Raw genomic sequence first — 68,159 nt, 5'->3', positions numbered from 1 at the left:
TTTTTTCCCTGTGAAATCAATTTTTAAATGATGAGATTTGTGAAATGAAACAGTTTGGGCAAATTTTCAACTATTACACTATTATTTGAAAGTGAGTAGTGAGCCCCACAAATAAAAAACAATTTTGGCTATTGGACTACTATACTCAAATGTAAATTTGGACACATAACAATTATTCGAATCAGCAAGGAACCAGCCTTACATGTACGAATAAATAGGAGATAAACAACATGGTACTCATGTAAAACAATTGTTTCAAGAGAGGAATCAACCTTACAACGAGAATATCGGTCAGAGACGGAGGACTATCGATCAAAAGTTAGGGGATCCCCCAAAAAAGCGCTCTCCATAGTGACACCTTGTGTCCCATCACTATTTAATTATTAACTCGCCAATTATACGACATAATTCGCCCAAAATCAATAGGGTTCTGGTCCGAGATATGATGAATGCACATGAGAAATCTGGAGCAGATTCAATCTCGTTTTCGTGAGATATCGCGTGCATCTAACAGACAGACAGACAAATAGCCATCAACATACTTACCGATTAAAATCGATAAGCAACAAGAAAGATTTTTGGCAAATGGGTGACTGAAAAATTATTATATACCCCAATTAAGAAACAATTTTGGTAAACATACGATCAATAGTCATATATATAAATGCAATTTAGGTTGAATAACTATTATTAGTAAGCCTTTCAAACAAGACAACAACTGTGGCATATTAAAAACTTAAACCCAATATTAAAATAGGTAAACGATGAAATTATTGGGAGCAGCAATAAATCAGCCTGACAAATAAAAGGCAGTTTTTGCAAATATACAAGTAGCCCTCATATATAAAAAAAATCTTCCAGAAAAAATCTTCATATACAGTACCTGCCCCTGCAAAATTTGTTTGTTATTGGACACGTTAGTGGACAGACTCTGATGACCTTATCGGTCGTATCGTTTTCTCCCAGTCATAAACCGAAAACTCTGAATTCTTATTTTGTGAATATATATTATGATCGTTTTGTTTTTCTGGTTTGACAAAAGCAATAAATTCTTTCTCTCTCTCTCATAACGATCGTTTTGCATTTTATGCTGGTACTCTTTTTCTTCTTCTTGATTACCGGACCAATCGCTTTGGAATTTTCAGTACTCAAAGATTAAATTTTTCGCTAGAAGGGTATTACTTTTATTTTTCAAATATCCCGGTGAACTGCATGGGATTCGTTTTTTATGTGTGCCATGACGTCATCGACATTTGCCACTAGGTGGCGCTGCGTCTCCACATATTTGAGCATAGCTCTCTTGTTTTGAGAGTGCTTTCGTGAGTTAGCGCTTATAAACTGGTTCAAATTCTTTATACTTATTCTTTTATCATTTTTTTCGACTCCATAATCAATATAATAGACGATAAAATGATTGATAAAAACAAAATAAATAGCACTGATTATAGAATCGGAAAGCAAACAAAACCTCAAGTAAGGTTTGAAGAGTACAGACTTTAGATAGAAAGGTATTATCATTTGAAGTTGATTATAGTTGGAGTCACTTATATGCCAAATTGCCCAATCAGAATTGCCAAGTTGGATGGATGCATGGAGAGGTGGACTAGACCAATGTGACTATAACCATATATATTCATTTATATATTAATATTCTCATTTGCATTGCACTTCTAAACCTCTTTAACGTTCTGCCAAAAGTGAAACCACCACAAGTTTGGGGAAATGCTTTGTTATAAATCCAGATCTTTGCTGATTATATTTATGATTAGAAAATATAGAGATAAGTTGATACATATTTTTATCCCATTTCACCAAAACTTTTTGCTAGAATAGCCATAGTCTACTAAAGTCACGATCACACTTGAGTAGTCCATACCATATACATGATATTGAACACTAACTCTTGTTTAAACATGACCATGATACCGTCAATCAAGGGTGTATTTTTGTCCAAATTCTAAATTTAGTATTATTTATTTAGTTCATTTTGTGTGGTGTTATGTCGTATTTATAGATGTTGTCTTTTCTCACAAACACTCCTGTACAAACAGTTTTGTATACTCCACCCTTACCTCTATTACCACACCCACCCACACTTCTTGCACAACTGTCTGTATAAGAGACCATATTATATGTATTCGATTTACTACTTTTTAAAAATTTTCAAACGGGGTGCATGCTCCACGTTCGTGTTTTAGGCCAGTATGGTCTTGTGCATACATCCCGTCTTCAGTAATGATAATCTATATATGCGTTTGTTACTTTTACGAGACAAACAAACATACATACATACCAGTGGTGGGATTCAATTTTTTTTTGTCAGCCGGTTCCATCACAAAAGCCATATTTTTCAGTCGGTTCTGTTACAAAAGTATGTTACAACGAATCGGTGCGAACCTGTTGAATCTCACCACTGACTATTATAACCCAATTGCTAACAATGAGTGCAATGATGCATATCCGACGCCGTTTTGTGTCCGGCGAAACGCGGCAGCCTCTGTTTGATTTAGCTTCGTCAGTCCGCTGATCAGGTTTCGTTCCCCAATTTGTCTGAAGATGTGTTATTACTAGGGCTGGGAATTTTAGGGAAACACTTTGACCGTTAACCGGGTAAAATTAACCGGTTAACCGCCGCGTGATGTTTGACGTCATAATTCTAATTTCAGTTTGTTACGTCACAATGGTTATAAAACAATTTCACGTGTTCTTATCCCGCCATCACTCAAAATTATTCACGAATCGAGATAGTTTCATGATTCCTATGCTGCAAAATATAGGCAGCGTCGTTCGGGCATGTGGAAATATTTTAGAAAACCCGACAAATTTTGAGTGTTCTATGTGCAAATTCTACTTCGAGATATATATCATAAAGAAAAACGGCATCAACTGTACACTTATTGTATGACATTGAATATCCGATTTTGCAATGAAATCGTGAACAATATATTTCTGAAAACTGATTCTGAATTCATCATTGTAAATTTTCATTATTAGCAACCTTGGTGCTTCCATTATTTTTCACATTTATTGATTCCTTACCCACACAGTTAGTAATATTTTTTTGAATTAAACGCCGCAAAAGATGAATTTGCGATGATGTAATCATATTTGACGAAATTGTACGGTATAAAGATGATTTGTACCTGAGATGTCAGTTAACGGTTAAAATAAATCATAACCGTTAACCATATGAAATCGGTTAACCGGTTAACCATTCCCAGCCCTAGTTATTACTTATCGATCTCGATTGGTAAGTATGTTGATAGGTATTTGTCTGTTTGTTATTTATCGATCTCGATCGGTAAGTATGTTGATAGGTATTTGTTTGTTTGTCTATCTGTTAGACACTTTAATATGTTACGCGATATCTCACGAGCAAGGTTGAATCTGCTCCAAATTTTGTGCATTCATTATATCTCGGACCAGAAGCCTATCGATTTTGGATGAAATATGTCGTATAATTAGCGAGTTATAAATTAATTAGTGATGGGACACACGGTGTCGCTATGGAGTCATAACGGATGGATCGAAACCGCAGTTTTTGTTTTGGGGGATACGCTAACTTTCGATCGATTAGTCTTCGGTCTCTGACCGATATTTTCGTTTGTCTATTAGACACTTCCGTATGTTACGCGATATCTTACGAAAGCGAGATTGAATCTGCTCCAAATATTGTATGAGCATTCATCATATCTCGGACCAAAAGCCTATTGGTTTTGGATGGATTATGTCGTATTATTTAATTAGTGATGGAACACGTGGTGTCGCTATTAAGTCAGAGTGAAGGGAACATGCGGAAGATCGATAGGTCGTAAGTCTCCGACCGCTAGTGGAACAATACTGGTATCGTGTGGGTTCGTGAAAGTTGCGATTATTTAACAGGTTAGGCTGTGCTCAAAGAAGTGAAAAAACGAGACTGTGGAATCTGCAGAGATGCGCTTGTTTCTATGGAAAGTGTCAATCCCGATGAACGCCCATAATCGTAACTAACTCTTTTTTGGCCACACATGATAAAAATTTAAAAAACGATAGTTTTACCCAATATTTGTGCCACCCATCCAAAGAGAAATCGTATTAATGCCTTTCATAATATATGGTCGCCGGTTACTTTTCTGACAGATAAAGTCGACTGCTCGAAATATAATTTCTCATCTGGCCACTATGCCGCTTTTAAAATTTTGGTTGAATATTCACGCAAAAGAGGTGACAAAGGAAAATTGAAAAACAGTACGCTAGTAAAACTGCAGCACGAATACAGAGTCAAATAGATAATATATTATTTCATACACTCTATATTATTATATGTTCTTGTAACTATGATATATACCGTTATTCTGCATTCATTGCATGTAGTATATTTTTTCAATATATTTAGGCAATCTACACCCTGTTGAAAATTTGCGATACGCAGATTTCAATATTATGTAGGCTACAAATAGTTGCAAGTTTCTGTAGTGTAGTTTGTATTGTCAGTTTGTTAAAATAAGTTTTATGCAAGTAACGATACTTACATCAGAATTTTTATAATAAAATGTGTATCTCTTTGTTCAATATTTTTGCCTTATTTGGTGTTGATTTATCGAGTCGAATTCATTTCAAAAGAATGTTCATTCGTTTAACGATCGCAGGTTTAAATCACTTAGTAAGGAATCATACAGCGATAGAACTTTGGACACAAAATGGCGGATTGAGACGTTATACAAACGTTTATAACGTTACCAATGCGTGTCCTTCACTCACCAAATTGAAGCCCAAACTAGCCAAATTATATCAAGTACTATTATAAAATTACCGGGAATTATAATATATCAAATGATCATAACCTTTCGCACTAACGGTTTGTCTGCTTTGATGATGGGTGTCGGCATATAAGTAGATCGTGGGGGTTATATTGGGTTTATCCTGTTCATTCTGAATAAATGCGTCAATTTTTATTTGCTGTAATGTTCATTCTGTTAGTTTCCCGAAATGACAAATATGAGTAACGATTTGATCGATTGATTTTCAGTATATTTAAATCACCTGTCACCTACTTGCAGCAAATTTTAGTCCAGTCTGTTGCATTTCCTTCGTGGATCATTTTTTAAACCATGGTCCATGGTTCGGTTTCCAGCCCAGAACCCAAACAAGTTGCGGAACCGTAACCACTCCGCGGTGAGATGTCCGGAGCACTACTAAAATTTTGGCGCTCCAGAAGTATGTGCACCAAGATGGCGCACAACCTGAACCCCAACCGGGTACACATACTATGTTCAGGTTGTGCGCTATCTTGGCGCACATACTTCTGGAGATTCAAATTTTGCGCCACAACACGGTAGCTGTCGACCTAGCACTCTATCAGGCGCTGCCTTGTGAAAGTGAAAGCTTTTGCATCTTCTAGAATCTAGATTATCTATCTTGTATTTTAGTATTTAGAACTTTTTTGTAGTATTAGTTTTTGGACACGAAAGAGACTCATAGATCGTTTTGGTATTATGTAGTTGTTGTTCTTGATAGCCATTCTTTTACTGTGGACGTTTTCCTGACTCTTGACTCCGGAGGAATTCTACCTATACTTCACTAATACCGAATTTTTGGTTGTTATTTTGAGAGTATTTTAGAGAGTTGCGCTGGCAAAGGGGTTTACACGTTCAAAACCTTCATTTTATTAGTAATTTTCAAGAACCCGCCACTTACAGGCAGGGGCGTGTCCAGAGAGGGGCCAATGGGCAGCCGCTCCGGTCAGCACGTCATTAGGATAAGTTTGTTGCTAACTTTAATGATTTAAATTTTAAATGATAATTAGGGGGAGAAAAAGAGATTTGATCATCACAAACATAGTCAACACTGGTAAATTCGAATAAACAATAAAATAACTCAATAATAATTGGTTGATCATCATTTGCGAGGGTCAGTATGCAAAACCGGTTAGTTCCTCGGGGTCCCTGGCCCAGGTGTGAATGTTGTATAGAAGTAATCATTCAGGAATAGCATCAGCGATGAATAGCGGATATAAAAAAAATGTATATGTGTGAGTTGGCAATTCAGCGTAATACTTTAAATAATACAAGAAAGCTATGCTCAAATATATGGACACGTACAATAAAACGAAATATATTATCATCACTTCACCGAAAACCATAGAGTACCGTATTCTGCACGAAGCTGAACAGTGAAACAGCTAACGTACATCGCTATGGTATCTGACTTACTAGTACCGGTACCCAGTACGACACAGTTTACCTATTTCAAACAAGCCTTCATATTAAAATACATAGATTACAAGAGAGCTATGCTCAAATATATGGACACGTAGCGCCACATAACTTTGATGACCTCATAGCAAAAAATAAAAATAATAGCCTTCTGAAGAAAAATCCATCTTTAACCACTGAAAATTTCAAAGCAAGTGGTCAGGGGGGGAAATAGGGGGGTGCGCATTTCCAATACGTCGATAATATCTTTGTCGACCAATTTGCGACACCCGTGTTTTGTCTGTTTGATTGCTGTGATGCGGTGCTTTGTTTATAATTTTACAAGTTTTGTTTGAAATACAGAAATAACCGTGTTCTTAAAATGTATGACGGTCAGAAATGCAATTAGAAGCCCAATTTTTTCACGCATAGCAGCGTATGCTTTAGTCTCGACGCAGCAGAAACGATGTTCAAGGCTTGAAAGGCCGTGGTCGCACACTGGTCGGTCGCAAATACGTGTTCTGAGTGTCGTACTTTGGTGGTTTGTATAGCTTTAACCCCTGGTCGTAGAAAGTTAATTCGGGGTTTAGCGTGTAGAATAAATGCCAATGTACATACGGTGAAAAAACGGGTCAGAAATATTGGTTTTTGTTTTATAGCGGTTTGAATGAAATTGTCCGCAGACTGGCTACCCCACCCTAGTTTTTGTCCGAAGTAGGCAAATCTGGTAAATGAAATTCATTTCACTACCGCTACCAGGCATTCTGACATTTGATATATTCCAGTGTTCGGATACCGGTACAAATTTTGGTTTTTGTGCGACGTGGCCAAATCTGGTAGAGGAAATTCATTTCACTACCGGTACCAGGCATTCTGACATTTGATATATTCCAGTGTTCGGCACTCACCGGTACCGGGTAACAGCTTACGGTACCGGTGTTAGAAATGAGATAACGCAATTACCGGTACGGTATTAGGACTGAAATCTTTTACATGTTTCCTGTTTATAATACAATAACTGAATAACCGTATTGGTCTAGTTACGGAAGCTTTTCTTGTCTAAAAAAAGACATACCGGTACCGGTACCGGTCTACAAGACATACCACAGTCTACAAGTATACTGACACCAAGCAATCAGTCCATGATTCCGAAAAAACAAATACCGGTACCGCAACTAAATAATCCCATACCGGCCGGACGAGAGGCCGTGGTTCGCCATATGGTTAAGTCGTCTCATCCCTTTCCTCTACCCCGGAATAAATATGTACCGGTACCGTTAAATCCTATAGGCCTACCTGTTTTATCTCAACTTCAGCATTACCAGTGACAGTAATCTCAAAAAAAACTTCCAATTTTCGAGTTGCAAGATTTTCCAGATTCAACCGTCACGCTTGGCGGATAAAAAATTTTGGCGGATAAAAAATTTTTGATGAAATATTAGATCTCATAGGATTCATAGAAAATTCAGGAAAAAATGAAAGTAATAATAGCATTCTGAAAAAAAAAACCATCTTCAACCACTGAAAATTTGAGAGTAATTGGTCCAGTATTCGAAGAGAACAGCGATTTTTTAATGATAATGACGGAGAAAAAAAATAATAACAACATAATATTGAAACGATCGTTATGTTTATTTCATGTCCAATGGACCTTTCCCCGACCTTCAACCCCCGAAAAATTCTTCCTTTACTTTACCATTGCAAAATTTTCAGGTCTATTTTAAGAGTGCTTTTGCGAGTTGGCGCCTGTAAAATGGGGTATGTGTTCAAACCATCGTTATGATTCATCGCATACAACAATCTGTTTTCTAAAAGTACCGGTGAAGAATTTTAGCCTAGTCTGTCACAGCTATTTCTACACTAATTTTTTATTGCTGCAATTAAATTGAAACTCCTTGGATGACAGAGTGATCATTGAGAGAGAGAAAGAGAGAGATTTATTTTTCGTCCACCAGAAAAATAATACTGAATCAATAGCAACAATAAAAATATATACAATGACATGTAGGGTTTTTCGGTATAGACTGGGAGGAGCGATACGACCATACGGTCATCAGAGTCAGCTCCCCCCATATTCACTATTTTAATTATGCACATAGGAATTTGAAAGGTGTACTGGGAATAAAAATAATTACACTCCATCCTGGATCTAGTATAGTTGGGGCGTTCAAGAGGTTTTCAGCATGGTCATTATCAATGTCAATGTACCAATGCGGTGATCAAACTGACCTAATCACAATGAAGTATAGGAGGGAAATTTGTAAATATTAAAGCTCAATAAAGGCACTCAAAAGATCTCATTTATATAAATACTGTAAGTGGTGTGTATACACGCACAACTATATTGCATTTGTAGACTTTATTCACATTCGAAACAGAACACATTCCAGATAGATAAACTTAAAACAGTTAATGCACACAGTACCAACTCATAACAGCTAATGTCACACAGTACACGTGATAAGTACAGTACTTAGAAGTCACCTTCAGACATGAACGGACATGGGTCAAAGGTCACTATATTACAAATACAATATTCAAAAGAAATAATATAACAGTAATCAAACATATAGGATAATTATGAAAATGATAGACAACTAAGACAAGTACAGTATGATTAACGAATTATACGGGTTAATAGTTGATGGTTGAATAGTACAACATTGCACGCTATAGAGAAATATCAGGTTCGGAAAAACATGTCATTTAAGATTGCACACCGCAAGTTTAATTATATTTTAAATATTGCATGAGTTCATTAAATTTTTAAGGTGAGGTCTTCTTATAGGCCATATTAACCCATGCAGACTTTAAGTAACATGGAATGGTCACTGAATAATTTCAGTACCCATGTGACGTAAGAAAGTGTGCATCATATTTTAGCAGTAGTATAGACTATAGAGAGCACAGTGAATATAAATATAAATTGGTACAACATGAATCAATTACAAAAAATATTACATGAATAAATCACAAAAAATGGGACGATCAATAAAAACAGATTTTTGGTGTCATAATGTACAATACAGAAGGAGTATGGGAGGAAAATTTGCAAAGATTGTAACAAAAAGAATGCATTCAATGGAACTCATCAATGTAAATAACAGAAAATATATCACAAATTTCCTAGTACAGTATGAGTTATATTTGTTTCCAAATATTGGCATAGAGGGTAATAAATTAACCATTGTGCTATACAACTTATGACCCACAAAAAATTAAGGGCATCCACGATTTATGGTATCCACAGAAATATAGAACATATATGATAAATCCCCTAGTACAGTATGAGTTATATTTGTTTCCAAATATTGACATAGAGGGTAATAAATTAATCTTGGTGCTAGACAACATATGAGTTCTGACCCACTAAAAATCAAGAGCAGCATCAATTTATGGTATCCACAGGAACATATTATGATTAAATAGGTTACCTAATAACAATTGATGAAACAGCAAAGCAAAAATGCACACTATAATAGAACAGTTCAGGCAAATCATGTTATTTAGGGCTACACACTATGACAAACAAACAGCAATGGATTCATAAAATATAATTGAGGGTTAGGTCTAATTGGCCTTAAAACCAAATGCGGACTGTAGGTTGAATTATCTGATTTATATTTAAGTTTCCGAAACACAACAGAAAACTAACGAATAGAGTTCAAAAAGGTAATGTTTAAGACCACGCTTGAAAATCAGTCTGAGTGAGAAAAGTGTCTGAGCGGATGCGAAAAGGGAGCCTTGTTACGTCACTTTTTGCATCTTGCTGATTGGCCAATGTCACGAAGTAAACAAGGTAGTCGATGCTCTGGGAAAGGTCCATAACTGTGACTGCAAGCCCCACTTCAATAGACTGTTTAGGCTTCCAAATCGGCAAAGCGGCACTGTTACAGGTCTGCAGTTTCTTTCGCGATTCTGTTTCAACTTGATTGAGATACCAACTGATTCGAGTTACCACGGTATCATAACAGTAAATACCGCAGTTTATACATATATGGACACCAAGCGTAGCAGTATTTCAATAAATTACTCGTACCGGTAACCTCAAAAATCTTCCAAGTTTCTTGAGCAAGAAGTTCGTTACACACCACCGACGTTCGATGAGCAGGTGATCGAAAAATAAAAAGAGGAGTGCCAGGATAGGATAGGATTTACATATTTATCCCGGGGGAGAGGAAAGCCGATAAGACGGCTTATCCATATGGCGAACCACGGCCTCTCGTCCGGTTACCATTCCAAGACGGGTATGGGATTAGTTTTACTGTATTGTTTGTTTTCGGAAGCATGGACTTGGCCAGCACAAAAACAATTCAATTACTTGTCAAGAAAATGAATCCCACAGTGCTATCAGAAATAGGTGAAAGTAATAGCCTTCTGAAAAAAAAAATCAATCTTCAACCACTAAAAATTTTCAAAGTATTCTAAGAGAAAAGCGATTCTATGGTGACGGAGAAGAATATGAACAAGAACAACAACAAAATGTCGAAACGAACCATAGGTCCACTCACGTGTCCAATAAGCATTTCACTCTTACTTGACCTTTAGTTTATTTATTCTTATGTAAAACAAACATGAGGGAAATCAGTATCACAAACTCGCCTCGGGCAGCAGAAAACTTTTACGTCGGTTGCTTATTTATATTGTGACAGTTTTCATATCGTACCGGTACCGGTATCTTTTTTTTGCATATCACAGTATCAGCATACGTAGACGTAGCATACCGTGTGACCTCTTTTTGTCTGTTCTTATATTTGAGCATCTCTATCTTGAATATTATAGAGTTGGTAGCACTCCAGTACCGGTATGGGTGCATTTGCATGTTGCCCGTTAGGTGACTCTGGTAATGACACAACTCCAGACCCAGAAGAAAGAAGAAAACAGATGGCTGAAGCTGCAGATCGGCGCCAAGCACAGGCTGATTCAAGAGGTGTTAAAGATCCAGAAAAACTCAAAAGGCAGCAAAAGCAAAGAGAGGAATTAGAAAAAACACAGGCGATGCAACCCAATGATGGTGGGGGGAATTTGAAATGGAATGTTGGATGAGCTTGATCAACATTACAGTATTACCCGTGGCCATGTAAAAACTTCGATACTATAACATCTGTCTGCGCCATTTTTAGCGTCCTACTGCGTACTGTGTTTTTGTACATGAATCATTCGATGTTTAAAAAGTACTTGCTATATACAGATATAAGTATAACGCTTTACAGTTATATCTTTTCCACATTATTCACCTTTTGTAATGCAAATCTTTATATCTGAATTTTTTTTGGCTATGTATATTAATATAATGTTATTCTTTTACAATATTAATATTTTGTCACTATCTTAAACTGCCAAGATAGTATTGCCGAAATTAGGTTTAGTCTTTTTTGTCATCAAGGGTACCATTGTAAAAATCATATTCTGGCAAAAATCTATTGGAATTTCAGAATTTGGAGTGTGGAAGGTTTTAAATATTTAGAATGAATTGCAAAAACATTATCGAATGCTTCCCCATTATAAGAGTCTGAAAGTTTCCAGTTGTATTGAATTAGAATACATATTTTGAGATGTTCATATTGCAGTATTGATCCCATTTAGCTATGTTTGATCACATTTGAATTAGCAATGAGAATAAAATTACTAAGAAAAATATAAGAGAATATGGTTACTATTATTGGTTCAAATCAATTGGTTCATTTATTGTAATATTAAATTTTTTTATTATTTTATTTGCAGTTTCATTCACGTCCTGAAAGAGTTTTCTTTACATTTTGTTTAATGTCTATTGTGTGAATCGTTTTGTGAAAGTATAAAATAAGCAATTTTATTTTAGAATTTATACTTAATAGTACCAGTGTTGTTTTGTTTTGGGTAATATGACGACCATCGATGATGAGAACGGAGATCTTGAAGAAAGTATAGAAAAGCTTCCGACCCATCACAAGAAACTTGAGTATTGTTTAACGAGGAGGGAATACCGAAAAGGAAAACGTTCTACAGCTGTTAAGGTTTCCATTTCATTATATGTTAACGAAGAATCTTTAAAACTTATTATCGAATCACAGCCATTAAAGAGAATTTAAGATCTAGTATATTTCGGTACTTGCTAGTGAACTACGTATGACAATTGTGAATTACAGAAAAACTTGTTTTGAAAAACTTTACAATTTCAGAGATGTTTTATCACATGAATATTATTCGATGCTATATCTGTACCATAGCATTGTTTTCCATTAATTGTATTTTCTCTTTAGGTTTTTACTGTTAATTCGGAATCTCAATACATCATGGTGAGAAATGTACATGCTACGGGTCTAGAAAAAGAATTGGTGAATCTTTTTTCAAAGTATGGCACAGTAGTTAAGTGTGAAACTATTGATGAATATCCAAAAGAACCATTTACACAAGTCTTTCTGGTAAAATTTCAAGATATACAAGCTGCCAGGTTTGTACGAGTATTACTTTTGGTGTTGTAATTTTACATAGTAGATTCCGTTTTATATAATTTCTAAAAGTTGGGGATTCCTGTGTTACTTCCGTTATACGAACTGTGAAGAATAGCCATATCATTTGGATATTTCATATTGCATTTGAATTCATATAATACTGAATTCACTGTTTTATTATAATTTTTTTCTTCAACACAGAGTAGCGAAACGTAAAGCAGATGAGATGTATTTTTTTGGATCGATGTTGCATGTTTTTTATGCACCTGAACATGAAACAGTGGATGAGACGAGAAATAAATTGATGCAAAGAAGAATAGCTGTTGTCTCTAGACTTCGTAATTTAGCAAAAGAAAAAAATCACAAGCTCAAAGGTTTGTCATTATTTGCTATTATTAAGGATATGTGTTGATAAGTACTGAAAAGAGGACATAAACAATGTGGGGAAATGTAGTAAACTCAGAAAATAAATGTTGTATTGGCTTACTGACGTTTCGTCTCACACAGGCTCAAGTGCGAGACCTGGGCCGAAACGTCTGCATATTGCTCCAACCATCAAAGTTGAAATTACCTGTGCTGAACTGTAACTTTAAATCTTTTATTTTTAATATTTGTAAATGTTAAATGAAAAATATTATGTAATTGACCACATGGGTTTGAATACTAGTAGAAAGAATTTATCTTAACAAACCTTAATTAAAAACTTGGAGAGACATTATATGGATTTTGCAGATATTAGTTGTATACATTGCTGTGTTGTGAATTTCTAAACTTATTTTCTCTTTGACTAGAATAGACTGTTTCGAATATTTCCTTTTCAGGCCGAGACAAAGTATCCAAAGAGTTTGAAACGCCAGGACATACAAAAAGTTCAATGCTATCTGATAAGATCAAACTTAAGGGTGATATTTCTTCAAGGGGAAATTTTGCAAAATTGACGTCTTCAATGCTTTGCACTGAGTTTTTGCCTGCTACCTCAAAGAAACGATTGCTAATTCCACAACAACCAACTAATAATTTTCTCCATCAGCATAAAGATAGAAATATGGCACCAAGTAGTGTAAATACTGACCAAAGTAATCAAGCAAGTTCAAGCAAACCCAAATTTATAGTAAAGCCAGGGTATATTCGTCCGAACAAGTCGTGATAGTGACAAGTGTTGGCATCTTCCGAATTTAGATGAATTTGCAACAATGAAGAAAGTAAATATTTATCTTGCAAATGATGGTCAGAAACAAAGATTTCAGGTGGGATTTAAATATACTACTGAAATTTGTGAAGCACTTGTTGTTTAAAAGAGCACAATTACTAGTCTATTGTTTATTATTTGAAAATAATTTTCAAAATTCTTTTGACGTCATTCCTTTGAGTTTGATATATATGAAGTATCTGATATATTTTGTTTGTGATTTAAAATAACATACAGTTACATTATAGATGTATTCAAGGTTTGAAGACCAATACAATCTGCGATCAATTTTTAATGTCGGATAGGAGGCGTAATTATCCAAAATAGAGGCTCCACAGTCTATGTGAGAATACATTATTAGAATGAAATATTGTCACAGTCACAGAATTGCAGATTCTTTATCTTGCTATCTCTGCATTCTGTTTGTCTGTTTATTATCTGTGTTGTTTTGCTTTATGTCAGAGAACCGAAATAACATGATTGATTGATATAATAATGCTAATAATAACGGATGTCAAGTAGTAGTCTTTTACTGTTCTAGTTCTTGCGTCTGAATCAACCCTTTGTCTTATATTGCCATAGTTGTCGAGCAATAGTTCTGTGTCATTTTTGTTCAAAATTCTTCTACTGTAATTTTATGCTTACCATTTAATTATTCCTAAATTCAAGTTAAAGTTCTAAACTACTGTCCCATCAATTTTGTAGGCTGTTGCACTGCAGACTTCACCAGAACTCATGTATCACTGAAAGATGTGCATCAAGAGCACATGACCTTTTTTACTCCGCTTTGCCACATTCCTGATGACAATTACCTGGTACAGTATGTGGGCCACCCAGCATTTTAGTGAGCCTCAACAATGAATTTCAATTATGGCAGTGATACACAAAAAAGTTTTAGGATTCCAACATTTATATAAATTTTGTGCTAAATGGTTTTTGTTCATTTCAACTAAACAAATTAGATGTCTCTTGATAAGTTCATTACAAAGTTAAATTTCCTTCGAAACTGTTGAGCCTTGAACCCTTTTCTATTTTACTATTTGGGCCTCACTTAAAAAACTCTGTAGTATGTTGCTATTTCAATGACCATTGGGTTCATATATCAATGCCTAATTCTATCTAACCCATTGCTGCATCTAAAACATGTATTTTTTTCTTTAAATGAAGAAGGGAAGTGAACATTTTAATGCATTTTTATTAGTTACCTTGAGTGAGAGGTTGCCTGATATCAAGTGTTTTTGAAAAAGTTGTATTGCCAATGTTATAATACAAGAAGTTATTCTGTGGGATTAAACCACGCATGATGTATATAAATACATCTGTCATATTCAAATTTTTGGTAATTAAGATTTGTGGTCATATTTCGCCATTACTTTTCAGTAATTTCTGCCTTGGATCAGTGAATTGTTTTGATGGAGACGCTAGATAAAATAAGTCATTTGTTGTGCCCGTTTGCCTGGATAGCTAATAAAAAACGATTTGATTGATGAGTTCTTAACAAAACTCCAGGGAGACTGTAACCAATTAATGTAACAGAACGGTTACTTTGTTTATGGCTAGGCCATTGACCCTCATCGTAATGGGATGTTTTTATTGGACAGGTAGTGAACATACGATCGTTTCAATATTATGTTGGTCTTGTTGTTGTTGTTCTTTGACACTTTTTGGACATCTAGTGGAAAATCTAAAAAACCGCTTTTCTCTTTCATTACCGGACCGATTGCTTCGAAATTTTTACTGGTTAAAGATGAAATTTTTCTCCAGAAGGCTATTATATTTATTTATTTCAAATATTTCTGTTAGCTCTGTGAGATTTGTTTTTTTTTGCTATGACGTCACCGAACGCATAGCCGACACTCCTCTTCTTTTTGATCACGTGCCATCGAACGTCGACGGTTCGTAACGAAGTCCTTACGGTACTTTGCTACGATTTTTTCCTTACGCTGATCGACGGTACGGTAAACCGTACTGTACTGCGAACAGACGTGTCCATATATTTGGGCGTATCTCTCTTGTTCCTGAATGTGATCCACATAATTGCCAGCCAGTTACTTTTGATGCCCTCCAGTCGCATCCAAGATCGGAACATAAAAACTGACGTGGATTGACAACGATAACATAGATGGGTGATGATGATATCTGCCTATATGTAACGATTTTTCCACTCAACACCTCATAACAGTCGTGATTAACACATACCTCAAAAGATAATGTCTTAGGCCAGTGTTCGGCAACCTTTTTCAAGTGACGGACCGGTAAAGCTTGACCAAGTTTTTGGCGGACCACCTTTATAAAAACGAACTAAGCCTATGCAATAAATTATACGCATTAGGAAATTTATGTTGACAATATACTAAAAACGACGGTGATGCTATTTAATGTGATCTCTGTATTTGTTTGGTGGCAATTAACTGTTCCCATATTCGAGATATGGCCGACATTGACACACGTAACGTGTTTCTTACTTCCAGCCTATTTCGTTTTTGTAGTTATCAATATTGAAAACCAGGCCTCACATTAAGATTTCGGGAAAGTTAGTCGGACTGATGAGAGACGTTCTTATACGGGCGTAGAGAAAACAATTGACCCAGCGTCAATGGCAATTGTTTATGAAATCAGACATGTTGCTCAATAGCGTTATGCAGTGGTCGGCAAATTCATGTACTTGCGGGCCAAATATAAACATTTCTGGTAGCGCGCGGGCCGCAATATTTCCGCCTTGACATTGAAACCCTAAACAGCTGCGATGCTGACTGGGCATATCGAGCAAACCGGTTTTGGAATGCGCAAGAAAGAAAAATATTTCCGTTCAAGCACTTTGGAATGCTCGACCAGCGTCGCTTCGTTTTCCAGACATTTTCAAATTTTAAAAATCAAAATTAACTCGAACGACATACAACTGACGCTACTTGTTACATAAGAAGCGCCGTACAGCAGCACTTGTCACCACATATATCCGTGTAGAGACAATAATAAATTTGAGATAAATTTTTGTTTTATTTATTAATTGTCGAGTCGTTCAAGGGCCGCAACAAATTAGCTCGCGGGCCGAATTTTTTGCGACCCCTGGTGTTGTGTTTGTCTGATTTACTGTTGGGTGCTGTTTTTTAGTCGTAAGGTTTGTGGTTGGATTGTAGAGGTTTTATTACGGCTTTGTTCGTTTTTGTGTCATCTCTCTGCGGACCGGCAGTAACCTTTCCGCGGCCCGGTGGTTGCCGACCACTGTCTTAGGCTATTCCATATGGGGGCAATTTACTTTAGGACGCCGATCCCTTTTAGTATCCTAAATATGAGACCACACGTGATTTCTAACCTTTTATTTGTACTTGTTTGAGTGGAGTTGGTCGCTTTGTATGCATCGATTTTCCACTCGACACTTCAAAACAGCTTCACCAATTATGACTTCGATTCTCACGATTTACCAAATTACTATTAATATTCTTTCTGGAAGTATGCATAGATTCAAAATAATCCTAAAGTACGAAAATTGTTCAAAACATGCGAATTAATCGTAACTTTGCCCTCAGTAATGAACACGGAAACTTCCTTATTCAATTACAGATAACTTAAAACAGGGTGGTCCGAACTGCGGCTGACACACTTTCCGTGCGCCCGTTGAACAGTCTCAGCGAACACTACTAAACTATTGGCAGATAGTTGTAGTCATTAGCAGAACAATTTTAATTTATTTTTGAACTATTCCAACTTGGAATAGTTCTTTCCTGATTCATATTTCGGGATTAATGTTTGGTAAAATCACAGAATTTCATAGTTGTATCTATAAACGGCAAGACTGTGGCAATATGGAAATGACGTCCTGTGATCGGTAAAATAAGAATGAATTGTCTTGTGCTGACAGGAGCAAACCGATTAGATGAGCTCGCGTTAACTAACTCCTCATTTAAAGAGACGTTTTGTGCCTTTATTTGAATCAAAACACTCCATTTTCAAGCGTTGGCTATGTGACAGCAGGGACGAACGGCATAGCTGACTTAGCGCCGCGTGATCCATTTTTCATCTGTGTCCGAGGTCCCAACTTATACGGACTTTGTTGTTTTTTGACGGTAGAACTAGGCCTGATCATACTATAAGTAATAAATTCATCATACAATGAGTGTACAAAAAAATATGACCGAAGTAAACTGAGAGTAAACGTATTTTCTCGACCACGACAACGTTGAACCACAATGTCTGATGTGTGTTTTTTCAAGTAATATCTGTCACGTAAGAATATAAATTGAAGCGACATTACAAAAATAAACACGAGAAAAGATACCGAAAATGCCACAATATTTCTCGGAGAGCAATTTTATGACTAAAGGCTTTATATAGTGCTCCCATTTCGCCTCCGCTCAGACACTTTTCTCACTCAGACGGATTTTCAAGCGTGGTCGTAAACATTACCTCGTTTTCGCGTTTTTAAACTCTATTCGTTCAGTTGTGTTTCGAAAACTTATAAATATAATAATATAAATCAGATAATTCAATGATCACTCTGTCTTCCTAGGAGTTTTAATTTGAGTGCAGTAATGAAAAATTAGTGTAGAAATAGCTGTGACAGACTAGGCTAAAATTCTTTACCGGTATCTTTAAAAAACAGATTGTTGTATGCGATGAATCATAATGATGGTTTGACTATTTTACAGACGCCAACTCGCAAAAGCACTCTTAAAATAGCCCGGAGAATATTGCAATGGTAAAGTAAAGGAAGAATTTTTTGAGGGTCAAAGGTCCATATACATTCAATAGTTAGCATATTTAATGTATATTTTGAGGTTAATCAGCATCATCTTCGTGGGTTGCCAAGCGTGACGTTGTTGATTAAGTAAGATTCTGATCCACTCGAACTCCGTCAGTAGCAGTGGCTCAGGGGAAGCGTATGGTCGAACATCAGCCAGGATAGACCGAGTTGCAGCGAAGGTCCAGACGGCAAGGCATCTCTTGGATGGAAGAAAGTGGAACAGCGCACGGGAAAGCAGCTGGAGCAAGGATAGTGAAAAATGGAGGGCAGGGGAAGCGTGAAGTAATGGTCGAACATCAGGTATGACCAGGATAGATCGAGCTGTAACAAAGAAGTAGTTGGCAAGACATCATCTGTTCGGGAGAAGAAAGTGGTACGGCGTACAGGAAAGCAGCAGGAGCAAGGTAAGTGAAAATAGAGGAGAAATACTGAAGTATGGACCAGGGGGCCAGGGCAGATCAGCCAGCGGTAAGTCGTTGAAGAAAAATAGGATCAGCGAGACTGCGTGGCATCCAGAAAAAGGCTGTCGTAAGCAGGCGCAGCCAGAAGTTGCAGCAGGCCAGTCAAGGAAAATAAGGATGTGCAAAACAGGTGTGCTGTGCAAAAGAGGTATAAAAATGAAAGAGATCAGAAACAACGCCACCACCAAGCAAGCTAAAGCAGGTGGTACACGCAACTGTCAAGGTTTCTGAGCAAGCGAAACCAGAGGTTGCAGTAGGCCATTCAAAGAAAATGAGGATAGATATTCAGCGAGACTGACAACTAGCTCATTTAAGCATAAATAAGGAAGAAATCCAGCGAACTGAGTGACTGATTGACCCGCTAGACTGCTAGAATGTTAGTAAAAACACGCACTTCCAAGATGAAGCAATTGCGCGACCGTCAAAGTAAGTAAGCTAAAGAGAAATAAAACATAATAAACATGGAGCGGGAAGCTGTACAAAATAGGGGAAGGTTGGGACACCCACTTGTGGGGCACATTCGGGTAGACCCTGGGGCACAATGGTTCATTCTGTTGAAATTCAACGAAGTATGCCCTTAAAAATAAGCAATCAATCAGCATAATCGTCTAAAGAACAGGGAGACCTCAAATTTGAAGATTTAAGATTTTTTAAATCAATGTTCAACCGAACTATTTCAGATATTTCACCAAAAAATTTGCTTACAAATTAAATTATTTTCTAATCCGAATCTAAATCTGGAAATATTTTTGATTCTCGAATATATTTCATATTGAACCATGAGTCGAAAGATAACATAATGTTACATAAAAATATAACGCATCTCTAGGTCTCTAAGCACTTGTTGTATCAAACACTGTCGAATTGTGCCATGTAGGGCATGTCCCACTGAACCCCGGTCCATTGTTCCATATAATCAACAAATATCTTCAGATCATCCCACAGCGGAATTCGGAAGGCACATCCACTCGACAACGTTATAAATATTTCCCAGTGGACTATAGCTGAAATATATCAGACGGTGGTTTGTCACGTTGAGAAGGCTAAGTTAGAGATAAGAATAAACTTTAACGGTGAAATTTTCACTGTGCCCCATGTCCCAACGTGCCCCACCTTCCCCTAGACGGTGTCTCGAAAATGTCGTGTCTCACTTGTCCCACGTGTCCCACTTTTTTCACGGGCCCCACTTGTCGCCCGGTAATACTCCGTGCATTTTGCTAAAAAGGTCGATTGTTTTGATATTATGGTTGGTTAGCGTTGGAAACCATACCATCACTTAAATAAAAAAAATAATTGTGTGTTGGATTTATCTTTTTATCCATTTCTTTATATTGCTGCCAAAAGTTTCAGTGTTATCATTATACAAAGTTGTAAGCGCGACGCGGATTGTAAAGGTAAATTAATTATGATGATAAATTAATTAATTCAATCGACTTTCATTGTACTAAAATAGATTTTACGTCGTGAGATAATAACGGTTATATCTTAAAAATAATCCGAGTGGCAGCATTGCGATTGAAAAGATCGTAGTTACAAGTACAGATTTCTCTAATCCGCAAAATGGCAAAACTACGGATTCCTAATGGCGATAACGAATTAACAAGATTGCAAAGATACCTATCAAAATAAAATATAATTAGACAGTTTATCTCATGTGTTTATGTCCACATATTACATTTGTTTTTTTTAGAGTATCAATGGATTGAAAATTATACGCCACAGACAAGTCTCACTCACAAGTCGTTTTTTTAACGATCGAATAATCACGGCGACTGTTTTATGAGGGAAACGAAATTAATATATCAAAATATCTGGTGAAGAGAAGTATGATAAACGGAATCATAGGGACAAAATATTCGGCGAATGAGATATATGTGAACAATTTTTTTTTTATGACGGATCAGGTCATCACGATGACATTACCGATATCCAACCCAATGCCTTCATGGCCGATAATGCCAACGGAAGTATTAGACTCATCCTTCTTTAAAAAAGGGATCGTCTTTACCAAACTAATAGGGTAAGCTTCCTTTTGTCATATCCGCGATTTAGGATGGTATTACTTATATTTTTTTAAAAACCGCCAAATTCCGAAACAAATGTATCGGCCAATCTAGCTGGTACATGGGTAGTTATAACACCCATTCGATGACCATGAGACGATTTGCAAGCACAAGCTTTTACACAGCGGTGTTGGCGTATCGGGCACTGCTAAGATGAAATTCAGCTACCATTTGTGGTGACTGATAAGTTGGCTCCATGTTGCGCATCCTGTAGATTTGTCATTTGATGCCGCACGCCCTATATATCATCCATCTAACGTTGATTTCCAGTTTTTGGATAGAGCGTACACATCAGCCGAACCATATCGGTCTATGGTTATAAAAATCCTGTCTTTAAATTTCCGGTAGACAGTTCTGAGCATTGAAGATATATCTGTTTGATTCACATATTTGTTTTCTCTATCCAAGGTATATTTGAGAGTGATGGGTTCCAATTTAAGAATACTGTACATTTTCAGAATTGCCAATTTGTTTTCGCCTGAATAGGAATTGTCGAAAATTGATTGTGGGGGAACATCTAGTTTTTTGCCGCAGATTTTTTCCAGAGTCAGCCTAATTTCTTCATGTATTTCTAGGTATTTTGGGCATTCAAGAAATATGTTTCGTTGTATCATTATTGTTCGCGCAAAATATAAAATTTAGTTTTAATGGTCGATAGTTTGCATCTCGGCGCCACTTTCTATGTCCAAACAAAACCCCATCCAAGGCTATGAGGTATGCAGATTGTCGTTCGATATTCGTAAAGTGTTTTTTCAATGTGTGGTCCAAGAGATGTATGGAGTACCAATCACGTGCTACGAGTAATTTTGGTGGGTCATACGTTTTTAATCTGAATTTATCATATATGGACCTTAAGGTTGTAGTAGTTCATTCGTCCGGTGTGAAATCTAATACACGAACAAGATTAATTATATGCTGCCAGTAAGGGTTGACTTTTATTAAGTGGGGTATTGAATTGGAGTACAGAGATTTGTTTAGTGGAATTATTTTGGATCCCATCGAAAAAAGAGCCTCAAGGTGCCTGAACTCAGTCGGGGTAATTAGCGAACATAGCTGATTGACTTTATGTACCAGGCAAGATTGTGCTTTCAACTTGACGTCGAGCATATTAATGCCCCCGTTTGAAAGATGTCGTAGCAATGTTTTCCTGGCTATCACCTCAATGGTTTCGGGATACTATAGGTATTTGAAAAAGTCCGATTGCAATTGGTGAATAAATGACATTGGGATACTGTGTACTCTAGCGCTGTAGAATAGGGGTGTGCAAACTGCGGCCCGCGGGCCAAATGCGGCCCGCAAAGAATAACTGTGCGGCCCGTGGAAAAGTGCCAACTTTTAGTGATGTGCCCACGAAGCGGGCTTTTAGTTTAATAATTAATCTGGAACGTGCGAGCAATTTCAATCTTCTTGCGACACAAAACCTATACCAGTATTCGAATGCCACTGCCATATCGATGATACTAACTAGAAAGAAAATTAGAAGTTAGAAAATACACAATGTTATCAAAGCTTGTTTCCTTCTTACTAAATTCGATTAAAGTCGGTGTGACAATAAATTGAAATAGCTTTCACTAGAAACTTTTGCGTTTTAACTCAACATTCCTGCCAGGTCCCCGAACAATGCCGTAAGATCAATATTAAAATTAAACAACTTTTTGTGCTTGCTTCTACAGTAGAAAATCTACCTAGGAAAGGCTCTACATGAGAAAAATCCAACTTAGAGAATTCTTTTTGTGAAAATATATTGACTAACGTAAGGTTTTCCACGAACGAAACAAAAAATGCGTGTAGTGATATTTATTTATTTTGAGTGAATTTAAAATGCAGTGCTTGAAGCACGGATGCCAAATTCGAATTTATTATTCGAATATCGCGAACTTCGAGTATCGTTTTTCGTGTTTGTAAGAATACCGAATATGGCACATATATCCTAGCTCCGCCGTCAACGTTTGGATTTGAAAACATTTTACAATTATTTTATTTTTTATTGTAATCGACGGCAGTCGTATGCGGCACGGCAGTGAATTACAGTCGACATGAAAGTTATTTCCTGCAATTTAGAGCGTATAAAATGGCTCTTAAATAATATGTAGTATCTATCGCGGCGCAGTTTATGTTGACAATATTAATTTATAATCAAAAATAAAATCATAACAGCCGACATGAAATATTTAAATCAGCGCCGACTCTCAAAATAAAAGAATATTTCCGGTCTTAATTTTCTTTTATTGGTAGATGGTAATTTGGGAATCAGGTTCACTCATTTGATAATCACGATGCTACGTAATTACATTTGCGTTTTTCTATACGAATGATGCCGTTAGCAATATGAAAATTAAAGTCCGTGGTACCTGCCTTGGCACACGCCAATACACTACCTGCCATACCATTGGCCCGTTCGTTTCCCGCGGATATGTACAATAAGTCCTATTCAGTTTCAGTTGAGAAGACTATGATACGCGTAACAGTTAAAACTAAAGAAAAATAAAACGAATAAAACTGCAAAATAAAAAGAGTAAATTCTAATTTTGAATTTAATGTGCGTGTGCTCATTTTCGTACATTACGTTCTTTTTTAGATTTCAACTTTTAACGCCTTTCCCCACCTCTTCTGGCCGTCATTCTCCCACTCTCCACGGTCTTTGCTTAACCCAGTCAAATATTATGTCCTAGTTCTGTGGGGGCTTAGAACAAATTAATGCATTTTCAGGTAATGAGCGTCCGTAATTACGGAATTTTCTACTTACGAAGGGGCTTGGAACAAATTAATTTCGTTCAAATTACGGAAACCCCTTCGCAAGTAGAAAATTCTTCAAGGTACACATGGTAGGAAGAAAGAACAGAGAAATACCGAATAAAAACTACAGATTTTTTGTATCTAAAGGCTTTCGTATAGGTGGATTTTCTACGTTCGGCCCGCGGCTTCACCCAGTTACGTTTATTTGGCCCGCATGTAAAAAAGGTTGCACACCCCTGCAGTGTAGATGATCAGAGAAAAAGCAAGGGGATTTAATACAATGATTCCGCCTCTCTATGATAACATCCTTGGTTTTGTTCGATTACGGATTTGCTTAATTTTTGTGCATTTTTCCGTCCATGTGGGACTTCAGGTAAAGATGGCGCGGCTTCTGTTCCACTTGGTCTTGACGTGAAAATTGGTCTCGTCGTCTCTTCCGTCTTGTTTCCCAAAGTTGCAGTGCTTCTGTATGTGGCCTGGTTTTTTGCATGGGCGACAAACAATTTCGTTTCGTGTTGGACGTCACAATCCACAATCCTTGCGCTTGTTCGCAACAACACGTTTGCTGAAACAATCATAATCTGTAAAAGTGTTGCGGTGGAACATTTCATACTTACTAGGTTGCAAAGCAATTTACGGTACAATCGATTTAAGTGGTTTAAACCAAGCGTGTGCAACCTTTAATACAGGAGGGCCAGATAAAGATGACTGAGTAAAACCGCGGGTCGCACTTTCATTCAGCAAAATAGAATTTCTGGTAATAGCAAGCACGAAATTTTTGATTATTGATAACATGGGTGACAAATTATGACCTGGTCTATCAGTGCCGGAATATAGCCGGGTTGATATCAGATAAATACCGACATGGGCACAGCCAAAATGTTTCCAACGGGGGAGGGGGGGTCAAATCACGGCGACGTACGGCGTTTAATAAGCTGAAAAGAATGAGTCGTTCACAGCGAAATTACAAAGTATCGTAGTAGCGTTAAAATCGTTTACAAGTACAAAAACACGCTCGCATGTAGCGCCGATCAAATGCATTAAATGTGAAACTATTACTCGGAATTTAATGTAAACAAATTGATTTTTAATTGCCAATCAATGATTATTATTAACATGCGCCGTGATTACTTGTAGGCAAATATTTTTTTAATCGAATTATTCGAATATTTTCAACGAGCACAACACTGAATAATGAGTATTGTCATTTCAAACAACCGTATTTGAAATGTCGGCCGCCGAAACAATCGCCGGGACAATTATTTTATCGGAATTTACTTGAAGACTGACAACTTCGTAACAACCCTGCGTTTTTTATTTTATAATTTTGTCATAGTCCAAGGCCGCAATAAATATTTTTGTCACTGCAATCCTTTCGGCGGCTTGACATCCGAATCAATGCTGATAACCTATATATATTAAAAGCACTTTTTATTCACTAGTAAATATAATTCTCATGCAACGGCGGATATCGTAGTTTTTTTTTTTTTTTTTGACAGAAAATTGATTTCATATCGGCGACGATGTCAAAGACAACTATTAAGGAGTGCATTCCAAACACAAATTAATTTTATGCTGGTTTTTATATTTTTTGTACGATTTGTATCACAGTTTGTAAATTAAGGTCCCAATTTTAGGTGAACAGTATTACTCACCCCGGAATGAGATATTTGACTTTTTTATGCTTTCAATTTTATATCGTGTCCGTGTTACTTTCGTATTAAATAATAACAATTAAAAACTTCGCAAATTAGTAATTAATTAAATATTCAGTGTTGAGTATTCACGTATTGAGTATTAACTCAGCGTTGGAATAAAAGACTAATACTACCCACTTGCATAAATCGGCAATAATGGCATTTCTACGTGGTCAAAATAATATTTCTCCCAGTCCCAAATATCTCGTAAAATTTCCATGGAATACAATATTTACCAGTCGTACTAGTCTGGTTCGACAATTCTAAATTTACAAAAAAACGATATTGGCGCGCTTTATGCAAAATTAGAAATTACAAATATGATAGGCGCAGAAAGAAAACAAAAATAAAAATTCTTACATTTATCGGTTCAACCTGTTAGCGATAGCCGTCGGTTAATTCTTACCTGTACCTGATTTGCTTTACAATGCACTGTGATTTGTATAATAAGAGTGATTGAATCAGGAACCGAGGGAAGGAAATACGCCTTACTGAATTGCAATCAATAACAAATTCGTATTTATCAGCGATAACCAAAAAAAAAATTGTAAATACGAAAAAAGTCTGGCGATGTTTATAGCGCTACGGTGATAACGCACAAAATAACACGACCGATACCTTCTCCCCCGACCGATATCGGCAATAAAAGTCGATAGGACAAGTGGGGCACGCGGGACAAGTGAGGCCCGTGAAAAAGAGGGACACGTGGGTTAAGTGGGACACGACATTTTCGAGACACCCCAAAATAGATGGAAAGAGTTAGGGTCCAGCGTTTCCCAACCCTTTTTGGTCGCGGACTATTTTCCCACCGGCGAAAAACTTTGCGGACTCAACGTGCGTTTATTGCAACCGTACTCAGTGTGAAGAAATATTTAAACCAAACACAACAGAATTTTAAACAAATTTCAAAATTGGAAATTCGCCGCAATTACGCGTTTGTTAAAAGAGCCGATTTTTTTGGTGTATAAATGGCCTTTTCTGTCGCTCAATATTCAATCCATGACAACGACGAAAATTTAAAATTTTCTCTTATTTCAATTTAATTGTGTTCATGGTCAATCGCGGTTGCGGTTGGTCGACTAATGACAAGATGAAAGCATTACTTCTTAAATGCCATGGCAATCTGCGAACATAATAATGTCCGATAATAGTTAGTTTTGATACATTTTTTGCGATCTTGCGAATTTGTTATCGCCGTTAGAAAAATCCTACTATCTGTTATAAATTTCCGGAAAGTACAACTTGATTTGGTACTTATCAGAAATGTGATTGAAGTATATATATTAGTAAATCAAAAAAAAATATTCATCATTGCTTTAATATTAATTTAATTGTGATCATTTTAATATGCGGTTGTGTTGACGGAATAAAAGCAATACTACTCAGAAAATATTATGACAATTCGTGGACACAAAAATGCGTGGTAAAGTGTCCGATTATATTTTGTTTTGATTCGTATTTTTGTGAATTCGACAAATCGTCGCGTACCATCATAAAACAAAACTTATGGTGTTATTCGTTTTATTTTAGTATTTTGTATTGCCGCTTTTCAATTTAGAAATTTAGGTTGCCACCTACCAGAAAAAAATTACTCCTCGTTGTTCGAGCTGGCGAGAAACACCCCTTAGGTATCATTCCACCCGTGTGCCGACTCGTGTTTTCGTCGGAAATCCGCAAGTGAGTTGTGAAATCCAATCGTTTGATTAAGCGCGCGTCACCTGTTACCAAATTTTCGAATAGTAAATTGCTATTCTAATAGTTGAATTTTCGAATATATGCCCAGCCCTACTCAGTATCCAGTAATTCTTGACTCGATTAATGTTATGTGAATAAACTTGCTTTTTATGTTCTATGTAAATTCTAACGTAAATCGTTACTTGGCTGATGGTCAAGTTTCGCAAAAACGTTTGCGGCCCGCAGTGAATTTCTGGCTCGTTGGGGACTCATTCAAACGCCTCGCGGACTCATTTAAGACCGCGGACTGGCGTTGGGAAACACTGAGTTAGACAAACAACACCACAACCAATAAATGGAAATGAAAGACCGGAATGAAGGAAGAAAGCAGTAGCGTCAATACCGTATCAGTATTTATTTACGCCAGTTCAACACAATCGTATAGAACGGAAATTTAAAAAAGTTATAGGTACAAAGTCTCCAAAATTTCAAATGGGGTTTGGATATGAATAAGTGAATACGTGATTTCATTATAGAGAGTCAACATTATCCAACTATCATTCTCTGTGATTTCATACTGATTCTAATGTCACAATTGTAACTAAAGGTTCCAGAGATGTGTTACGAAGATGTACATTTGGTCACAAATGAGCACTATCCACCACGAATATCTTAGCTATCAAAAATGATACCCAAAAACCCATCGGAGAAGGTGGGTTTAGAGGATATACACTCACGTATACATTCGGCGTAACACACTAAAATACTTCCAAGTTGGGCTGCACTGCTTCCAGTGGTTCTTCGGCATCAAAGTCACGAGGGATTCGTACGCAGATCACGCATTGCGTCGTTGACGTTACGTTCACGCACTGTGGACAGCACACACGAGCGTCGGCCGCGTGTTTAGTCCTTGCGCTTCGATGTAATTTCATTCCTCGTTGCTAAGCGGTTCCTTTCAGCTTAGTTCAGGCCATAGGCGTTTAGCTGGCGGGCGAATTGTGGGCGTTTAACGACGGTGGAATCACAGACTGGATTAAATTAAAAGATTGATTCACCATAGTTTGGGGTGAAAGGCAAAAGTGCTGTGACAACTTACGGGTATTGCGGTAAGTTCCGAAGTTACTAGACTACAGTACTAATGTCAGACTGCAACAGCATTACCGGTACTCGATTACAGGTACCTGGGTACCGGTATAACCTGATACCTGGATACGGTACCGGTAGCCCAATCATTGTGCATTTGCTTGCTTTATAAGTATAAGTTTATTTCGACCCCATAATCAACATAACACTGTACAGCTGTAACAGGCAATGAAATGATTCAGTGATTGATAAAAACAAATTGATAAAAACTGATTATGAAATCAAGAAAATAAACAAAACCTCAGACAAGGCTGCAAGGTTTAAAATCTACAGTCTTACGGTACATAAGATACAAGATGGAAGGTTTTGCCAAGAAGATGTGTGACGATTTCACTCACTTAAAATAGATAGATTTATTTTGAAAACCTAATAATACACATAAATTAAATATGGAGAGTTCTGGAGAGCGAGCAAAACCTTCAAAAAGTTTGAAACATGATGAGTATGATATGCACGCTCACCAACACGCATTTACAAATATCAGAATATAGTGAAGCAATGTAGATTTGAGACCTGTACCATTACACAACTCCGGTAGTTTAGTACTGTAGTAGCACACAGTTCTCCAATTTTAGGATGACATTTAATTATTTTGCTTCAGTACTCTGGTTATTTTTCAGGAATTAATGGTGACTTTTTAGATTGCGCTTCATTTTAGTTTATTGTGCAGTTCCAGTTTGCCGATATTGAGATTAAGATTGATGTCTTTTAATGTGGAAGCTATTCCTAGAATTGGAGAACTGTCTTGTACTGCAGTACCCTGCAGTTGTACAGATCGGTACAAAATTACAGTATAATGAAGTTGCGCAAAATACTACAAAGAGGCGCAATATAGTAATGTCATCATTGAATTCCTCTGGGAAAAAATAATCCGATTTACCGAAGAAAAAAAAATTGTACCGTGGCATTCAAGAGTTTTTAGCAAAAAACGGTAATTTTGGTCACGTCACGGCCGCGATTAATTTAGATTATTATTGAGACAAGCATGGCGCGATATGATGCATCTGACCTTGTTTGTGGTCGGCTACCTTTTTAAAGTGATGGACCGGTGAAGCCTGACCAAAATTTTGGCGAACCACTTTTATACAAATGAACAAAGCTTATGTAGTAAATTATACGTGTTAGAAAATTTATGTTCCAAAACCTTCAAAAACAGGGGTACCGGTGAAGCTATTTAATGCGAGATCTGTATTTGTTTGCCCATCAACTGTTCTCAATTTGGAGATATGGCCAACAGGGATACACGTAACGTGTTTCTTACGTCCACCTTATTTCGGTATTTCGTTTTTGTAGTTGTAATTGTATCGAAAACCCGACCCACATAAAAACGCAACACTATCTGTGAAGCTTCTCTTGCAATGTATAAGTATTTATCTAAGAGTATCGACCCAAAGATTGCCAAGATATATGTCGCAAATACGCTTTTCAACTCATTATCATTTAAGATTTTAATCGCAAGGATTCGCTGTCGTTAGATTTTAGAGGTGTTCTTGGGACATTGTCCGTTTTTATGTAATTTTTCTGCGGATCGGTAGTAATCTATCCGTGGACCGGCGATGGGCCACGGGCCGGTGGTTGCCGACCACTGCCGTCGACCACTGATATAGACTATCAATGCAGTGTTATAATATTCCTATTGTGATTTGGAAATGAGCAATGATGCCATAGTAAAACCATGGTATATCTGCACTACGATGGGTTCAATTAATCTAAATAAATTAAATTAGACCCAATTGTTCGGCGTTTGATTGGTTAAATATCAATATCATAACAGTACTGAAATACTGATTTTCAGGCACTTACAGACATATGTCACAAAAGCTTGTACTTTCCATGCCACAGTACGTGCCATAGTTTGAAAACCTTTGTCATGCTGATTCTGAAAGTTATCTTCATTGATATAATAAGGAATTATTTACAAGCATATCATAATATTTGTCTAATGCAGTCCTGTAGAATTTGAGTCAGTATTGTGAGCTTACTAATAATTCTTGGATTAAACAGATTACCAATCTGTTACAATTTCTAAACCAAGTGGAGAACCAAAAGAACAAGTCAAATTTAAATTCATTTGAACTGCGCATTGCTGTTTATATGCTGGTGTATGGGAATTAATTACTATATTATGACTAGTTATATGTAAAATATTGATCTCATTCGTATGAAAAAAATAGTTTGCTAAAACGAAGCCTGTATATTTTACTGGCAAGGAGAGTCGACTATCATATTTTAAGTATTATTGCCTTGTTCAAATTAGGTTTGCTCTAAAATCAGCATCACCTTCTTAAAATCCATGCTTAATAAAGAGTCCCATGGAAATAATTTACTATGTCAAATTTCACAAAGACTAATGTTAGTAACTCTCAAGCGACATAGTCATGCTCTGCTGTATAAACCAAGCTAATACCGGTACTTAATTTCCCAAAGGAAGCAAACGCCAAGATTCTTTAATTACATTCTTCTAATTGTTACTTACCCTAACTTGTCTTACTTGTCAATTAAATTTCTTGCCACTTACATGGAAGTTAGCAGAAGGTTCAATATAAATATTAGCAGTGCAGATAATATAGTTATGGAATAGTTTTATTAATATGTTTGGCCAAGGCTTTTAGAGTTCTCTTATTTTGTTCCCACTGTTATAAAAATGAACTACCGTACATATCTATAACAAAAATTTTATAATTCTGTTTTTTCTAAAGATTGCGAAAAAGTTTAATATTGTCAATATAATGCTTACATGTGAACATGTTTGGCCAAGGCTTTTAGAATTCTTCAATTTTGTTCCCCGTTATAAAAATGAACTACATATATAATTTAACAAATATTTTTATAAATCTGCTCATTTCTTTGGATTGCGAAAAAGTTTTATATTGTCAATATAATGCTGTCTAAAATCTCCCACTGTTTCCTCTTTCCTTTCATCATTCTGCCCTACCATTACTATTGATCAATACTGACAGTCAAATAGTCAATAAATCATTACTAAATTTGAGACTGTATTAAAATAAAAAGAGTTATAAATTTATGTCATATGTGATGAATTAGTTTCCAACCTGTGATTTATTAAATACTAGTGCAGTAGAGATATTTCATTAAATAAATATAATGAATTTCTTATATTTCCAGATTATGAATGGAGTTGAAGTGTTAGATGTTTCATCTGTAAATATGGAGACCTACATTTCAAATATGCCTGGTATGTTTATACTTTAATTTTTAATAACATTGGTTCTCTTTTATATCGGTTTTATTGTGAAAAACGTACTGTTCATATGTGATAAATTTTGAACCAGAAAAATGTTTTTTTCTTCAGGATAAGAATGTATATTCAAAACACCACAGTAGAACTAAATTTGCTTATGTCACATTTTATGGTTTATGAAAGTAAATGAAATTTTTGTAATAGATTGATTCTATCAGCCAAACCTAAATATAGACAGAAGGCACCACCTAATGTCACAACTAAAACAGATATAGCTATGACAGTATGTATCACTGTAACAAAATGATTTCGTTCCATAATATCTAAAAGAATTGAGAATCTTGGAGATGATTATATTTATTTTGGAATTTAAGTATACAGTTTTATTTTTGTTCGCCTCATGTTCTTTCCGAAAATTTGAATGGTCCATTGTTTTGGTATTGATTAGTTGTTTGTAATCTAAAAGTAGGGTACTGAACAGTTACTACTATTTATATCAATGTGTGAAATGTCAGTTCTGCTGACGATATAAACTATTCCAATTAAGATGCTATTTTATTCTGGTGGACACTCAGGTAGTGTACTGCTGAGAGTGTTTGTTAATTGATTATTTGATTATTATTTTCATTACAAATCTGTAGAGTTAAATTTGCGGTTGTAACTGTAAAGTAAAGCTCTGGTTATGAATAAATCTGAAATTGATATTTGACTTTAAGAACACAATTATTTTTTTTTTAAATTTTACCATTGAAATAATTTGAATATGTAAAAATGTTAAAGGATAGTCTGTTTTGAATTTGTCTATTGTATCCATCACAATATATTTGAATGAGTATAAGTGTGAAGAACTGAAAAGAATTCATACTAATATCAGAAATGTTGAATGTTTCGAAATGTTGTTTCGGAATTCCATTTACATTTCTATGAATCGTATAAAATTAGGTAGAAACAAAGTCATATTGTAACGCAAAAATCATTTTTCTATAAGCATTTTATCTAACTCCATTTAAGGTCATTGCCCAAGCAAAAATTTCCAATTTTTAGATAATGTTATTCAGAATGTATTGCCATTTTTTATATCGCTTCGAATTCTTTACCATTTAATAAGTTTTACCCAATGTACCCTTTTTTGTTTGAAGGGGAATACTTTTTGAAACAGAGACAGATTTCATGGATCCCCTAAATTTCAGTTCAGAATATTTTGGAAATTGCCATTTCATTAAATTAAATAATTTTGCTATGTCATGATAGAAATCTAGTCATGTAATTTCAAACAATGTTACTTATTGATAAAGATGGCTTCATATTTGTTTTCAATTTAGGGCTGTTTTAGGTATCTTGTACCGCCTGCAATTTGAATACGCTTTAAAATTAGATTAGCAGTCGTTGGCAATACTCTGTACTTGATACTGCGCTCTCATTACTTTTGCACAAAGTGCCAGTCACATGTGTGTCTTTGCACAGCTTAAACATTAACTATACACTGGAACCACGCTGTACCCCGATTTATCTAATAATGTGTTTGCTTTTGTGATCAGTCTTATCTCTGTAAGCAAAAGATTTACTGGTATTTGTTGCCTCTATATATGTCATGTGAAGTTATTTGAAGGCAGTCGATGGTATTCAAAACTCATCTCAATTGTCTAAAATATTCTCAAGTGCAAGTTTTCTAACATTGTTATCAGTAGTGGTGTTCATCAAGACTGGGCCATACTTGAACTCTATTGGAAATACAGTAAGATGCAATATGTTTTTCAATTTCAATTATGTATATATTATAATGGTATATATTGGGTATAATACAAGTTATAGTTACTGTGTTTTAGAAAACTCTGTAGCGGTATGAAAAATATTGTATTTTATAAAATCGAAGTAGAACTAAAATTTTATAAATGACAGTTTTTTTAAAAGTAGTCTGCACTCGCGTTTTTAGTTATATTTCTGGAGTATTTATTCTCAAGAGAGGAAAAATGAATAAATGAAAATGTGTCACTTTATAGGATTTTTTTTTTTTTCACATTAGGTAGTATTTGGAACCAGTTTATTATGTATTTGTTTTCGGCCCTTGGCTGATAATGTGGACAATTTAAAAGGGAATTTGAATTGCCTGAACCATTCATTTTGGATCGTATTTCGGTGTTAATTTATGGCCCTAAAATTGTGATTTTACGAACGAACATATTCTACAATCCATAATTTACTATCAAATATACCAAAATTTCTATTGCATTTGAATATTCGACTCGTTTTAGTCATCTTAGGTTGTTGTATCATAACTGTATTATTATTTACAGGATATATTTCTGATTCATGTTTTGTTTGTCCATCACCAGTTAGTAGTAGACTTGTGTTTAAGGTATTTCAATCATGCGTTTCTAGTAGACTATAGATTGTTCTGTAGAAAATTTTTATTTTGTGATATTTTTTTATATAAATAATGTCATTATTGGAAATGTTCAGTTGTATATTTAGAATTATCCATATAATGAGCGTCAACGTTCCCCACAATAAAATTATATAGTGGCATACATTTATTTCCTGAAACATTTGTTGCTCATGCGTGTTGTGGCTCCTGTACTGGCTATGTGAGTCATTTATTTTGAGATAGGTTTTGGTAGGGAACAGAAATCATTATTCATTGCTTACTCAGCTGTGCCTATTAGATGGAGGAATAAAACTTCCTTAGTTTTATAGCTGCAAAGGCATTGGTTTATTCTTCACTTGTAAGTACTGATACTGATACTGGATAACCTCATCCCAATGTATGGTTTCAATATTTTTTGTTTTATCCCTTTATATAGCTTATTGGCCTCTTCATATGTGCATAATAATGAATATCTACTTCTCTATCTATATCTAAAACTTATAGACGGTTTGGGATAGACTGATGGCTCATATGCTGAATCATCATTAAAAAGCGAGAATACATTCCCTACTTACCATAATCTGAAGAATGTTTAATAGCGTTGGCTGACATTTTATACTATTCATGCCTTTCATGCGTTGTGGATAATTATGTTGACTAACTATTATTTGGGCCATCTGAATAGCTTTCATTGGTTGATGATTCTATTCCTGAAAATTGATATGGATGTCCCTGATTTACATATTAGGTAATTTACAGTCTGAAATTGTTTTGCCAAACATTGACCATGGATGAATCATGCTTGTTTGCTCATGTCAAATATTAATTTCATGATTAAAATGTATTTTTAGTTTTTACATTCTTATGCTGATTCATAGCAATACTGGTGTATGATAACTGTACTATCTGCAGTAGCTGATATGCCGGTGCCAAGCTCTTAGCACCTTGAATCGATCCAAATAAAACAGCTGTTTATTTTTCCATTGCTTTATGTTACTAACCTTCTTGTAGCAATGTGACCTTTGATGCTCTAGAAAGGCTATTGGTGAACTATGCATTTCATATTTTCCTTTTTAGTGTTATTATAAAGATAAGCTTGAAGGTAAACGATTATCCTATCCTATTACAGCATAAATGCCCTACTGAATATGAAATTTGAGTTGGACTTGATGTTTCTTTTTTGTATTCATGAATAAGTATATAATAAAATTCTATTGTAATTTCTTCAATTTGCAGTAATTTCACTGAATTTGTATACATAGAAATATTGATGTTTTCGTTGAACTAAATTATTTTAACAGATTTTCTGCTTCATAAATAAAGCTAGATCAGATAAAACTTAGAAGTACTGTAATTTTTTTATGATAGACTATATATTCAGGGTGTTCATAAGTCCCGATATGATCAAAATTGTGTTAGGAAGACAGTTCTCGATGGTTGTAAACAGGTTTGTTTTATTATCGTAATCATTGTTTATTTATGGTTTTTTTCGTCATTCAATACAACTTTTATATGCCCACCATTAGTTGCGTGAAGCATATCAAAGTTCTTTCACTTAATACAATACAGGGGTATATATAATATAGCGCCCTGTATTATATTTATTTTTTACCAAGATTAATATGAAATAGGTGTCAGGTGATAGGACTTCAGCATGATAAAGTTAATTACGAACTCAACTGGGTACTATTAACTAACTGTAAGGAAATTTATAATAAGATCGATGAGATATGTACCCAATGTATTGTCAACAAATAATATAAAACTAATAATAGCCCTTCTGTTAGATATCAAAAGTGTTTTTTACATGTAATTCAGACAACTGATTCATTATGCCTATTATTGGACAATTTGATGAGGAGGTTAAACTTATATTGCAATGCCACAAGATTTGCAAAACTGTGTAATTAGTTGAAGTTAAATCTATAAGTCTTCAAATTTGTGTTTTGAATATTATTCATTTATATAATCCAGCATTCTAATACTCCATCAGTTTCTTGGTGTTTTCTTATCAAGTAGTAATTTTTACTCATCTGAAACAAGTTGCCCTGGGATTTTTCCACTACCTGTATTTAGCGAAACAGCCTATCAGAACTGATATTAATAACATGATATGGAATACAAGAATAATGTTGTCATAGTTTATTTATAATCCCGATACACAAGAGAATACTTGCAAAGTTTAATCATGCACCCTATTCACCTCAAATCTTTCATCAATATATGTTAATTCTATGATACAAATCACCAATTTGTTTTAAAAACCATTGAAAACTTTGTAATTTGGCACATATGGGTCTATTGGTCTTTATTCGGAAATTCCATAGGATGTGATTTCATATTATAAGTAGAAAGGAAAATGGCAAAACAATATGGCAAATCAGCCTCTGTGCGAACTTCTTGCATTGGTTTCAGGAATACCTAATCAATTTCAATGTTTCTTCCTAACATGGCTGGCCAAGAAGTCTATGAGACAAGGTGTACAAATCTATCCACAGTGGTGATGATCATCACATGATCAAATGCTTAAAACCTGATCATCTCACATAGTCAGTTATCTGTGTTGAATTGTATGCTGTTTAGCTTAGCAGTTAGTTGTGATACTGTGATTTGTATTTCGGATTAAATTTGTTATGATGCAATCTATTATTAATGTCTAAACATCATATCGAAAAAAAAAAATTGCAGATGTAAGTATTTTAATAAATAATTAGAATTGTTTTAAAATCGTGGTGCACAAGCGCTTCTTTTAATAATAAAAAAGTACTAGTCCAGCAACATTTGTCCAATGTAACACGATATCCATATTCTGATATAATTGCAAATGTTGCTTACTAATTTTATTATGTGAGGTTCTCTATTGCTATACGTACACATTGTTCTCAGTATGCCAATAATAGAATCGAAACACTTTAGCCTGGGGATAATTAATATTACCGCACAGATCTTTGGTTTAGGGACTTCCCATAACCGCACAGTTGAATTATTTAACTACAAGCTTCGGAACATTATACCGTACTTTTCTTAATTTTTATTCATATTGCACACAGTGTAAAAACTGCAGATGTGATATTACTTTACATTCGAAAAGGAACTGTGCAACTCATGCCGATGAAATTACTTACCGATATTTACGTTCCGTCGTTAAATGGAGATCATTCACACATGAAAAAAACAACTAATGTAGCAAAATTGGTAGTGTTTCCATGATTGTTTGATGTTGTGAAAGCCTTGTATTGTTATAGATGAGTTTCAGTTATGTTGAATTTCAAAGTTTTCTGATCTGCCTATATGCCTCCCCTTACTGCACTGTCCTAATAAATCATTTTATGTTACAAATTTTAGCTCAGTAAAAAAAAAAAGAATTTTTTTAGTTATAATATTATAATGGAATGTAAATAATACAAAACCATTGATTAAAAATATGTGTCATTGTCATCGACATATATTCTGACTCATACTTCTCTTATGAACTTATAATTATATAATTATAGAACACGGTATCATATTCCATGTATTGATTCGCATCAACATTGCCAGAATCTTTTTAACAAGAACAAAATGAGAAAAATTTGTTCCCTTGACGTTTATTATAAGGAATTATAAGACTCATTTTTGTAGTATACAGATATACTTACAACCTTTAATATTTTTGTGTTCTTATTGCTTGTCTATTAAATCATATGTATTCAACTAAAGAAGTTGAAATATGATAAATGGAATTCAATTGGTTCATGAGTGTTCCTCGTATTGGAATTATTATAAAATAATGTAAAATATTTTAACTGATTGATGAAAAAATTGGTGATTTTTCTGTTTACTTGCATTATGTGTACTATTACTTTTGTAAAACGGATGTCATGGTTACGTTTTGGAACCCCAACTTCTATTTAATATTTTGTTGCATTTTTGAGTGATGATCATATTGAATTAATAGTTACCGGTAGTTTCATACATATACTGAATATTTTCAATACTGTGCTAAAAGCACCTCATATCAAATCAGGGATATTTAAATGAATGATATCTTACATAACATTAAATAGTAAGGTATTAATCTCTTCACATATTCACATCTCCTTTAATCAATATGTAATTTATCAAATTTAAATAAAGGGATTGAAGGCATTGACATTCATCTTCATGTCTAGGAGGCTCTTTAATTAATCAAGCTGAAAATATTATGTTCTCCATATATCGACAAAAAAAAAAGAAAACATTGCTTTTTGCTTCTTATTTCGATGAAGTTGGAATTATCTCAAACTAAATATAACCAAGTCTGGTTATGTGACTCGCAGAGATAAATTCAGGATAACATGTTTATCGACAATATCTGTAATTCTTGAATTTTTCTCTGAAATTTCTTTCGATTTATAATTATTCTAGATGGGTTGTTTGGTTTCAGTTCTTATTTGCTGGGTTTTACTTTTATTTTTTTTTTATGATTTTACTGGGAAAGGGTGAATTTTGTGGAAACGTTAGTCATCTTGCATTTGTAAATTTGATGTACATCCTGGTATTATTTCAGGAAATTAACTTGAACAGTAAAATTTAATTCATGTTCAATTTGTTGTCTGCAATCTTAAAAAACAGTCATTTATGGAAAATTCTTTCGGCATCACCAACATAATTGTGAAACCTTGAAACAATTTTTGAATACGCCTATAGCATTCAAAATTCATTCATATGGCTATAGCTTTATAATATACCGTATTGCGGGAAATAATCTTTTTGTTGAATTTTAATTACGTTTCTTAAAATTCATTTTATGTATTATTTTTGTAATTATGCAACCACGCGTATTTGTGGTTGAAATATAAACATCAGGTGACATGTCAGTAAACACTTTATACAAACTTCTCAATAGGCAACATGTGATGTGCAAGGTATTGTTTAATTTAATAAAAAGCTAATAGTTTGCATTTCATAATCATCCTTCATCTGTAAAGTAAAGAAGTGGTCATTCTGACGTTTTGTTTAGAAATGTTTTGGATTAATAAAACTTATTAAAAGATTAATGGCGGACCAATAAGCCCTTTTCTATGGAGGAGATTGGGACCATACCACCGCAGCAAAACTAAATTAGCTCATGTCACATTATTCAGAAATGGACTTTTTTATTTTCTGATCTTTTGTCATTTATGACCCTTTCGGAATCCATCCCTAACTAAACTCTTGACATTCACCTCTCTCTCAATATAGTTATTTTTACTGGTAACTTCAGGTCATTGCTAATTCATTTTATGATCGTTTACAATACACTAGTAGTTATAGTGTAAGAATAGATGTGCTAGTATTCAAATTCATTAATAATGATGCAATTCTATATTAGAATTTTTCTAATAATACTTGAACAGTTTGTTTCATCGCTGAAATTTTATCTGTCGTTTTTTTTTTGTTTATTTTAAACTTGTTTTCTTGCTTTTACATTAGTCATAAACCATAAGAGCTCAAATTATTTATTACAAAAATTACATTGTTAAACATTTGTATCGTTATGCGATTATTTTGTATTGTTAGGTTGTTATAATCTCAAATTGATGGATATTTCAAAAACAATATTAAATACATTTTTTTGATGTGCCTAAACAACTTTGTCAGCAGCATCTGCCATTAATAATTATTTATAATTTTTCATATTGAGTTTTGAGCCTTCTGCCGAGTAACCAAGTCTATTACCTGTAACTGGCCCACTCCGAAAAGTGACAGCCCGCCCCTGATTTATATTCGTGAGCAAAACATACCTATATCGATGAAATGAGCAGACTCTCCTGGCAAAATTGATGTTTCACATTTATAGGTAGTTAACATGTGCTATTCCATGCTTCTGTGATTGTTGACTCGCATAATTTTCTCATGATATTGAAAGTTCTATTGGTGGATTGTTTAATTGATATTATTACGTTTTAATTAACAGTTGATGAAAATGTAGTGTCTGCGGATGAATCTGCGATGGAATCAGTTGGTGGTATAAAAGAAGATGGAAATAATAATGTAAATGAACCACAGACTCCACAAGATTTAGAAAAGTTGAAACTTGCTTTGCAACAGCAACTGGAGTATTATTTTTCAAGGTACAATGCTAGATGAATTTTTTGCATATCAATATCGAGAATTGTTTCATTGTTTAATCGTGAGATTTCGAAGTACAGTAACTTTTGATCCCATTACTTTGTAGTCGAAATTCATTACAAACAATTCCATTGAATGAATTGCATTTATGGTATCTTTTCCTTATATGGTGTTTCTTGCTGTTTTTAATTCAAACTACTTTTATATACAGCGAAAACCTTACCAGAGATCAGTATCTTGTTTCACAAATGGACGATCAGCATTATGTGCCGATATGGACAATTGCCAATTTTAATTTGGTTAAAAATCTAACCACTGACATCGATTTAATAACTGATGTATTGAGAGGTATGTATTTTATCATGGTCCAAAATGGATTACTTTTTCATTTTTTGTAATGAAGTCGGGGAAAATTCTCACCAATTTTAATAATTTATGATTATAGGAATCAACTGAAAATTTCAGAGTTTTAAAAGAATATTACCGGTACTTCTTTCTCTCTTGGAACTTCGGTCCATACACAGATATTTTTTGCCATGCCTATTGAGCTGGGTTATGCAGATGTAGGTAGCCTGATGCAAAGCCGCATTCGGTCATAAAGACTCATCAACTGTCTTTTCCTGAAAGACCGAATCTCATGCTAAATAATGATACATCATTATTTTTAATTTCTCTGTTGGTTATTGTGTATCTTTTAACATTTTTGTACAACTTGACAGTTGTATATTTTTTTTCAATAGCTTCAAGCCTCGTCCAGGTAGATGACAAAAACGAAAAGGTCAGACCAAATCAAACCAAGTATGCGCTCATATTGAGGGAAATACCAGGAGCAACACCAGTTGAGGTATGAATAGCTCTGAATCAATATATTGTTTACTTTATATATAACAAATTCCCAATTCATAAAATAATATTAGACTGATTTAATAAGAGTCTTGCTTCACAATAACATAAATATATTTTTGGGACGTTTCATATGACCAAAGTCAAACTTCCTCAGATAAATATTTATGTCAAACGAAATGTCACAGAAATACATTTGTGTTGATAGTTGTCTTCACTCGCACTACGGTTGATTGTATTATTTCGTTTTGTTAATTTCTGGCAACATTGCCTGTTCGTTCACTTCATTTACTTGATTGCATATTTAAATTATTAGTCGTTAATATTTTATTCGTATCAGATGTATAATAAAAGTGGGAAATTATTTTTGTGTAATAATCTTTGGGTGAACATCTAAATATAACAATATATTTCGTTGAAAATGATGCATGCCACTTCTAATTTATCTTTTCCAAATTTTCATCCTAATTTGGGATTGTGAATTCATTTTTAAAACAAGTATGAAATTCATGTTATTATTTTTTATCTTACTGTAGTACTAGAGTACAACAATTTCTGAGTGACTCGTTTTTGTATTCAATCATCTTCACGTTACAAGAATGGTTCACATTCCAGTGCCCTGCCCTCGAGTGACATTGGTAGCTTTTAATATGTGTTTATGAATAATTCAAATTGTTAGTATGAGAAAATCATATCCCTTAGTGATAGTTCAGTTTCTGAACTAACCTGAAATAGACCATAAACTAAACAGGGTATACAGAGCATGAATTGGTTGAACTCGATAGGAACCCACTGTTGGATACTAAAATGACGTTTTGGGAATTAGTGATTGTTTACAAAACAATCTCGAATATTTGTGCAATCAAAATAAAAACAATTGTTCAATAGTAGTAAATTATCACCAATTTTAGTATATTGAGCTGTTATTTTGCTATTGCCAACCATAATAAAATCATTGAATATTAATAGTAAGTTGTCCATTATATGGAAAGCCATCCGAAATTTGATAATAGTGTAACAAATAACGGTATATATATATAATTAATATAGGCTTGAATATACAATATAGGCTCACGAACAGGTCAGGTGGAGAGCACATGCTGAAAACTGTACAAAAACTGAGGCCAGAAGTTGTTGTACTAAACTTGTGGCTCGTGTGTGGTTGCATGCATCTGTGCATTTGCATCTGGACCTATTTATAGTTGCACAGATGAATTTTTGACCAACTGCTAGGATGGATTTTATCATTTATATCAGGGGTGGCCAACCTGCTTTCGACCGCGATCGACTAAAATCTTCAAAATAGCTCATGATCGACTGATCGGTAATAAGGTCATAAACAAAAATTAATGTATACTGAACACGCATATAACTGCACTCACGTATTCCACTGCTGCCAATAAGCTCGGCTCTGCGGTCCCATTCTTAATAAAATTGCCACAAAAATTTGCATCTTTATGCCCCATTCGATTTGTTAATTTGATTATGTAATGGAGTAAATGTTTCATCATTTATTTTAGATTTATTCAAAGCACACAATTAAAATCTAGGGGCTGTCTAATTTTTAGTCGTAAGTGTTTTCAATTCCTTAAAAAACCTTGAAAAGTACCCATGTATTATATAAAAAGCGAATAAATAATATTCTCAAACCATAAATTATACATTTCAAACTTCAGTATCTAATTTATAATTTTCTTCAAGTCCGATTCTTTGGTCGCTTGGAATTAGAGAAAAAATAGGGCATTCTGATGCCACTGCTACCGTTGCGAATAAAATTTACCACACTACTCCTGGATTAAAACAATAACTTTTGCACAGTGCAGAAATTGTTGTAGGATCATTGGTCAGTCACGACAGATGATATTCAGTACGTTCATTCCTAAAACTTGGCAGTAGTGAAACTTTTATGGGTCACATAATAATATGCTTCATCGGGCTTGTCCATACCCAATCAATGCATGTGTATATCGTATTTTGCGCATGTACAGTAGGCCTACTATATTCTTCCTGTTTCAAAACACACAACAAGTGCTGTATGAAATTGGTTTTTGGGGTATGTTATTAAATTTACTTGACATCGCGATCGACTACTCGAGACGTGGCGATCGACCGGTCGATCACGATCGACGTGTCGCGATCGACGTGTTGGCCACCGCTGATTTATATCATCATGTATTTGGTAAATTATAGAAGCGAACTAATAAAATGTCTTTGAATTTATTCTTATTCTTCTGGTCGAACAAGTAGAAAGGAGAATTTGGCATCATTAGGTTTGATTTTTGAACAAAAGAGAACCTATAGATCATTTTGTCTTTTTGTATTTTTCTTTTTGTTGTTGGGGAAAAAATTGCTCTCCTCGATAACTACTGGACCAATTGCTTTATTAAAATTGTCAGTGGTTAAAGATTGTTGTTGTCACTATTACTTTTAATTAATTCGTAACCACCTGTCGGTTTTCTATTTATCGTTTTGTGTAATGACGTCTTTAAAATTAAAAATTGGCCACCATGTGGTGGTTTCGTGATCGCATCTCAGCGAACTGGTGGTCAGATTACCAGTACTGTGAAAGATTTGAGGCTACTTGGTATTGGTCTTCGTTTCCGTATATTTGATCATTGCCCTCCTCTTCAATTAATTTTGTATTTGAATGGATCTGAATGATTTTTTTTTTTAATAAAATCATATTTGCCATAAATAATAAGAATTTCATTGTTAAAAAAGCAAATTTACAAATGACTTGTTCAAGTAATATTGTGAATGTTTGCCTATTTGATACATCATGACGAAACTTTCTGTAATAAGAGTTTTGTTATTTTACTTGCGTGCAAGGGGCAGACACCATAAGTTGGGATTATGCGATTAATAAATTATTTATCTGCGGCCTTGAACGTTGAATTGAATCTTATTTTCTAGGTCAGACAGTATCTAATCGGAAACTCAAAACCACATTTAGATTCTTTAAATGATTTCAAAATGACTTGCGTATTACGCTATGTATGAAAATTTTCATTAATCGATATTTTCTTTCAATAAATATTAGTGTATTGGTTTGACCTTAATTTAAAAAAAGAGATCCCAGTAATTGAGAATAATTGAAAATGAGTCATCTTTGAAATATCTTTACATTATTTACTTCTATTTTGTTGGCTTCAAATTTAGTATCAACTCATTAAATGATAAACCAGTTGTTATGTTAGCATTTCAGAATGCTGAAGAATCAACTTAATAGATGTTTTGTGATTTCAAATTTGAACATTAATTTTATCTCACTTGGTGCTGTTTTTTCATATTTCACAACACAGCAAGATTGACAATACATTCACTATTAATAAAATTACAGAATACTTTTAAAAGTATGTTCAGAAAAGTTAATTTTTTTTTTATATGCCCAGCAAGCTTTCCGAATGAATCTGAATTTAATTCAAATTGCTGAAGAAAGCTTTTCCCCTTTCTATTGCCACTGGTCTAATCTTAATAGAGGGGGGGGGGGGGGGGGGTATATTGAGCATATGGGGTTAATTGAGTACAAGGTATAAAAACCTCGCTAACTTTTTTGTATGTTGAGTGAATGGTTTATACTTTGTAGCAACAATAGTTCATATCCTATGCTTCCATTTCATTGCGTATAACTCACTTGCCTACTAATGATAAAATTGTTTTAAATGTTTGTATGTGAAATTTTTTTTGTTCACGAAAAAAATTGTTTTGAAAACTTTCACGTGACACCTTTCTGATAGTATATTTTAAACTTTTTGTGATGCCTTTTAGTAACTTAGTGAAGACTCTCTTTGCCCCAGTAGATAATTTTTGTGTAACTCATTGACTTTTTGTTTCATTGATGTTTGAAAAAATCGAGGTAAATTGAGTCTGTCGTAAATTTACCGTGGGGTAAATTGGGTATATGCATAAATGGCCTCTCCCACTGCTATAACACAGGATTATGAGGTTCTGTGTGACTATTTTGAGCCCTAACACTTTTTTGTAGCCTTTATCATGTCCATCTTTCAATATAGGCTTCTATTTTTCATGAATATGAGTGTAAATTCACAATGGGCAATCGTAGGTTTTTGTGAAAGCAGTTCTTTCCTTGTAACTAAAAAAAAATTGTAAAAAAGAAAGCTGTGGACAAGCCAAGCACAGAGTCCTACTCCACCAGTAAGCTTAGTGCATTTACAAAGGCTTTAGTTGACGTAATCACACTCACTGTCATCCCCGAAAACATGTAGTAATAATAAAAAAACAGCCGCCCCAGAAAAAGAATTCAGGCGAAAACTATATAACATCAGTTGAAAGTATATACCATTATACTGATAGGATAGACTTAAACGGATATGATTGGTAGAAAAAAGAAAAGCAGCAAAGAGAAAGATCATAATATTAGTTCAGAAAAGCAGTAACAGAGTCAGAATTAGATTGGGCTTTATTGACGATGAGACAGAATATGAAACAGAATTCTCACATTGTACAGCTGATTATAACAGAGGACTAACTATAAGTAGCATATTCTGACATTAATGAAATCAAGACCTTGACTGGCTGGTTGAAATACGGGGAAAGGGAATTCCTTGGCCAAGTTGTCCTCACCAATGTATATAAAATGAACTTTGTATGATACCAGTGTATGAAAGAGCTCAAAGATTTTGTGTTAGATTTAACCCAAAATAGGAACATAAAAAGTATCTCTATCAAGGAAGTTGTAGGCCAAGTCAAACCACCCATTTCTAGTCCATAGTGAACTCGTATTTAAACTAAAAGCCTATTTGTGGTAAAAAGTTTATGGAAACCATAATCGCGATCTATCATATCAAGTTTAAAGTGATGTCAGATAATTATGTTCCAAGGTTTTTGTAATTACTATTTTTTAAAATAAACTATATGTACCCAAGTTTCTCATGAAGGTCTTTGATTTGGTTCTAGGGCTTTCTTAGATTTGATTTAACTGGTAGATGTCAGTATACTCAATTATCCTCAAAAAATGAGGTAAATTGAGTACACTGACTTCCAAAAAAAAATTGCATTTTAAGGTGACTTGAATACATTGAATAAGACTCAAACTGTTATGCAAGGAAGTACAGGGTCAGAATGTTACAATGAAACCATAATTTCACGGAGAATCGATTTCACTCAGATTTTACATCGGTTCAAATGTCAAAAACTACTCAAATAGCCCCACCCCCCCCTATAGGTACCTTTTACATATCTTCAATTGTTTTTATGCATCGATATTTATGCATTATTCTTATTTATCGATACACCCAAATATTCCAGCCTATTTAAATCAGTGTTGACTCGTTTTAGTTGCTTTCTTAATTCAGTAAGTCATTTACAATGCTTTCATTGTTGAACTTACATTATTTTTGATTCTGTTATTACAGGATGTCGAAGCACTTTTCAATGGTGAAGAATGTCCGAAGTTCATTTCTTGTGAGTTTGCTGCGAATACAAGCTGGTACGTTACTTTCGAGACAGAATCTGATGCACAGGATGCTTATAGACATTTACGAGAGAAAGTGAAAACCTTTTTAGGAAGACCTATCATGGTATGATATTGAAATTCTTTTTTTGTTTTTATTAAAAAAGTAAAATTTATATAATGCTTTACATGGTTCTGATCAGGGATGTATGATTTCAAATCATTTTTGTAATCTAATTTAGAATTTTAAAATATATTCAATAAATATATTTTAACTAGACTAACTAGAATTTTATAGGCCTATGACAAGTGTTTATGAAAACCTTGCAGGCAAATTCTCAAAATGACCAAAATAAAACAGTATGTGTCGATTTTCAATTGTGTTGTAAATAGAAATGAAATATAGCCTCGTCCCAGAAAATAATTACCGTATTTATAAAATATAATTTTTGCTTTGTAATTGGGCCATTTTAAAAGGAACGAATTTTTTCAAAAGAATTCTAAATTATTTGGTTTTCTTCATTTGTTTATATATAAATGTTAATATGGCACCTCTATCACTTAAAAATTCCTCTTATCACTTAAACTTTGTCAAAAGCATTTCTCATTGTGACCAGTTAGGCTATAAGAGTATTGGTCTGCTACTGTACCGGTATTGTTTCAACTCAGACAAAAGAGAACAGACAGAGCAGGGCTTCTCAGTTTCTGTTAACAATAGACTGATTTCTTTCACAAGAGTCTGATTGACATGAAAAATTATCAACTCGAGGAAATCATTCAGTCTGTTTTTTACTTACATTTCAAAAAATGTCACAACACAATCTATATCTTTTTTCTGTTTCAAGTTTCTGTTCAACTGTTTCAAAAACTGATATTCAGAATATTCTAAAATCAAAAAAATTGCTCCTTTTTACCCATCCTTAGTTTATACTATTCACTCAGACTTTACTAATTAAATTTTTTATTGAACTTGTCTCTGCTTTGCCTTTGCCAAATAATTGTGGTCTTTTGAGGTTGATTTATACTTCCAATTTTGTTTCACCTTAAACATGTTTTGGGCAAATTTGTACAGCTGTACCTATCAGTGTTTTTGTCTCTCACAATGGCGACAAATCTAATATGCTAAGGCGGGTCATCAAGTCCACAAAGATCATAAATTTTATTTAATTGTGAAATTAATTGATTTGATAGTTTAAAAAAATAAGCTTTGGTTGGTTAACCTCAATTCTAACTGACCGTCCTATTGTGATGTAATAAATGTTTGAATCTGTGTAGTATAATGTTACAGAAACACTTCAATAGTGATTACTCGATATCCTGATTTCCTTTATTCAGCTTATTTATTATCCAATATAGATAGGGCAATGTTTATTGTACGATTTCACTACTGTTGTATGGATGAAAATCCAGCTTTATTCCTGAAAATCTAGTTTTGTGTTAATGTAAATTTACGTTCTGAATTAATTTTTAAATAAATAATATTCAAATAAGGAGAAAAGATAAAAATTGAAATAATTTAAAATGCTGGACATACTTCAATGGCGATAAATATGCATTTTAACGGTATTAGGATGCAGCCACTGATATCAAACAATATATAAGTGGTTTTCCTTTAATTTTTGTGTACGTCTTACGCACTTCAAAACGTGTACCTAAATAACGACACTTATTTCACTTGGGTACTCCCCTACCCCTAGTATGTGAACCAAGATGGCGAAAACCGGATTGTAGTGTTTGTACCAGGTTAGGGTTACGCCATAATGGTATTTTAATTTTCCTTATTTTTATTCTATTACGAGCTCGGGGACTAGCCTAGTGACTCCCGTAGTATTTGTACTTATTATGGCCTAACCCTAACCTGGTACCGATACTACGTTCTGGTGTCCGCCATCATCTTGGTTCACATACTTTGGGAGTACCTTCAATTCAATCAATTGTATACATAATAAAGATTGAGCACCTTGTGGCGGTTCCGCTTTCGCAGTATTCATGGAGATTGCCATACCGGTGGTCCACCGTGACCAATTGCATACCCCTACAATTTTGTTTTGGTCTTCATGTCAATATATTCGAGCATTGCTCTTTTGATGAATGATCAAGAGGCAGCTGAGATGTGCGATTTGGTAGACATAGTCTCACGGTGTGCTCGTTGTTCGAGTTTCAAATTCCTGTTTGAGTACCCCAGCATTTTTGATTAGAGTTTTTTGGTAGACTATTGAATTGTTTGAGTATCGAGTCGTGTGACTATCGAGGTATCACTGTATTTGGAATACAAGTTTTGAAATACGTCAAAAATATTCACTTATATTCAATAAATATGACCCGTGTGAATGTATATATTCATTTTGGTCATCTTAGTGAAATATATCCGAAGTAATAAACCTTTCCAATAATTTTCATAAAGGCACGGATTAAGTCAAGGACACATCATCTCAGCACGTACAGTAGCTCAAAAATCTCTAATATCAATCAACAAAAAGTTCAACAACCTACTATGCCAGGCCAGGTAAGAGAATATTGTCATGAACTCGTTTGCACCTTCTTATTGTTCTCATGTCTAAGGTTCACTTCCTTTGTTATTTATATTGACCGTTTTTCAATGAAGTATGCTTATTTATTCATAGTACTTGTGTATTATATATATTATGGTTCTCTTACAGCATTTTCAAAATCTATCACCTGTCTATGACTGAGATTACTAACTACAATAAAAAACTATTAATACCATTCTCTTTGCTATATTCCCAAATACAAAACAAATTATGTATTGCTTTATTTATATTGATCGTTTGATATATTTTGACCCAAGTTGGTTAGTTATATTCCTCACACAAAATATTGCCGAAACAATTTTTAGTTTTGTTTAATTTGTGTATGATATATATTAAGTGCTGCTATTGTTGGAAAAATAAAAAAACGTTTCCCGCATAGCATGTACAGTTATGTGTAACTTGTAAGTTAGGGCTAGGTACGGCATGTTGAAGGGTACTCCTGTAGTATGAGTACCAGGTTAGGGTTAGGCCATAATAATTTCATTCGGATTTCCTTGTTTTAGTTCTATTTCAAGTTTGGGGACTGTTTGTATAAACCAGGTGAAAATATACCTTTTCCATAGCTTTTAGTCCCTTTACACAACTTGATGTAAAGTGGGCGAACAAAATTAATTACCTCAATATTGGTACACATACTTCTGGAGCGTCTGTTGAAGAATAAACACCGTTTTTTACTTCAATATTGACTGAATTTACCAAAATCAAATTGTATTTTCTACATTTCAGATTGTGAGTCCATCTTATATTCAGTCACCGATGAATGTGTTTCCACAACCTGGTCCTCCTTATGCACAAGCAGCTGGAGGCCAACAACCTCCTTTCATTGCTGCCATAGCAACACAACCACCTGGTTCTACCAGTCCTCATAGCTCATCTGTATCTACGACAGCTGCTCCAGCACAGGTCTATGTTATGCCACCTGGTGGTCAGCCGTGGTCTCCGTTCCTCAATCACCCCCCTGACATGGTGGGTTTTTATTATGTGTGTATGATGTAATAGTCTCTCAAATCTTTTTCATTGTAAATTGCAATCAGTGTTTGGCTGGAGTTAGAAGCTATCTTATTAGTGATGAATATGATAATTCTACCCTTCTTGAGTTTCCCTGTTTTATGGTGCATTGGGACATATACTATATTTTTACACACATTTTCGTTCAAGAAACAATACCCTTCAAGCTCTGGAATTTCTGCGTCTGTCTGAAACAAATTGCACATTATGAGGCATAATGCGCTTATCTTTTATTCTAATATGTACAAGTTTAGTAATTTCTTTTTGAACCAAAGTAATATTATTTAACCTTGTGTTTAACTTTGACAGCCATTTGCAAATCAGGCTTTTGGAAATGCAGTTTATCATCCTGTTCCACAACAACCTGTTGCCCCTAATTTTATGGGAGGACCAGGCAAAAGGTATGTTAAGTTTTATATCTTTATTTGAAGCAGTTTCAAACCATGTGAATACTTGGTGTCGAAGGTTTGGTTCCATCAAGATTTCTCCAGGATTGGCAAATTATCTTTACCAAGAGATGAGATCAAACAGATGAATTAGTTATTCATTGATAGTCATTCCTTGTTTGAAGTTATAATAATTATTTTTATCTCATTACTCATGCCAACGTGTGTGTGCCTTGTGCCAAGAATCCAGTCCTACTGAAAATACTTGCTACTTACGTATCAGTGGATACACACAAAGAACCTTGTCCGGTGTTAAGGTGTGGAAACATTGTATAAAAAAAAACTTGTTTCTGATCTACTACTCTTGAGTCTGTGAATTACCTTGGTAGAAACAATATTGATTACTGATTTTTCTTATTGTTAATAATAGGAATGCGATGTACAATGGAAAAGGATATATGAACAATAATTATATAAGTGGCGAGATGCATGGAGGAAGAAACATGCAACAGGACAATCAAATTATGCAACTCCAACCAAGTTAATACCTAATTTTTATATTTATCGTCAATTTAGTTTATTTTCATATTTGCCGGTGTACTCATAGAGTTTTAGATAAAGTTCCATCAAATTATCTTTGTGACGCTTGAAATTGCCCTCCGAATGATTTAAATGCAAAATGTCAACCATTTTGTTCCGGTACATACTGTTTGCCTACAGGTTTGTATGTTGTTCAAATTGAAAGTGTTTCAATCATGCGAGTCAATAAGCTGATACGGGGTATCTGCAGCATTGCTCAAATAATTTGATATCATGGGTAAATTTTCCCTATTTATCACGAGAGGGCCATACACAAGTAGCTGGGTGAAACCACGGGCCGCGCCTCAATTTAAGATAGCATTCCTAATTAGTTGCAGGCACAAAAAAATTGTTTATTTTTGTTATTGATTTTACGACATTGTTAGGGGTCTTTGCAGAAATGGTGAGTTAAAACACATAAATTTCTAAGGTAAACTGTTATTCAGTGGCACTCAGGCACTGGTAGAAGCTTTGCGACGCAAAGATAGTGGAATTGCTCGTACGTACCAGATTGATTAAACCAAAAACTTGTTTCGTTGGCACATCATTCAAAATTGGCACTTCTCCACAGGCTACACAATTTTTTTGGGGGGTTGCATTTGGCCTGCAGGCTGCAGTTTGCACAACTCTTGTATAAATGATAAACCAAATTGTGTTTTTTTTGTTTCATTAAGTCGGTATCATATGCAGGATGTCCAAAATGAGTTGAATATTTAATTATGTTAAAAATTAATGGTATTCGAATTGATATGCTCAATAATTTGCAAGTGATCTAGAAATTTATCATCCTCACAGTTTACAGATGAACCTAAAATATGCGTTCAACTTAATTATCACATCGAATTTCTATAAATATATATTGAGCTGGACAAATATCTCGTTATAAAATGACTCAATTTGAAATATTTTCCTGGTTTGAAATTTCATTTTTAAAATATCTAAATGGACATAATTAGATCCTGGCCAACCTTGTTAAAGTTTCTTATATTACGCTATTATGCTTTTCAGTTTTGAATTATCATGCAATTTTCAAATTGTCTATGATGAGTAAATTAGTATTGATTTGAGTCATGTATGACTCTTATCGCGCGGGATATTATTAAATTGATTTTGGTTCATAACTTTGTGACACTTTTCATCACTATTTGATGTTTGAAATTGCTCAATTCAGGAATCATTTGGACAAGTCTCGTTCGAAAAATTATTATTTAAAGTCTTATTGCATCATCAAAAATGTCTTTGAGTTTTGAAACCCTCAAGAGTGTGGACAACCATTACCAATCAAATAGCTGTTTATCTGAATTTTCGTCATTTTCAAGCTCAAACTCATTGATTATACATGGCTTATTAATGTTCATTGTTGAACATGACCCTATTTAGAATATATCTAACATACCTTGTTTTGGATTTTTTTTTAAATGTATTTGAAAAAAAAGTCGATTTTAGCTTACTTTGAAATAGTCAACTATTGAATGAATTCAAATGAAGATTTGCACAAAAAATTTTTATCAGCCTATTTTTCTAGTACAATTAAGCATATTCAATTTAATTGTAATATGTTTTATATCTATTTCTGGTAGAATATACCTTTTTCATTTCCTTTCCTAGTGAATCCCTCAACACCAGACTCTCGTCCACATTATCTTCCAGCTGTGCCTCATGCACAAATGCCAATAAAAATGCAGATGAACGGACAACAGAATATGTATCAATCACCACCTGTAATACAAGGTCAATATTATGGAAAAAATCCTCCACCGATGAATAAACCAAATGGAAAACAGGTAGAGTTTCTATTTTGTAGCTGAAATGGTTTCGATATTCAGATGTGGAAGGGTTCCACGAGGTTTTGGAGTTGTTAGGTATTCGTCAGGTACTGTTAAAAGGGTTTTACTACACTTCACATTGATTAAACAATTTCAAATTCTCAGTAATTTGAGATGGTTCAAGCATCTAGTCTAGGATAGGCTATCACTTTTTTATTTTCAATTTTTTTTGCGAGTTCTCGAGGACCATTATTTTCCCCACAATTTGGTATTTTATTTTAATTTATAGGAAAACTTATACATGAATATTGAAACTTGCTTCTGTCTTCTTGATTAAATTTCTTCTCAGTTTTTCTCGTATCCGTGGAGTGAAATTAAAGCTATATGCGCCACCACAAATTAAAGCTATATAAGTTATTTTGCTTATAAATATGTGATATATTTAACATTTTTCAATTTCACAATTTCAAATCTTACTCGAATCTGGTGCACATAACTGCTGGTCATTTATGGCTTTCTCCACCATTACGACCCTGAATCTGAAACGAATAACTTGCTCACTAATCCCATACCCGACATAGACTGAGGACTGGATGAGAAGACATGTTCGCCATATGATTAGTTCATATTATCCCCTTTCCTCTCCCTCAGGATAAATATGTAAATCCTCCTACTGTCGAACAACCCAGCTAACTCTTCATATTTGAAAGCTAACTCTTCATATTTCATTCAGGGTGGGAATATGTCAATGGCAAATAACGGAGGAAGATTTAATCGTAACTCTTATAATAATTCGTATCATTCACAACACGACAATGATGTCAGTCCAAGGTTTCAAAAGAAAGGTTTGTAACCTATTTCTATATTTTATGTTCATTCATAAGTTCATAACATACAAATTTTATTGATGATATTTTGTATAATATCGAATTAATCTTATTGGATTGGTGTTAATTTCTTTCCAAGTTTTCGTTCTTCAAATTTGTTTTATTGGGTTTGAACATTTAAAGTATCTTTCTTAATAAGCATTGATATTGTTAACGAGAATAGTTCAATTAACTTCTATTTTTTCGTTTTTAATTTTGACCCACCCCCGAAAGATGTTAACATTCTAAATTAATAATTTAATTAATTAATTCTAAAATTGGAAAAACTCTAGTGAAATTCTGCAAATTTGAAATAAATATATATCAACTACCATGAAACCAGACCTTGAGAGCCTAGTTGAGAGTATGCCATTTTGCTATTTTAAGAATAGAACCCATAGTTGTCGAACTCTTCGCAGCTAAAAGTCATTCCCAAGCAAAATTATAAAAATTATAAATTTCATTATATTGGTGGCCAAGGCCTGAATTTCGAAATTCAAATTCCCCACGGCTCTTATATGGCACACTGTAGAATAACAGTCAATTCAAGTTCTCAAAACAGTGATGATATTCAGGTATGCAACCATCTCACCAACATCAACGGTACAGCACGTCGCGTAGCAATGCTAACAATCAATCACAGGATTACACAAGACACAACTCTGAAAATGGATTATTATATCAAAATGGACCTCATGGAAATATGAGTCTTGAAGCTTATGTAAGTCACTTTCTCATCTTCATATCAGTGAGATTTGAATTTTTGCTTTTTCTATTGATATTTAAACTTTTCACCAAAAAATATATTCCTTCGGTATAATTGATTTGAATTATGGACTTATGGACAATCCCTTTGCAAAATTTTTTTTTTCTAAGTTTATTTCTGATTACGGCTTCAACAAATCTTTTATTAAGACTTTTTGCAACCTCATTTTTGCATGCATATTTTTGTCTTCTGATCAATTTCTTGAAGCCTTGCTCTAAACAAACATTTAATAAAACATCATACTCACACACACTAAATCTAAGGTTGTTAATATAAAGAGTAGTATTACTATTATGGCTATTACATTTTAATGACTAGTAATATTTTTGAAGCCGCCTCCTTTCTTGGCAAGAAACAACAGCACTGGACATGATGGAAATTCAATGAATGGGTCAAGATATGGTCCAAGACAAGGAGGATATGGTGGAAAACACCAAGGTATTGTTGTTTTTCATATTTAAGGAATTCTCCAATTTATCATTTATTTTCATAACCATGCCCAATTTTCTCGTTAATCCAATGAAGATTTGTTAGATCAGTTAATGTTGGATCATACTTAGAATGAATTTTTAAAGTTTTGATATTTGTAGTTTTATTTGTATTTCTGGCAACTAGTGTTTTCCTAAAAACATTAGCATGATCAGTGATGTCATCAGTTACAGGTGACCGACTGATCCAGGGTGTAGTCAGGAATATTCAATAGGGGGGTTCTGGAATTTCTAGTTGCCAGGTTAGACCGTAACAGCTAATGGGTCTGGCCATAAAACGTTGGTTTTCAGGAGTCTTTTGGTCTAAAAAGTGTTTTAATAAGCTCGAAAAATTGGTATGCATGATGCAGAAAAATGCTTTATATAATATACCTGTTTTGATTGTAGTGAGTGAGGGATTGCGGTTATCTTTATAATTTGCTTTTGGGAATTGCACTGAATCTAACTTTTACTACATAGAATAGCTTATTTGCTGCATTTCATAATGGATTTTATTCAAACCTAATTATTCGAATGACTTGCCGACTTATCCATGTTCAGTATGTTAAAATATTATTTTTATTTTGCTTTGTTTACAGACTCAATGGAGGGGTCTAGTGGTGCTTATAACGTCAGTGATATAAACAACAATTCTGCAAAGCGGCAGAATTTCAATAACGACACTGTGCCTAGCGGAGTATACAACGATATCAAGTATGTATCCGTCATGTTTTTTTTTAATGTCTTGCAGCCATGTGTAGAGATTTCATATTTTTACCTTCTATACAGTCCACAATGCTTGAATCATTCTAAACCAATCATGTGTTATAAATATTTTATTGCTTGCTACTATGTTTTAGCTCCAGAGGTGGACGTCAACGTAAACCAAGAAGAAATGGTGAATCGTATGGCATTGTAAGTATATTAATCTAAAATCTTTACACCAGAGCTTAGCCAAGAGATTCCGACTGAAAATGAAATCCTTTTAGGTCATTGCAAGAATATAGATACATACATTCTTTGTGGTATTGCATCATAAACTCTTGTTTGGATACAGAAAATAATTTTGACGAAAGTCAAATATGACAGAAAGTAAAATACTTTAAAGTTTGACCTAAAGCTTCGTGTTTCACTGATATTATACAGTTACCAGAAGTTCACATCAATCTTTATGCTTAATTTTTGAGGTATTGAAAAACCTTACCCAAATCAAAAAGTTGATATGCAATTTTTGCTCGATTGTCAAGCTTTTTCAGTTTTATCATTTTTCCTATAACTAGATAATTGAAAACCTATTATGTTTTTTTTTCACAGCCTGGGAAAGTTTCTCCACCAGAACCCATGAACGGTCCGGTTTTACCGGAACAATCCTTCAACCTTGAAAGTACTTCGTTCCCACCTTTACCTGGTCCCGCATCAAATGTGAGTAATATAAAATTCTTGAATTATTATTGAGAATAACAATAGTGTTCCTTCTATTCTCATCAACATGTTTAAGTTCGATTATAATGACATCATATTTTTATTCTCTGGTGCAATATGATAATTCGATTTTGTAAATATTTCATAGCCCCCTATCACGAATAGTTGTCTTTGATAAATTGCTCAAAGCAAGATCATTGACATTCCCTCAGAAGCACAGGGAACATCTCTGAGCAAAGTTAAAAGTAACTAGCATCAAATTAACTTGGTTGTGAGGATTGAAGCCGCTAAAGTCATCCCATCACCAATACCAACAACAATCACCAATTTATTCATAAATATCATTATTTCTGTTGCCGGTTATCGATATCATAAGAATTTAGTTTAAATGAATATTATTTCAAAAATTAATACTAATCAAGAATGATCCATGTTAGGAATACAGGTAATGATTTTCTGGTAAATAAATCGATTTAGTATAATTGAAATTGGCCAGAAATCAGAACTCTGGGACATATATGGAATTCCTATTTATTACTGATGTTTGGCTCAACCATTTAGACTCAAAATTTTGCTCAGAGTCTGATAGGCTGTTGTAGTTGTAAGGACTGAATATTTCAAGTTGTCGCTGACCTCCTGCACTCCGTTTTTATTTATTTCATTTCTTACTAAAGGAATTTTTCAAAAAATGTTTCATGACAATTGACAAATGACAATCCTTTTTCCTTTTCTCCAACAGGTGGATACCAATCCTATTGCAACTGCAGCAGATTCTGTTGTGAAAAAACCTCAAGTGCCAGTAAGTATTGTTTTATATTTCCTCACGAAGTTGTGCGGCAATATATATGGTAGAATTTAGAAACAGTTATATAATCTGTATTCCTAGAAAATATTTGGCATGAAATCAAAACTTCCTGGATTGGTGAAATAGATTATCAGCTGTACTGCCTACTGGTAATCATCAATGTTTCAGGATAAAAAAAATTTGTGTGCCTGTCTGTGACTTTTAATATATTTGAACTACCTATTTCAGCATTACCACATTAGTCACTGTCACTCAGCCATTGTATGACTCAAACTTATCACGCTACTTAGAAATTGGATACGTTTTTTAATAATAGAAACATTGTCCCCCTTCCATCATATGTTTATTAAACATGTCCAAAAATGACTGGATGAAAGTATAGCCCATTAAACACTTATAGATAATTTCTAAGCATGTTCAGTTGTTTAGCTTTATTGATATCAAGTTCTTCATATCAAACTACTCTTTGGAACTAGACCCAATTACTGTGATACTTGGTATTTTGTGGCAGGTGTTTATTTGTTTTTGTCATAAAAACCTCTCGTTTCATTATTTTTGGTATGTATAACTGCCTATCTGATGTTTTCAATTCGATAACGCCTCCTAATGTTGATATTTTGGACTATATATCGTATGATGTTTCTTACGAATAAGCAATTTTTACAAACGGATTTCAATCTTCATTCCACAGGAATCATATAAGAAAACATTAAAAATGAATCTCGATAAAGTTCCACAATGTGTTTCACCGCCTTCGATGACGACGACTACAACGATAACAACTACTACTGTGCAACAACCAACTTCGTTGTCATCATCAATATCAACTACGACATCGGCTATCGTCAGTCGATCTCATCCAGTTGCAAAGGAAGAAACTATGCAATCTGCCGCAAAAGGTTAGTAGAAATAAAATTCAGCTCAACATTTTATACTCATCTAGCGGAAAGAAAATTTGTTAGACAGGCTATCGAATATTAAGAAACCTCTGATTTTTGAGTACTAGTACTCTCTGAGTACTAAATATTGGTAATATGTATACAAATACAAAGGAAAAATTCTCGCCGGTTGGGAAACCCTTAGCTAGACAGTGGATCCTTCCAGCATTTAAACATTTAACAGCATATTGAGATGTTTGAGATATATATAAAGTGGCTGTGAGTAGAGTGAGTTCATTTATCACTTCTTGGCCCACACGGATGACACAGTGGTGTGATTCTGTGATTCATTCTCGGAATTTTGTGATAATCAGCGTGCCCATTTTTAATCTCACTACTGCGCAGGTCTACTCAAGTCTATAAAAATATTAGTGTTTTTGGGAAATTTCAGGGTCATGACTCATAATCCAGCCAAACAAAATGAGCGATCTTTCGGAAGTGTTACGTGTACCAGGTTAGGGTTAGGCCATAATTTTATTCCGATTTTCCGAATTTTAGTTCTTTAGGTCATAGGCTTAGGCTTTGGTTCCTTTACACAACTTGATGTAAGTAGGCGAACAAAATTAGTTACCTCCATATTGGTACACACACTTCTGCAGCGCTGTTTTTTTAATATGGCCTTTCTGTCATCTGAAAAGACATAGAGCAGGCACATTTATGTGGCAGTGCAAATAAAAATTATAACTTCAAAGGTGTTTTTCATGACTAGTGTGGTCTCTTCCTGTTCAAATCACTGTTTATCTCAACTTTTATGGTTTTCCAAATTCGAACTTATTGCGTATACATTACTCTTATATGTTCTTGTTGAACACAATCTAATTCAAAATATATTTCATATTCGCAAAGAGTAAATTAATATTCGGTTTTGGTCATCTCTGTGTGGCTTGACTATGATCTTCTCATGTTTGTCTCATCAATGCATTCAGAACAAATATCAAAGAAGGTGAATGACCAAGACAACTTTCCTAACACAACAACAACGGCAACAACCGCACCGACGCCTCAGCAGCACCACCACCACCATCATCATCACCATTCTCAACATCATGGGAAATCACCTGCTAAATCACAAAAACAAAATGAGGCTGCAAGACATCAAACTCATACTGGTGACAATCAACAGAACACTGGTCACGAAAAATCAACAAAATCAAATCACAGACACCACGGGAAATCGCACAATAATAAATCAACGGCAGAAACTAAGGTGTGAAAATAAGATAAGACTCGAGCTGACTTTTATGAAATCATATACTTTGGAATTATTTGAAAATTACGCCAATTTAATATGAAGGGCTAACATTTTTGGTTTAAGTGATATTTTAAACACAATCTGTTTTTTCTTTGACTAATGTGAGCCATTTTTAAAGAATATATCCTGTCGTATTGATGCAACATTACTCCTCATTGATTCCATATATAATAATACTTTAATATTTCAGGGTAAATCCGAGCCACAAAAATTTAATACTAGTGAGAAGAACACTGTGCCTATTACTGCCGAACCAGGTTTGTAATTTACAATTTTATTGTCGAGTTTTATGAATGTACTATAATTTTTAGCTGCGTTGTGAACTTGTGATGTCTCGACTTGTGGTGTTTCAGAGGGTTACATTAAATGGTATTTTCAGATTCTTTCTATCTTTAACAATTTCATCTTTAGCAAGAAAGCTTATTATGCTTTGATTAATCCACATGAAAAATCCATTTATGATTTAATTGTATGCAACAGGCGGCCTGCGAGCCACAAGCCGGCCTGTCAAGCCATTTGGTGTGTCCCTTGTCTACATTCTCACTTTTTCCCATCAAGCAAGCGTAAGATCCTAATCTGACAGTTTATGTTTGAAAAGGCGCTCACATGGATAAAAATACATGTTTTTTACTCTTGTCGCTGCGTTAAATCTTTAATTGTTTTGCCCGGTGGATTTATTACTGAAGGCCAAGCGATAGCCGTATTTTCTTCTCTTGTCTTTTCCGCTGAATTTTTTGTGTAGCCCAGCTAGTTGGTTATAATGCCCATCGACAAAAAAAAATGTTACACACCCTCTGTTTAGAGCAGGGGTCTCCAACACGCGGCCCGCCAGCCAATTTTTTCCGACCCGCGTCATGGTTGGGATTTTTCCACAAAAAACTAAATTAGCACGATGTCAACTTTTAGTAGGTTTTATCGTGTCGTTTATCATCAAGAGTCCGGTCCTACAAACTGTAAAAAGTGAAGCAAAATTTCCCTCTGTTGTCCACGTTCATGTTTTATTATATTGTTATAATGCAATTTTAAATGCGATAATTTCATTTCGCATGTTTGTTGTGACGAAATAAACGAGTTTCGGTCAGTCCATTGTGCCCGAAGAAAGGTTTGCAAAGCTAATTACACATTCACTTTGCATACCTACGATATTGGCAGTTCTTATATTTGCGAGCATTTTTTTTCGACTATGAAATGTTGCAAGTCCGCCCTCCGCACACGACTAACGGACGACATCTGCATGTTGTCTTAAGACTAGCACACCAACGCAAAATAAGGCCAAACATCGATACCAAATAACCAGCACAAGTGAATGAATATATTTCATGTCTTGTTTGCTGTAAGATTCAAGTGTAATTTCAACACAATACATTCAGATGTACATTTTTGTACCTAATTTCTTGGTTTGCGGCCCGCGTGGTCAATAAATTTCAAAAAGTGGCCTGCGACATGTTTTGAGTTGGAAACCCCTGGTTTAGAGCTTTAAACTCCACTGTGTTAATTAACTTCACATGATATATCTCGTTTTCAAATCCAATGCCCACCACCTCACTTGGGGTGTGATAAATTGGTCGGGCAATGTATAACCGGGAAGATTCTGTTCCATTCAAAAATATTGTTTGACAATGACATGTCGTTAGATATCAGTGGAAGTGCCCAATGCGTGAATGAGTATCTATAATAATGTTATATTTACTATTTCGATGTAGGTAAGAAATTATCGTATGCGGAGATGTTGCAAAAAAAATCGGCTAAACGTAATCCACCAATCGTTCAAGACGAAAACGAAAATCATATAGACGCAAAACAAACTGATTCAGCAGAAGAAAAATCTAATACAACCCCCACTGCTCCTGCCCCTCATCGAGCTGTTGAGAAAGTTCAGGGGTCACAGATCGACGATAGCAATAAACAACATGAGGAAAAATCAACTAGTCCAACTGAAGATAATGACAATGAAGACGATAAACCGTGGGAGAGTGCGACACATACTAAACGTAGTCATCGATCTGATAGAAATTCATCAGACCATTCTCATCAAAATGGCTATGATTCTAGAAATGGTGGGTACCAGCGTAACGGCAATCGCGGCGGTGGTTTTTACCCACGTAACCAGGGTATGAGAGGTAAGGGCCGAGGTAGAGGGGGTGGATACGGTCGGGGCGGGTCAAGGTATGGCTACAATGGTCGGGACAGGTACAATTCCGCCGGTAGCGAACGATCAGTGGTTAGTAACGGTGACGTTCCTCAACGAAAACGATAAAGTAATGGTATTAAAGAATGACATGAGTTAAGAATCTGTAATGATTTAGTTGGTTGGACAAAATATATCTATCTCATCATGCAAAAAAGAGAAAAACATCAATGCAATTCCTCTATTGTCAACAAGTGTATGAAATCGGAAGAGAGTGTTCTAATGTTCACTGTGGCAGTCAAACGTTTTCATGAATCTATTCTATCCTTTTGTTCTTTCATGGAAGGTTCTATATAAGATTTCAAATCAATTGACAACTGCTATAGACTATCAATTGACACCATAAGTGTGCCTATACCATTCTCCTGAGTATATCGGTAATTCCCTCCCTTTTTAGAAAAAACGTAATCACTGTTGTTGAGGAAAAACAAGCATTTTATAATTGGCAATAAAATGTTATCGTTTTTTCATCCATAATACCACGTAAGACCAACATGCCTGACCTATTTCAATTCTTAGTTATTTATCTCCTGGAAATTGCCTTGTTTTGGTAAAGCGTGTTTATAATAAAAACACTTGCATTTTGATTGGATAGAAACTTGTCTCTTATGAAGCCCCAAGCAATTGACTATTTGGTAACATGTCTGTGTCAAAAAGCCATGCTCAACCAATGAGATTCAAACATTTTTTTAAACATAAATCGATATGGTATATCTGTAATTGCTTTTCAACTTATGTGGACAATTTCATTTTTCTATGTAATTGCGAATTACCTCATCGTAAGGTAAAATTCAGTTAGAGTTTGAAATGTAAGACTAACACATCCACAATTGTAACGGCATTCGAAATGTAAGTAATACTTTATCTTTGATGCATTTTATTTCGATAAAATGCACCCTAGTTTTTATACCTGTTCTAAATTTGGATCATGGATGAACCATACCCAACTGCAAAATGAGTATACTATTCAATGAGAAAGTCCCCATCACCTAATCCCACATTAAGTTCTGTTTTGTCCTCGTTTTTTTGAAAAGCAAAATTCAGTTAATTTCTCAAAAATATTTGTTCCCCTATATGTTTGTTATGTTCTTGATATTACTATTATTATTGCTCACTTTTAAGATCTTTAATTAACTGACAATCCATGTCACTCAACTAAAAATACATCGATTGAGCAAACACTGTTAATTTTACAGAATTTTTGCATTGTCGATTGAATGATAGCAGTGCCTTGATGTGGTTCAGTCATATAGGCATTCAAAATGCCGTCATCTTACGTCCAATGTGCTTCTAATATTAATGAATCACCAATTTGGTATTGTCTACACTCCTATGATAATACACTATTTAGTGATTTCTGCAGCAGGCACAGAAAGGACTACTTTAAACATTACAGTTTCTGCAATGCAATTTTACCATAAAGAAATGTAATATTTTGCGAGAATCAAATTGGTTTTGGTCTTTGGATTAGCGAATATACCAAGTTTTGTAAATCCACCACCTCTCATGAGTAGACATAACCTATACAAATCGTTGCTTATTTGGAGGGAAATATGTCGCAGTGCTCCAACGGCATGTGACTTTTTGCGCTAATTTGACAAAAAAATAATATTGTTTGTGCTGTTTTGCGTCGCTCTGTTCTCTTTCTTTTTATTTGACTTTTTTGTTTTTATTTCTTTTCCTTTCTAAAAACTTAAAAAAATGAGAAAAAGTATGAATATATGTGTTTTGCTTCTGTCATTATTATCAACAATAATGATGTTGTTTTATTTTTCAGCAAATTTTATAATTTAAGCACGCTTCCAATTTTTTTTCATCCATGCTTGTCACAGTAAAAAAATACCTTTTGCCAGTCATGGTCCATACATAAGTTGTGTTTTTAATATGCTCTGCTTGAAAGTCCCACCAATGCTTAGACTACGGCGAAAGAGGAATATTCTAAAAAAAAAAATGCGAAATAACGAAACATAACTATATGTTTGCAATTTCAAAAAGCACGCTCACGGTACTTTTAAGTCACCTATAAATCTTTGCAAAGTTGTTCATAAAAGGTTCTCTTGTGTGACGTGATACCATTTTCATTCACAATGTTCCCACAATACTATGTGTGCCAAAAAAGATTATGCCATTACCGGTATTTTACCACAGCCTGTTATTATATGAGTAGATTTACTGATTAATACACATTCGAATTATGAAATACAGTTGAAACATTTTGGCGTGTAATTGTGCTATGCTTGTATTACTTAATTAGAGATTGAAAGTTAAAAATACACTTTGACTAAAATTTTCATGGTTTTGAATAGATGCCGCTTGGATTGAAAAAGAAATATTTCCAATTATAACTTTGATAGTATCTCCATCAACATTGATGTTATTATCAATGCTAAATTTGTACAGTATCAACTTTGATTACGAAAGGCTGTGAGCCATTACTTCTTATTCTTTGTTTTTATTTTAATATGTGTTGCTTAATTTTTATTTATTTATTATAATTTTGTGTGTTTTCGAGGAGAGATCCACTTAATGCTGTCAAAAGATTCCCAATGTGTGTGATTCTATAAAAAAAAATAAGATTATGATTTGAGTTCTGGATATTTCAGGGTTTGGTTGTGTTTGTTTGTTTTTTTCCATCGATTTTTGTCATTTTGATGATTTTTTTTTAATAATTTGCAAATTTTCTTATTGCTGCTTGAATCAGAATATGTATGAATTAGAACAAAACACTGTTTTCATGATTACTTTTTTCCAAAGTATGTCCGCTTCGAGGTACGCAAGTGTTGTGTTATCGACTATTTTGGCACGTTCGTATTTATTTAATTGTAAAATCTTTTTGTGAATTTATAGTGACACGATTCTTGTTTAATGATTATAATGTGCATCTAAAAGTGACCTTCACTTTACTAATTATCTTTTAATTATGACCAATGACAATGTTTACTCGAATTATGGTTTGGGAAAAAATGGATTCATACTTGAAGGGCCCATGATTTTCTATTTCTGTTTCTGATAATTTCATAATTTTTATTTTATTTGAAAATGCTAAATCAGAATTATCGCTAGTTGCAACCATGATTACGGTATATTGTTTTTCAGACCGGAACTCATTCTCATCAATTTAAAATATAATTTTCCTCAGGCCAGGATTTTTTATTCTGTATCTCGAGTGAGCTCAAAGACTCATGCATCATAAAAATCAGAATTTGATGCGTAATTTTAAGTTCAGACTATGAATTCAAATTTCTATATTTAAGGTAGTAAATATTACAGATAAATTGATTTTATAGGTGTTTTCTTTTATCTCAAAAATTCTCCAAACACTTTTCTCTGGCTTGTCGTCTTTGGCGCACTGTGAGATATCGACATTTATCAATTTTGAGTTGCTGCAAGTGCAATCTCTCTTATCCATTTGTAGCGATCCGAAAGTGACCTATTTTTTTGTACTGTGATTTATTGGTAAATTGGGTGCCTTCAATCTTATCGATGGCCTGTGATTTTTGCCCAGACTATATCATTTTTGAAGTAAAGATGTCATTGTTTTACTTTTGTATCAAGCATGCATTTGTCATTTTCTTGTGGAAAGCAAGCAATTTGACGTTGAACCACATGAAAACTGAGTCTCTTCTAAATTTAAATATAGAGCTGTCATATAGTAAAGTACTGAATCTTTGTGTTTCGTTTCATATCAGAAACTCAAATTTCTTAATATTCTAATTCAGTGGTTCTCAAACTATTTAAGCCTTTTAAGAATTTGTAATCCCCAAAAATAACTAGCTAATAATAAGCTACAAATAGTTACCGTAGGTGAAAGTATGTTTTATTTAAAAAACATGTTGAAAATATATGGATGGAATTGCAATTTCCAAAAAGAAATGTGAATATCCAAAACAAGGCGGGCAAGATAAAAATCTAACAATATTTTATATTTAATTAGCTTCACGCCCCGCAAAAAATTGTCTACGCCCCACCGTTTGAGAACCGCTGTTCTAATTCTTTAATTTGCTTAATATCTCAAAGGGAAGGAGAATGATCTTGTCTTTCTATTGTTTGTTTAACACCAACATTTTCTCTCATAAACTTATGATGACATGAACTAATTAGAGATAACACAGCTCCCTAAAATGAAATGCTTTCTTCACTGTGTTTCGTTATTTGTGGCAGTTTACCCGAAGGTCTGCAGTTCTTGTCTTTTCATTTTCATGTACCAGGCCATATAATAATTATTTATCATTGAATCTAATCATTCAGTAAAGATGATTTGGCAAGTCTAAAATTAGAACCCATATTGCTGGTACATTTCTGATGGCCTAAACTTCACTGTCCTTTCATCATGGTTCTAATAAATACTTAGCAACACAAAGCAAATAGTTGAATTAATGTTGCTAATATCGTTATTTTGTATGCGCTCTCCTTGCTGATCAGCTACATTCTGAATCTGATCATGTGTGCTAACAAAGAAAATTGAAAAAGTGTTGAAAGGGTGTTTATTCCATTCAAAAATCTGATGCATTTACCATTCTATTCCTGCCCCGAATGTAATGTTTGTTTTAAATGTCGAGCAAAACTTGGATTTAATTCAGTTTGTCGGGATGTCAAAAGCAATGTATATCTACTAAGTCTTTACTCTTTCTTAGAATTTAGTCCATAAAAGCTGAAATGATTCTTTTTCAAATTTTTTCGTTATCGTTTCATTTTTTAACTTTAGCTATTTATTTTCATCCTATTCTGATAGTCTTACAAACGTCTGATTTCACAATATGCCTATCGTGAAAATGGTTTTATTTCAAGATGTGATAGGCCACTGGCAAACCAAGCAATTATTAGTTCATTTTCCTAGCTGGTTAGAAATCACTTCGAGCCTTGGCTCTGGGGCTTCATTTATTACCTCAGAGCGGGGCTTCAGCTCCGCTTTCATAGCCATCGTTTTTTCGATATGACCACTACCATATAACATTAGCCCATATTTGAAAATAAAATATTAATGTTTTAGACATACTAAACTAGGAACTAAATTAATGTGAGAAAATAAATTGGAAAATTATTTGTATACTTGAAATAATTAGATGATTAGGAGCCACTGAAATTTTTGGTAGCGCCATCATCTATTATGGTAAGCTTAGCTCTGGATCCAGCTCCAACCAAATGTCACCTGATTTAAATATAGATAGTTCCACGGGCAAAATAGGCGAAACCCTTTTATTCATATCAGACCAATTTATTTCTCATCAGATATATATAAAGTTTATGCTTCCTTCGGCGTATTTTCCCATAGGCAATGATTTCGGAAAGTAGTGATTTTAAATAATAATACAAGTTGTTAATTATGTACAACTCATGTTTGTGGTGCATAAATGGCATCATAAAGATACTATTATTTCTTAAAATATTGCTTTTAGGGGTGAGCTGGTTGTGTCGCTTTAGAAACTGTTTCATTTTTTTTTACTTTATTTTTCAGTTTCAGACTTTGCTTTGATATTAAGATTATATGAATGTTAAGGAGCTTTGTATACTCCACGTCAATGTTTCTTGGAATAGGAAGGAATTGGAAATCTTTTTTTTTTTTGAATCTGGAAAAACCGAATCAAATAGTGCTGTCTATTTAATTAAAATTCCATTTAGCAGACCTTGTGGGATAAGTGCCTATAGTATACCTTAATTTATGCCAAGTTTCTGAAAAATATTTTATGCTCTCTTCAATATAGGACAACATTATGAAACATATATTCAAAGGAAATTTGGTTTGATTTCTTCTGTGATATCATCTCACCTATGTTCAGGTTCAGGAATGCGCTTTGAGAATGTGCAGACAAATTGAATATGCCCTATATTAAAAATTACATTTATTATATTAACATGTTTTAAGTTGATATGCTTACTTTCTCGCATGGAACCCTACACCATTATTGTAGCATGCTTCAGCAAGGCTTTCATTCAATGCTTTATTGGTATGCTCAAATAATCTTATGTTTCTAGTTCTATTGGAGTCCTGAAATCTTTTTCTGTTTGGTTGTAAACGTAAAAAACTAATGAGTGAACTCGAATAATCAAATCTACCATCAGTTGACTGGTGCTTGAAACAAATATCATTTGATACTTGAAAGTTTTTCTGTTTTATTCAATTTCAGAATTTCTTTTCTATTTATGTTTTTTCTTGTCTTCTGTTTTTAAGCAGACAACATTTTCTAATACTTATATTTTTTGTCTTTTACTTCGTTTCTGTCATAGAAGTGACACCAGGTGTCGCTCCCACTTAAACCTTTATTTCATGGTATTATCTTGTTCATTCTAAAGACTTATTTTGCTTCAAGGAATGTTATAAAGCCATCGGTGCCAATTGTGTTGAAAACGACTCTCCTGGTTACTTTTGCCAGATGGAATTACATCAGGCTACTTTCTATATTTGGGGGAAATTTAAATGACCGCTCCAACCTTGTCTCAGACTTGTTTTGCGCTACATTTCATCAGTTTCGTTTTATATATGACTTGCTAGTCTGTCTAACTATATTATTTGTAGGATCGTATTTGTTGTTGATCTGGTCGGTCCATCCTTTATTTTTTGTTGCGGACACTAAATTGCTGTGGTGCCATCGCTTGTATTATCTATCCCAAATGCGTCATTCATTTTTTTTTCATTATTTCAAAGCAAATACCTGACATAGACAATTCTTATAGGGTTTTCCCCTCCTGGCGTACTACCTTATTTTTTGAAAATATATAGGATCATCGTTTTCCGTATGTTAGCTGTTCATTAATTAAGCCATTACAGATTATTTATCACTGGATAGCACAAGGTCGGTTATAATTTGATGATTGGATTCAAACAAAAAATTTGAGGCTGGAATGTTCCCGGATTCTGTGTTATTTATCAGCAATTCTGTTGTTTATTCATTCGGTGCGTTTTTTCTTCTGTTTGCTTTATTTTTGTCTCCCAATACAATTTTCTCCTATTAAAAAAGTT

The 68,159-nt window shown here is 34.4% G+C and overlaps 3 protein-coding genes across 4 annotated transcripts; all 3 read left to right on the top strand.

The window, feature by feature from the left end:
- The first annotated feature begins 10,555 nt into the window (after window positions 1-10,555).
- LOC144420985 (small VCP/p97-interacting protein-like) lies at window positions 10,556-11,996 on the top strand. The gene has a single exon (XM_078110959.1). It carries the CDS (start codon window positions 10,980-10,982, stop codon window positions 11,217-11,219), a length of 240 nt encoding a protein of 79 aa, XP_077967085.1. The 5' UTR covers window positions 10,556-10,979; the 3' UTR covers window positions 11,220-11,996.
- A 21-nt stretch (window positions 11,997-12,017) lies between these two features.
- On the top strand, window positions 12,018-15,569 carry LOC120343156 (RNA-binding protein 48-like). 2 transcript variants are annotated; one of them, XM_039412277.2, is made up of 6 exons: window positions 12,018-12,169; window positions 12,416-12,606; window positions 12,809-12,981; window positions 13,429-13,854; window positions 14,045-14,139; window positions 14,502-15,568. In XM_039412277.2, exons 1-4 carry the CDS (start codon window positions 12,038-12,040, stop codon window positions 13,752-13,754), a joined length of 822 nt encoding a protein of 273 aa, XP_039268211.2. In that variant the 5' UTR covers window positions 12,018-12,037; the 3' UTR covers window positions 13,755-13,854; window positions 14,045-14,139; window positions 14,502-15,568. The 2 variants fall into 2 exon arrangements, with proteins under 2 accessions (XP_039268211.2, XP_039268212.2); XM_039412278.2 differs by lacking the exon at window positions 14,045-14,139 and having other exon boundaries at window positions 14,502-15,569.
- Window positions 15,570-28,033: 12,464 nt separating this feature from the next.
- LOC120341800 (uncharacterized) lies at window positions 28,034-67,377 on the top strand. The gene is made up of 22 exons (XM_078110852.1): window positions 28,034-28,274; window positions 31,438-31,507; window positions 39,796-39,952; window positions 40,162-40,298; window positions 40,691-40,794; window positions 46,169-46,333; window positions 48,611-48,712; window positions 49,485-49,724; window positions 50,076-50,167; window positions 50,583-50,692; window positions 52,340-52,515; window positions 53,231-53,342; window positions 53,939-54,084; window positions 54,462-54,567; window positions 55,196-55,310; window positions 55,457-55,511; window positions 55,911-56,018; window positions 56,758-56,817; window positions 57,515-57,722; window positions 58,688-58,968; window positions 59,204-59,270; window positions 60,717-67,377. The coding sequence occupies exons 2-22, from the start codon at window positions 31,441-31,443 to the stop codon at window positions 61,268-61,270; spliced, it is 3,162 nt and encodes a 1,053-aa protein (XP_077966978.1). The 5' UTR covers window positions 28,034-28,274; window positions 31,438-31,440; the 3' UTR covers window positions 61,271-67,377.
- Window positions 67,378-68,159: the final 782 nt, after the last annotated feature.

Source organism: Styela clava, chromosome 3 (assembly GCF_964204865.1).
Source record: "Styela clava chromosome 3, kaStyClav1.hap1.2, whole genome shotgun sequence".
Lineage (NCBI taxonomy): Eukaryota > Metazoa > Chordata > Ascidiacea > Stolidobranchia > Styelidae > Styela > Styela clava.
Note: the sequence above shows the minus strand (reverse complement) of the source record. Positions and strands in the feature narration are given on the sequence as shown.

Excerpts from the sequence above, each read along its gene's own strand:
- LOC120343156 (XM_039412278.2), top strand. The coding sequence starts at position 12,038 with ATGACGACCATCGATGATGAGAACGGAGATCTTGAAGAAAGTATAGAA. Across the intron at positions 12,170-12,415 it reads AACGTTCTACAGCTGTTAAG|GTTTTTACTGTTAATTCGGA; the intron begins GTTTCCATTTCA and ends TTTTCTCTTTAG. Across the intron at positions 12,607-12,808 it reads CAAGATATACAAGCTGCCAG|AGTAGCGAAACGTAAAGCAG; the intron begins GTTTGTACGAGT and ends TCTTCAACACAG.
- LOC120341800 (XM_078110852.1), top strand. The coding sequence starts at position 31,441 with ATGAATGGAGTTGAAGTGTTAGATGTTTCATCTGTAAATATGGAGACC. Across the intron at positions 49,725-50,075 it reads TCAATCACCCCCCTGACATG|CCATTTGCAAATCAGGCTTT; the intron begins GTGGGTTTTTAT and ends TAACTTTGACAG. Across the intron at positions 53,343-53,938 it reads TCCAAGGTTTCAAAAGAAAG|GTATGCAACCATCTCACCAA; the intron begins GTTTGTAACCTA and ends GATGATATTCAG.
- LOC144420985 (XM_078110959.1), top strand. The coding sequence starts at position 10,980 with ATGGGTGCATTTGCATGTTGCCCGTTAGGTGACTCTGGTAATGACACA.